General features: G+C 42.3%; 3 protein-coding genes and 1 long non-coding RNA gene across 5 annotated transcripts in view; 1 reads left to right on the forward strand and 3 right to left on the reverse strand.

The window, feature by feature from the left end:
• Positions 1-2,389: 2,389 nt before the first annotated feature.
• LOC124031701 (sodium- and chloride-dependent GABA transporter 1-like) lies at positions 2,390-17,007 on the reverse strand. Of its 2 annotated transcripts, none has more exons than XM_046343284.1 (15): positions 16,603-17,007; positions 15,187-15,570; positions 14,804-14,935; positions 14,466-14,566; positions 14,208-14,317; positions 13,920-14,052; positions 12,872-13,006; positions 12,662-12,765; positions 11,460-11,584; positions 11,164-11,276; positions 6,387-6,518; positions 5,849-5,951; positions 5,367-5,467; positions 5,030-5,197; positions 2,390-4,624 (listed from the first exon to the last, which is right to left on the reverse strand). In XM_046343284.1, the coding sequence occupies exons 2-15, from the start codon at positions 15,413-15,415 to the stop codon at positions 4,223-4,225; spliced, it is 2,088 nt and encodes a 695-aa protein (XP_046199240.1). In that variant the 5' UTR covers positions 15,416-15,570; positions 16,603-17,007; the 3' UTR covers positions 2,390-4,222. The 2 variants fall into 2 exon arrangements, with proteins under 2 accessions (XP_046199240.1, XP_046199241.1); XM_046343285.1 differs by lacking the exon at positions 16,603-17,007 and adding an exon at positions 15,828-15,922.
• A 24,148-nt stretch (positions 17,008-41,155) lies between these two features.
• LOC124031703 lies at positions 41,156-47,688 on the reverse strand. Its single transcript, XR_006838160.1, has 2 exons — positions 47,485-47,688; positions 41,156-41,981 (listed from the first exon to the last, which is right to left on the reverse strand). It is a non-coding gene; the product is annotated as an uncharacterized LOC124031703 (long non-coding RNA).
• On the forward strand, positions 44,697-49,968 carry tnnc1a (troponin C type 1a (slow)). Its single transcript, XM_046343286.1, has 6 exons — positions 44,697-44,827; positions 46,801-46,831; positions 47,515-47,661; positions 48,029-48,143; positions 48,872-49,008; positions 49,248-49,968. The coding sequence occupies exons 1-6, from the start codon at positions 44,804-44,806 to the stop codon at positions 49,277-49,279; spliced, it is 486 nt and encodes a 161-aa protein (XP_046199242.1). The 5' UTR covers positions 44,697-44,803; the 3' UTR covers positions 49,280-49,968.
• A 17,093-nt stretch (positions 49,969-67,061) lies between these two features.
• Positions 67,062-72,089, reverse strand: part of LOC124031704 (dual specificity protein phosphatase 7-like) — a 6,597-nt gene continuing 1,569 nt past the window's right edge. Inside the window, exons 2-3 of the mRNA XM_046343288.1 lie at positions 71,864-72,089; positions 67,062-70,401 (exon numbers count right to left, since the gene is read on the reverse strand). The exon at positions 71,864-72,089 is cut by the window's right edge and continues 203 nt beyond it. Coding sequence (XP_046199244.1) covers positions 70,091-70,401; positions 71,864-72,089 — 537 coding nt within the window. The 3' untranslated portion in view covers positions 67,062-70,090. The remainder of the gene's footprint in view (positions 70,402-71,863) is intronic.

Below are 72,089 nucleotides of genomic sequence, written 5' to 3' on the forward strand. Positions count from 1 at the left end.
GTCCCCTACTTGCCTCTCCTTTTCGAACATCCTCGTCTGAATCCCTCAATATGTCATTCATTAAAGGGGCAATCTGTAGTTCAAACAACAAAAAAGTGGTCACCCTGCGGTCACCCCGCCAAAACATGGGGCTGGAGAAATCAAAACCACTATCAAATTCAAAGACAGAGTTGTGCATGCATGGACTGACCATCATTTTAACCATGTTTTGAGGCTGTACGGTGTTTCCTTACAATTTAATTATTGCAATTAAAACAAGCTTATATTATAGGGTGTGATGGGGTATGACTGTTGAACTAAGCTCATGAGTTATATTCTTCAATAATCAGGTATATAACATTCATTTAAAAGTAAAAAAATGGATGTAGCAATCACAGATTTCCCCTTTAAGGAGGAAACATATTAAATGAATGTGGTATTTTTATGACAAGGTATACGGTATATCTGTCACCTATTAAGATGTGTATGTATGGTATATTTTTCTAAATTCACTGTATGTATCATTAACAGACTTGTATTTCCAATTTGATGCTGCAATGATACATTCCTTTTTGTGTCCTCCCCATCTGTAAACAATGATATTTTGTCTTTGTGGACATAAGACATTAGCTTCAGTTGCCTCAGTGGTGACTGATTTTCATAGGTAATGATGCTAAATTATACTACTGGGAATAGGGAGGCCAGTATGCCATCCATCATTTGCTAGTTTATATGTACTGTCATTATGGCCATTATTCAACCCCTAATATGCTCACTGACATATTCTGCGGCTACACACACACACACACACACACACACACACACACACACACACACACACACACACACACACACACACACACACACACACACACACACACACACACACACACACACACACACACACACACACACACACACACACACACACACACACACACTTTGCCACAAGCTACGAGAGGGGACATCTCATTCTTTCATCTATCTGTGCGAGTCATTGTTGTGGTGTCAGCTGGTGCCTTCTCTTTTATCACACTGGAAGCTAATGGAAGCAGCAACTGCAGGAGGTGGGGGAGAAGGAAGACACACATACACACACACAGCCGTAAGAGGTTGGGGAGATGAGGCGGATCGGCACGCCAGGCCGCGGGGCCAGAGCTGTTTTGTGGTGATGTTTTTCTAGCCTGCTGAGGCGTCGCTATCAGACTGTTTCTGACACACTTCACCACAAGGAAAGGTTTTAGCCATTTTGCTCTAATTCTCTTTTCATGGTTGGTCTAAACTCTCAAAATACATTTTTGGTTTGTAATACTTTCTTCTAGTGAACCTATTGGCATGTGTACTGTGGCAGGATATGAATATTACAGAAATGCCTTATTTCCCCCCTATATACTGAACAAAGGATTTACTCACAGGTCCTTCAAGCATGGTGGTGGCTGTATCATGTTATGGGTATGCTTGTCATCGGCAAGGACTAGGGAGTTTTATGATTAAAAAATGGAATAGAGCTAAGCACAGGAAATTTCCTAGTGGAAAACCTGGTTCAGTCAACTTTCCGACAGATTCCCCTTTCAGCAGGACAATAACCTAAAACATAAGGACAAATATATACTGGAATTACTTACCAAGTTACAGTTTTGACTTAAATCGTCTTGGAAATCTATGGCAATATTTGAAAATGCTGTCTAGCAATGATCAAGAACTATCTTGACAGAGCTTAAATCATTTTTTAAAGAATAATGTGGAAAAATGTACAATCCAGGTGTGCAAAGCTCTTAGAGACTTACCCAGAAAGACTGTAATTGCTTTCCGGAGGGGATTCTAACATGTACTCAGGTGGTTGAATACTTATTTAATCAAAATATATTAGTGTTTTATTTTTCATATATATATATATTTTTTTACACATTTTTACAAATATTCTTCAACTTTCATATTAAATGTGACAATTTAAAATGACAATTAAATCCAATTGAATCTTACTTTGTAGCACAACAAAATGTGGAAAAAGTAAAAGGGTGTGAATACTTTCTGATGTCACTGTACATTGCATTTTTTGTCTCCCACCTGGTTCTATAGTACAACTCCATGGCTTTAGCAATTAGCAATTGCCTTTATATGCTTTTCCATTCTTGCTTTATTTGCTATACATCCTTACTTGTTTTTATTCTAGACAGCATTTTCTTAATTGTGTAAATCTATTCTTTACAAATGTCAGTACACATATCTATTGTCTCTGTTCAGAGATTCAAAACAATTGCCAATTACTACTATTCTGAGGTTTGATGCAGAATATAGCATTTGAGAGGTCTATTATGGTGACCTAATTTCATGACATCAAAAGCTACAGTACGGCATACATAACATTATGCTCGAGCGCAGTAGTGAACATATGCAGGACAGTTATTCATATTTTCTATAATTATTTATTTTTTCAGCTTTTTTCTTTTTGTATAACATGACAATCGTGCTTTATCATATGACACCATTTAAACACATATCATGTTTATATTATGTTGTGCATTAGGCAGTGAGACAGTTAAAAATAAACAAAACAATGTGATTTTTTTTACTAGACATAGTTTCTATTTTGAATATAATCGTCAATATCTTCATTGTCATCCTCATTTCGTATATTTCTGTAAGATATGTGCTTTAGTTTCTGTGATCAAACTATTATTGCAGAAAACAGCAACTCTTTAGAATTTTTTTTCAACATTTAGACAATAACTTCCAATGTATTACAGACATTCACAGTTACATGTTTTACACAGTACAGTTTTACAACAAAGTTCCAGAGAAAACTGTGGTCGAGTAACTTTATACAAAATTCACAGGACAGGAACTGTAGCCATTTCACATTTTCACTTGGTTGTTTTGCTTTTCAAAGTAAACACGTTTTGTTCGACCAGATGCTTTTCACTGCTGTATATAAGCCATATAAGCCAACTAGCATGGTCTTAACACGCCATGTCAAATGTCTATGGAAATTAAAGCTTTGAGCTTTTTACTAGTAAAGCAAAGACAACGAAAAGAAAAAGAGAAACAGACCACTCTTCTACTGGCCTGCAACTATACATCTACATTTGTATTGCTGAATACAAATTGATCAAAGTATAATTGATCATTACACATAAAGTGAAATAAAAAGGAATATTTTTAAACATAGAGTTGGTCCAATATTGTTTGCTAGTGTACAAAGTGATATTCTGGAGATCTGCCCAGTCATGCAAACAGACTATGGCTTGGTATAAATCGGTTGATAACTGGCTTAAGGCCTTCTCTGTTCTCGTCTTAGATCTGTCAGGAGACATTTTGGAATTTTTCTTCGATGTTCCTGAGGAAAGCATGCAAAAAAAGGTAAACAGGCTTGACTGTCAGCATCGATGGGATAGTCAATGTTTGTAAATCACTTTTCTATACCCTGTGCGTTTGCATGTATTTTTTTGTATGTTTTTGATACCCTGTGTTTTTCAAACCAAACACTACATGGCATAGATCGTTTTTGCTTTCGTCTGCCTACAATTTTGGTCCTCGGTCACAATATTTATAGTAGAAAACATATTAAAAATAATTCTAAAAATGTTTGTCACATAAAAGTTCATTTTTTTACTAAAAAAAGGAAGATAAAATCACAGTCTCTCTCACACACAAAATCTTTTGCAACAGATATACTGGATAATTCCAGGGTTCATAGACTTTAAACTTCTTATTGGCATTGTGCTTCTTCATCAGAGTTCCCTCATTGCCATGTGGCCTGTAATCAGCCTCACAGAGTACAAAGTTTTGTAAAGAGATGACTGTGTGAGGCTTAGTAAACAACCACAATAATTTGACTCCGTCCCTTGCACTCTCCCATGTTGACAATTTTGTTCACTTGTACTTCATCTCTACTATAGTCACACTGTATTTACTTGGTTCATGAAGATATTGAACAAATTGCTATTCTATTTTCAATAGTTGTTTTCTTTTCTCACAGTATTACACAGTTTGTTTACATATTTTTACTCAGATTACGGTAGTTTTTGTGAACACTAACAGTCTTTGATTTTAGAATTTTTAATGCATACCAATAAAAAGACATTAACGGGTTGGTTTTACAAATGCAGAAAAATTAAACATGATTTTAAAATCCGGTTTGATCAGATATTGCCCCTGGAGGTAGGTGAATCAATTAAAATCTTGGAAGTCCTTTGTAATGTTCGCCGTTGACTACACAATCTCCATGAGGGTTTTGCCCTGTCTAGACATTGCCCTCAGCGTTGGTCAGGTTTGTTGAGCTCACTATGTTGGGTGGCGGGATGGTCGTCTCTTTTGCCGTTGGGCTAACCGGATTGGGTGTTGGGCTGGTAGGGCTGGTCGGGTTGGCTGGAGTGGCAGGGACGGTAGGGACAGCTGGAACGGTCGGACTAGTTGGGTTCACAGGGCTAGCCATAGCTGGAATGGCTGAAGGTGCTGGGTTGGCCGGGGCTGCAGCAACCGGGCTTGTAGCAGTTGGATTGGCAGGACTAACCGGGTTGGATGGACTAGTTGGGTTGGCCGCGTTAGAGGGACTAGCAATGTTGGTCTCGGCAACCACTGTCTCGGGTCCATTTTCCTGTGGCCGTCGGACCACTGCAGGAGGCTGGAACATTATCCGTAGGCGCTGAGAAAGAATCACAACAAAACAGTTCATTAAGTAACACAATGAATGCATCTTCAACATGTCCAGAGAGCAGAACCTGACTGAAATGATCTATTTACTACTTAATGACATGATAATAAACCATTTGGGTTACGTATCAATCATCACCAAATTGCCTTTATTCTCTTGCTCTTAGAGAATGGGGGGAACATTCCACATTTTTTCATTTAACAAGGCAAGTCAGTTCAGAACAAATGATTTTTTACAATGACAGTGTAGGTTAACTGCCTTGTTCAGGGGCAGAACGACCGATTCTTACCTTGTCAGCTCAGGGATTCGATCTAGAAACCTTTACGGTTACTGGCCCAATGCTCTAACCACTAGGCTACCTGCTGCCTCATATCCATAAATCATTATGTAGATTACCTCTTTCCAGGTGCCCTTGAGTCCGAGGTACATGTAGACCATGTATCCAGGGATGAGGACCATGGAGGACAGAGCCATGAGCCAGCCCACTCCCTGGCCCCAGGCAGGGAACACGTAGTTGTTCAAGGTGAGAGGAACCATTTGGACTGCACTGAACAAGAACACCCCCTGTGGGAGACATGGTACGATCCTTATTAATCCTGACACCACCTCTTCTCAGACACTTTCTTTCTCTGCCTCAAAATTGCTTGAGGCAGGTCATATTGATATGAAATGTTATTTTCGTTCATGTCATGGTACTGGATGTTCTATTGGATGTGTATGGTGTACTACTTACGGCCACGATGAGAGGGGTGAAACAAACCCAGCACAGCTTCCACCAGATACAGGGCTTGTAGCCAATCATCTCCTGGATGTTGTCATAGAATTTGTTCACACCTGCGGGACAAATGACTGTGTTATCAAAATATTCAAATTCAATTTCTTCCAATTTTCCACTCGTCTGCCATGAATTGTAATGAGGGAGGAGAGCTGGTGTAGTGTAGGACACGTGAGCATCGTTGATGTCCCTGAGGGTCAACAGGGTTTGAAGGTGGACTAATGTCTCTGGACAAGTGGGAGTTTATTTGATCATTCAACCTTCAGATTTAACTAGTGTGTCTAGTTCGTTCGTTGCTCATCGCCTCTTGCCTGAGCGCACATCACTGTAACAAGTCATTTCGTAATGCTGAAATAGGGTGTTTCTGATGCATACCGTTCACTGCAATAATGTATCTATTGTACTATGTGTATTTGACGTTGTCTAGAGACTCTACCCACCATAGAACCAGGATATGGAGATGCACTCAAAGAAGACCAGGAAGAGGAGACACATCCCACTGGCAGAGTAGTAGTCGAAGAGCTTGAACACGTACAGGCCTCCCTGGTGACACAACACAGAAGGGTGAGTCTTACTACGGTGAGAAAACCATATGGTCTGTGGTCTTTACATTATATTCATATCCTCATCTCAGGATGAGGAACTGATAACTGGAGTGCCTGTACAGATACACTACTGCCCTAAAAGTTGACATTAAGAATCACAGAGAACATCCTATCAAAAAATGATTTTGCTTTCTTGATGGTGTTTGGGATTCATTTTCAACTCGAAACAAATCTGTTATTTTTTTAAATAAAATTAGACAGCGATAGTGCTAACAAATGTAATTCAAATTGAGCTTGGAGGTTTTTGTAGCTCAATCTGATGGTTGACTAATGATGAGAGAAAGAGAGAGAGAGAGAGAGAGAGAGAGAGAGAGAGAGAGAGAGAGCAGAGGTTTTGTAGTTCAGAGAGAGAGAGAGAGATAGAGTGTTGTACCTGTGTGATGTTGGATAGGCCAATCAGGTACGATACCAGGCAGACAGCAGCGATGAAGAGCTCTCTCCTGCCCCTCAGTGCCCTGGGAAACTCATCCACCAGAGCTGTGATAAAGCCTTCTACCGTGCAGAACTACCCACACAGACACACACACACACACACAGACACACAAAGGGGGTGGATGCTCAGTCACAAAGGGGAGAGATTTACAGTATTTTGCTTAGTATCTATGTAATGAAGCACTTACAGTGGAACTAACAGCATTTTAACTACTTTTCAGATATGAAACAAGCAGACAATCAAAATATCATTCAAAAATATAAAATTCCCAGTTTATGCTACAAAACTAACTTCATAAGAGGTTTTAAAAATAGGTTATATTTGACTCAGCATTCCATGATGTACACATAGACATTGTTGGCAGAATAGACGGATGCAGTTCAATGCATGATTAATATAAATCACCAATACATTTCTCGGTAGTCCAAGAAATATTGTAAATCACAGCTGGCTTGGTACATTATTTGCTGCCTCCATTCAGGATGCACTGTTTCAGTTTAAATGACTCTATATTTTGGACAAAAACAGACAACTGTAACTAAGGCTGGGAATTTCAATACCATCAAACTAGCAAGGGCAATGTTTACAAGTCAGACATGCCAGCAACAAACGCTGACACCACACATCCAAGTATATCGGACCAAATTATGAAAGACAAGAATTGTACTTTTGAAATCCGTAAAAGTCGCGTGGAAGAGGTGAAAAAATGATTGTTTGTCTATCAACAATGACAAACCACCAACTGACAATCTAGATGGAAAATTACTGAGGATAATAGCAGACGATATTACCACATCTTCAATTTAAGCCTACTAGAAAGTGTGTGCCCTCAGGCCTGGATGGAAGCTAAAGACATTCCGCTACCAAAGAATAGTTAAGCCCCCTTTACTGGCTTAAATAGCCAACCAATCAAACTTCTGGAAAAAAATGTGTTTGACCAGATACAATGCTATTTCACAGTAAGCAAATTGACAACAGAATTCAGTATGCTTATAGGTAGGAACACTCAACAAGCACCGCACTTACACAAATGACTGATGATTGGCTCAGAGAAACTGATGATAAAATGATTGTGGGGGGTATTTTGTTAGACTTCAGTGCAGCTTCTGACATTATTGATTATAGTCTGCTGCTGGAAAAACATATGTGTTATGGCTTTACACTCCTTGCTCTAATGTGGATAAAAAGTTACTCGTCTAACAGAACACAGAGGGTGTTCTTCAATGGAAGCCTTTCAAATATAATCCAGTTAGAATCAGGAATTCACCAGGGTAGCTGTTTAGGCCCCTTGCTGTTTTAAATTTTTACCGGCATGCCACTGACTTTGAGTAAAACCAGAGTCTCTATGTATGCGGATGACTCAACACTATACACATCAGCTACTACAGCGACTGAAATGTCTGCAATACTCAACAAAGAGCTTCAGTTAGTTTCAGAGTGGGTGGCAAGGAATAAGTTAGCCCTAAATATTTCTAAAACTAAAAACATTGTATTTGGAACAAAACATTCACTAAACCCTAAACCTCAACTAAATCTTGTAATAAATAATGTGTAAATTGAGCAAGTTGTGATGACTAAACTGCTTGGAGTAACACTAGATTGTAAAAACATATTGATACAGTAGTAGGTCAGATGGGGAGAAGTCTGTCTATAATAATGTGATGCTCTGCCTTCTTAACAACACTATCAACAAGGCAGGTCCTACAGGCCCTAGTTTTGTCACACCTTGACCACTGTTCAGTCGTGTGGTCAGGTGCCACAAAAAAGGACTTAGGAAAATTGCAATTGGCTCTGAACAGGGCAGCAGGCTGGCCCTTGAATGTACACAGAGAGCTAATATTAATAATATGCATGTCAATCTCTCCTGGCTGAAAGTGGAGGAGAGATCGACTTCATCACCACTGTTATTTATGAGAGGTATTGACATGCTGAATGCGCAGAGCTGTCTGTCCAAACTACTGACACACAGCTCGGACACCCATGCATAACCTACAAGAGTTCTCTTCACATTCCCCAAGTTCAGAACAGACTATGGGTGGAACACAGTACTACATAGAGCCATGACTACATGGAACTCTATTCCACATCAAGTAACTGACGCAAGCAGAAAAATTAGATTAAAAAAACACCTTATGGAACAGCTTGGGACTGTGAAGCAACACAAACATTGGCACACACACATGCATATACACACACACACACACGCACACATGCACGCACGCACGCACGCACGCACACACGCACGCACGCACGCACGCACGCACACGCACACACACACACACACACACACACACACACACACACACACACACACACACACACACACACACACACACACACACACACACACACACGATAACATACGCACTATACATACACATAGATTTAGTACTGTAGATATGTGGTAGTGGTGGAGTAGGGGCCTGAGGGCACACAGTGTGTTGGGATGTCTGTCAATGTATTGCCTTAATTTTGCTGGACCCCAGGAAGAGTAGCTGCTGCTTTGTATACAAATACAAAAACAAATAACGTGGCTAATAGGATAGCGTATCTATTTATGTAGCAAGCTAAAAACATGGAGCCTAACATTAACTAGCTAGCTGCTAAGAGGATGTCATGTCATGTCATTGGAGGAGTGGGTGAGTGACTGACTTTTTCCCCTCATATAATTGTTGGTGGTTATACACAGTTAGAGATGTGTTTTGCTTAGCTAGCAAGAACGTGAACGACTGTTATCCAGTTAGCATATATTTTGCGTTCACAAATTCACTCTGGCTACCTACTCCGATTTCAAAACACTCTCGTCTGAGTGTGCCATAGCGTAAAATAACAGATGAATTTACAAACATGAAAACGCACTGAATATGACTGGTGTCAGTAAATGTAGGCTAAAAAAGTTATAGTTAGTCACAAACGCTCTAGATAACATGTGAACAACCTAACCAGCTCTGCTAGGGCGAGTAAAATGGTCACCTGTTTTCTCATTTGTGTCTCAAAGTAGGTTGCAAGCAAGCTAGCCGACTTTAGCCAGTTAGCTTGGATGATGGGTTGCAAGCAAGCTACAGAAGGACAAGTAGGCTACAATTCCCCATCATGTTTCAGTGCAATTTTGACGGTCACCTAGCTGAAAAAGTTTGAGAGGGTTTATCTAATGTTCCTTAGTTACATTTTAGCTCATCTTGCTCTGGCTAGCATTAGTTGTTGAACTTGTCGTTGTTGATGTGCGCTTAACTGAGGGGAGAGAGAGCCTATCTTTTCATAGTCGCTTGATCAATAGGACTGTAAAGTTCGCAAATGTAAGAGGACTCCTGTGGTATTGACATATTTGCAGAGATCCATTCAGGTATATTTTGTGGCTTTTGGCGGATGCATTCTAATGATCTAAAGTCACGTTTTTGCAACTGCCTGTTAACACACATTCCAGTTCATAGTGAATGATGGCAAATGGCTTGTTTGCATAAAGGCCTACTGTAGCTATGGTTTGCGTAGACTCCGGTCCTGGACGTGCCAGATTTTTTTATTTGGTGCAGTGTCTATTCATTGTCCAGAACGCACCGCCGCTTTCCCACTCTATATTGCTATAGAATTTTCACAAATTCCCAAACATTCTAAGAATTTATGAAAACATAAAAATAACATATCTAAGTGGTCGCTTGTCAGAGATTTTTTTTTAAAGTGTCATATTCCTCCTGGGGGTGTATATGAACAGATTTTAATCATATTTAATATCGCTAAAATGCTGTCAATTTCACTTCAATGTTTATACTATCATTGATAGTCTTGCTCCTGTTTGTATTTTCATGTTTTATCAATTGCATAATTTGGTAAATTAGTATTTCTATGAAATAAAAACTTCAAAGGACCAAAAAAAATGTAAGCACCTACAATTACCGGGACATGGATCCCTTGAAGCATAGTATCATTGTTGTACTTTAATTTTACCCAATGGGTAAATATACATTTCTTTTATTTAGAACATTGTTGTTCATGTAGTAGTATGATAACCATGTAACAGTTGTAACTAATAACCAAGATTATGGACATTGATGGATTATATTGAATGAATTAAGATTATGGAAAGCCATACAATATGATAACCAGTATGTTATCTAGAACTTCCTAAATAAACAGTTAAAAAACAACCGCTGTTATAGTTTTTTTGTACTAGAGACCTCATTTTGGCAGTCACCTTAGAAATATAACTCCAACATGCAAAATAGCCATTTCCCTTCCAGTGTGAATATTTACAATTCCATTTAAAGAAAAGGTTAGTCACAAAAGAAGAGCACTAGTGTGTCAACTTGGGATTTATCTGTTCCATGTAAAGATGAGTAGCAGAGTTTAGTATCATTGCTTGCAGACTCAGTGGCCTTGCGGTAACCCAAATATCATACACAAGCTAAATTCATGACAACAGAGCACCAGGGGGCCAAGAGAGAGGTGACATAGTTGTATTAAAAAGGGTTGACAGTAAAAGTCTAGGCTCATCTGTATCTGTCCATTAGCAAAAAAAACCTGAAATGAGCTTCTCATGTGGAGAGAGACCAGGGAAAAACAGCTGGATATGTACCTGTGCTTACATATTTAGGTCAGACTAGCCTGGTCCTAGACCTATAGTTGCTTTAGCTAACTCCCCTGACATGGCATGGCAATGATACTGAGAGGATTGGGCTAAAGCACCAAGAGATTGCAGAGCAGACTATGAAAACAGCCTTACCTGACTGTCAATCCCCAGCATCAGCAGCATGGAGAAGAACAAGATAGCCCAGAGAGGGGAGACAGGCAGCTGGGTCACAGCCTCAGGGTAGGCCAGGAAAGCCAGGCCTGGACCTGCATACCAAACACACAACACAACACATTGGCTCACAGTTTCTTACGGCTGTGTTTCTCTGTGTGGATTGAGGTAGAAGCAGAGGTGAATTATTAGACTTAGATTGCTGCGAGCAGAAGTCAGAATAGACAGCCCCCTATTGTGCGCTGATGGTGCAATTACAGAGGGAGCATTGTGTTTACCTGAAGCTGCAACTTCTTCTATGGGCCTCTTAGTCACGTTCGCCATGAAGCCCACAATAGAGAAGATGACAAAGCCAGCAAACATGCTGGTGAAGGAGTTGATGCAGCAAACTATGATAGAGTCTCTGTGGAAAGGAAACATGAAAACGTCCCTGTTGTCAGAGCTTATGGTGATCTGTCATCTCTTCTGTAGCATCATCATGGATTCCTAAAAAGGCCTTTCTCAGGAGAGAGAGCTTATTCCTTATTATTGCTGAGTTGAAAACATATCCCTGCTTAATAATATATTGATGCTGGCCACAAAAGGTGTGCAATGAGATAGTAAAACAAAGTGAAATGTGTTTTTGTGCAACATTCCAAATTAATATCACAGTAATACTTATATATGAAATAATGCAATGGCCATTTTTAATGGATCCCAAGCTCCTATTTGCAAAGAAGAGTTTTCCAAAAATCAACCCTTATTTACAAACCAAATTGCATGATATAATGTTTGGTCTATAGCTAAATAATATTGGGCCGCTAATAAGCAACAACAAGTAAACAAGTACACTGAAATAAATGCAAGTTGAGGCTGCATGATTATATAACTGATGAGCAATTTGTGGGACATAGGACCAAGGATGGACTGTTTGGGGAGGATGTGAAATCTTTGCCTAATCTTCTTTTATTTATGCGATGCACATCCAAAGCTGTATGAAGGACCCCATACTAGACTGAATCACTGTATTGATTATAATAACGTTAATCTAGGCTTCTCATTGTAAATGGCTAACAGTAAGGTCCACATATACTGTTGAGGCAGAGGTAGGCAACTAGATTCAGCCGTGGGACGATTTTTGTCGGAGCGGATGGTCAGGGGGCTGGAACATAATAATCTGTACACTGGAAATTGACCACAACTCAGCCCAGAAATAGATTGTATTTGAAAATAATAATAATTTCATACCTTGATTCCATTGAGACACGATCACATATGTCTCTTTTGTTTTGCGGGGGTACTTGGGAACAGATCTCCTCAATTAAACAACACTTGAGCTGAATTTCTGGTGATTTTATCATTTTTTGAAAAATGAAAAATAAAATCCTAATATATATATTGCCGACCCCTGCGTTAAGGTATACTGGTCTCATGGTTGCCTTTTCAAAGTCTTGCCTCATACAGTATCTTTCCATTTCATAGAAGTCTACCTCCATCTTACCTGTAAACATTATTATTAAAAGGGTTATAGCTCCCAAGAGCTATCAGTGAGCCCAGTCCCAAACCGTAGGAGAAAAATATCTGAGTGGCAGCATCCAGCCATACCTGACAAGGGGAAATAACCATTTAGCCGTTTGACAAAGGAGGCTGAAAAATGGTTGATTCACATGCCAGTATTTATCTTACATAGAATGGTAAGTTCAATCATTACCTCAGATTCTTTTAGTTTTTCAAAGTTAGGGGTGATATAGAAGAGAATGCCATCCATAGCTCCAGGTAGAGTCACTCCACGGCAGAACAGAATGAATAGCATGAAATAGGGATACGTGGCCGAGAAGTACACAACCTAGAAAATGTAATCAACGAGTCACCATCAGCAGCAAAGGAATGCACGTTAAAACTGTTAACCATGGAGTTAATACATATGCAATTCAGTCTGCTTCAACAAAGGCCTATTCACTAGAGAGGAAAACCAATGGATGTCTTGTCCTCCAAACTCTCACACAGAGAACAGCATAAAAGAAGAAAATAAATCAACAGAAATCTAGTAAAGAAATTCATTGAAGCTCCAAATGGATTCGACACCATCTCTTTATGCTTACATGAAAGCCCTTATGAGATTTTAGAGCAAAGAACGTAGGTGGGTGGAGCATTTTGCCACCACAACAAATGTTATTTGCTATGGTCACATGACACATTAGATTTCCGAAATGTAGCACCAACAGGGAGTGAACAGGCTCCAACTGAGGGGGAGAGGAAAGGACAAAACCAGATTTTAGAGGGCTTGTTGCTCTCCCTCCTATCATCACCCCCCCCCCCATGAGAGGAGGCACCATGAGCCTGAACATGATTACTGAATGTTTGATGTATCTCCTCCCATTCTAAAATCAATCTGGACAATAGTCAGTGCAATATAAATGATTAATGAAGGTGATATGACTCTTATCGACAACACTGTTTTTGACAGCTGCAGTTGTTTTTAATCTTCAATTGTATCTGTAATTTGTGACACTTTGTCGTTTGTGTTTTTTGTATTTTTCTGTTAATATGTTATGCTCCCGCTGTCATTTTCATGTTTTGCCTTCGTACCAGGTCGCCCTCGCAAAATAGGTTTTTAACCTCAATGGGTCTTATCTGGTTAAATAAAGGTCAAAAATAAATAATACATGACAACGATTCATATTGCATCACTGTCACACATTGACTGCCAGAGAGCTTTTACATACACCTAGATCTGCCTTGCGAAACCAGTCTCTTACCTTGCCAGTCCAGCTCACCCCTTTCCAGATACAGAAGTAAACCAGGACCCAAGCGATGGCCAGTGTTATTGCCAGTGGCGCTCGGATCTGCCCTGGTTTTTCCAAGCCATCGGTCATTTGATGCATGTTGCGCCTATAAGCAACAATAAGACTATTATACACACTGGGAGAATGCTTTGCAGCAAAGGGACATTCCTTTTACACTCCTCAAGCAGGCATGCAGGGTACTGTAACGCCGTGCTGAAGAAAAAAAAAATCAAGAAAAAAAACAAGCAGCCAATGTCTTACTCCCAAAACTCCATCACCGCGCTGGTAAGATTGGTGTTATCAACAATACTGTAGTTTGAGTAACATTTGTCTGTGTTCCATGAGTTGCCACATGAGCTCCATGGAAGTTCCTGAAAAACAAGAAGGATAATGCCTGTTTTCCTCCTCGACACAATGAGAGATCTCACATGATATCAAGGATGTTTACGATCCCCAGTGAGAAATACTTGTTTGTCTCATCCCCATGTGGCTTATAGGAGGTAAAATGGCGGTACTTACAGAGGTAAATGAGTTGTAGAGATAGTATATGGCCCAGGCAATGATGACAATGTAGTAAATGTTAAGCCAGAAGGACAGGACAGCTGCTGCAAGGCCAACACCTATGAGATGGAAATTGATGACAGGTTTGTGCATGCTCCTAATGCTCCAGCATATTCAGGGAGAATTACACAGCAGAACTCTCTATCTTTTCTGGTTATGGCCGCCTACCACACAATAAAGATTGAATGCACAAGTGGGCCAGCTGACAATTAGGAATTTGATTGAAAATACCCCCCCCCCCCCCCAAAATGACAGTAGAAGATACAGAGAGAGCATTGCACGAGTAGAATTTATACCTTTGAACACGGGAGCCAGTTTCCAGACTCCAAGCCCACCAATTGAGGTGTATTGACCAAGAGCCGTCTCCAGCAGGAACAGCGGCATCCCAGCGAATATGAGTGTCAAGAAATAGGGGATCAAGAAGGCTCCTGCATAGACACAAGGAAATCAATCCAAATAGAAATGTCAGAATAAAACCACACATATGCAATGGAATGTTACTTACAAGCCCAATTGGAATAATTCAATTAGGATAAAAATAATGCATGTCTGCGCTCTTACACGAGGGACATATTCACTCTTCATTTCACATAATAATTCGAGTGCTCGAAAAGGACGAAGCACTCACTGAGTAGTGAAATGAACTTTACGTTAAATGACTTTTTAAAATCGTGTTTACCTCCACCGTTTTTTCCACAGAGGTATGGAAATCTCCATACGTTTCCGAGTCCAATTGCATAACCTACACACGACAGCAGGAAATCGAATCTCCCTCCCCAGGTTTCTCTTTCGGGAAGATCCTTTTTCGTCTTGTCGCTTTTCACGTCCAGTGACTTGGGTTTGTCATTAGTTGCCACTTCGTTAAGTTCTGTTACTTGTCCATCCGTTTTGGTGCCGTTCGTCGCCATGTCTCTCGATTTGTAGTGGTCCTGGCCTTGGGACGCGAAGCTTCAGCACCAGTCCACACAGACAGCAGTTTCGCGGTTTTTGACCAAAACCTTTGAACCAAATGTCTGGAAGCAGGTGACCGCTATGGGGACACGGCTCGTCAGTTGCCGTTAACCTGGAATCGGTGAATAGAGTAATTGGTCGGTTTTTGAGAGCCCACTCAAATTGGAAAATGTATTAGACAACATGGTGACATTTACAATTGATTAGCACCAGAATGAGAATGTAATTTTTGAACGAATCCAATGCCATTTACAGGCATTGTATGGAGCTTGACTGTTCAAGCTAATTGTAAGCTACTTAATTTAAAAAGCATTTTTAAAGTCAGATGTTTTCCATCGACTCCACTCAAGACACTAATAACCGTCTCACCAAACACACGCAATGCAGAGTCTGAGACAAAACAATGCCATAAAAAATCAATGATGGCACAGGAGTTTTTCCCCCATAAAGCAACGCAGACAATTGGGATGTGCGTAGATTGATTAGGGTATAGTCTACTTCTCCCCCCCCCCCCCAATATTCTTACAAATCAACACAATTTGCAATTGAAATACAGTCAGTTATCGAGTGCACATCACCGAATGTATGATTATTTGCAATGACAAACTTTCTGACGTTGTTTAATAAGAATCCAAGCGATCCAGCTCACGCGCAAAAAAAACAACGTTCGAGAATGACATATGCAGATCCAATATGAGAGAGCAACGATTACACCGTGCGATTGACACGTGCAGATACGCTTACTAATTACCTATGCACTGGTTTTAGTGGACAGGAAAACCAACAGCAATGTCTCAACCAAACTGGATCACAATTGCATTGGAGACAAAGGAATGCCCAAAGCATAACGCTTTACGCATCAGGCTGCACAAATAGTTTTCCATTCTAGTCGATGATTAGAAAACCAAACGCACTTCTATATGGCAAAACATGTACACAGTTTTATGAACCATTCAATTAACCAGCAGTGCCACATGCTGTATTTAATTGGCTATAAGACATGGTCTAAAGTCATTAGTTAGGGTTAGCAACGTTCCATACTGCCACGTTCAACTATACGAGTTAATCACCGTCATTATCACTTACAATGAACAATTCACGCAATTGTAATTCACACACACGCCAAATAACTCAATTTACTTACAATAAAGCTGTGCTCTCTGCCACCGACGATGTGCTGCCTGCCACAAATCTCGAAACGAGGTATCCGTAGATTCCCCCTGAAGTTGTAAACTTCCAGTTTTACTTGGAACATAAAGATATTGTCTTTCCATTAAAAGACTTGGAACAAGCGCCAAAAGTGTCTTAGAGGAGAGCGCGCACGTACCCCGCTGCAGGGAGCTGTCCAGCGGCTAGGTGCTGACGAGGTGGCTGAATCAACACGAGAAGCAGCCGCTTCGCCTTGTGCAACTGTCTAACATCAACAACCAGAAACGTTCAGGGGAGCGCAATTCTCAACTCCCATCTACATAGCGTCAATGTCATCTGAAAGTCGCCCCCCTCCTCCTCCGTGTAGTCTACACATCCACTACTGACATCGCACTGCATGTTTTCTCAATATTTCATGATTTTTTAACGTGTTTTCACTGTTTGGGAAATCCTGAGTAGTTGTAAAGCAGGGGTAAGACATTAAGGGAACACGAGTTTCTCCGATGATAGGCTATCACACATTTGTAGAGGGGGTCATCAACCTATTGGCCACCTTATTTACATTATAATAAGATGATATAGTTTCCTCCCCAACTTGAACACACGTATGTGTAGCACTGTTTTTCCCCTCCTCGACCTGTCACGGTCTTCAAATTAAGGAAAAATTCTAAACACCTCATTCCCAGCCAGCCCCAAGACCCCAAATATGTCATCAAATACACCCCAACCCTCCTCAAATCAAATGTCATCACGGGGTGTGAAATGCAAGCATATCGAGGGCAGTCAATGCACGATTAACAATTCTAAACTGGCATAATTTGGAAGGTGAGGCTAGTTGGTGGCCGTCTGCTTTCTGGCAAGTGTGATAAGGGAGCCTGTCAATAAAGGGAGGGGGCACTGGCTGATTGTCTAACTCTGCCTGTAATCGTCTTTTAGCCTACCGTCTCCAGAAATGAAAAGGCTGATGTGAGAGGAATAAACTCACCCAATGGAGAATAATTGAATTCACAATTTCAAATAAATATGTTGCTTCAAGCCGTAGAATTCAAGCTGCAAGAGATTTTACAGATGGGGTTGTCCTAAAAGTGAATACATGCAAAGCCTAACGGAGTGTTAGCTGAATTCTTTTGTTTTGAAATGTTTTGTTGTATTTTGTCTCTATCGAGAAACCAGACAAATGCAAGGCAAAAAGAAAGCAACATTACCCTCTATGGAATTCTAAAAAAAAAAAAAAAAGTTTTGACTTCAGTGGTAAGTATATAACAATATTATCTGACTTTGATGCAGGATAAAAAAAACTGTATTGAAAGTATTCTGAAATAAGAGGAACATTTTTTCATCATACATAGATAAAGTGAGTTTTTTTTATAGATGTTTTTTTCCATATCAGGTCAGTGACAAAAGTTTTTTTTTTTGGGGGGGGGGGGGATTTACACTGTATAATTGATGACATTGTGGTTGACAGCTAGCTATATCTTATTACAACTGCGTTGAAGCATAACAGGTCTAAGTAGTTTTTTTTTACCAAGCAGTTTTGTTGTGAATTATTGCTATGGCATTGCTTACAACATATTTTTTACCAAACAAAGAAGCAATATTTGATACTTTATTTTATTTTGTCATAATACCACCTCGATATAGCTTAAAATGTCTATATTTTATCCATACTCAAAAATTGTGAGAGACACATTTGTTAGACACTTGATTTTGAGATATATTTGACTCATTTTACTTAGTTGTGTAAAGTGTGGTTAATGGAAATTACAGTCCATTCCTAGAAGTGAGTTCCCAGTTAATATCAGGGGCATTTTGGCAGTAGAGGACAGTACAGTGTGAATGTTCCCATCCTACTCAGACAGTGAGAGCAGAGCAGCTGAGAGGGCAGCAGATGGTAAACCAATGAGGGGTGAACTAACCCACTAAATGATATCATTAAATGCAGCATTTAAAATCCCATCTGGGTTGCCATCCCTCTGAAAATGTAGTTTTAAACATGACACATATCTACACACCTGCTGATGCAACACAGAGACAAGTTTGCGGCTGGTGACACCTGCTCTCTCTCAGCTGGTCTCTGAACCCATTGGCTTTTCGTACCTCTGAACTCCATGGGTTTCATTCTCTGAAACCTGAGCAATCCCCTTTCACTAGGCTGCATGGCTGTGTGGTTCCACTCCATGAATCCCCCTGCATGTTCCATTAGCTGGAGATTATGTGCAGTGCCCTCACATGTACTGGCTTTATAGCGTTTCATGTGATCATCTTCGGTGATTGATCACTACCAACATCATGAGGTCTTCTGTGTCTTTCTAGCTCACGGTGAATTCCAAATGACAAGTCTGTGAACAGTGTGTGAACGGTCAATTGCAATGGAAGGAATGTGCGAAACTAACATGTTCCTTAATTGCTTACAGATATCTTCAATTCTTATCTTTTCCATTTTATAATGTATCCATATTGGGATAGTAATTGCATTTTGCAGCAAGCAAATGCACACTATATGTTACAATTTGAGTTAAATATTGGAATTGAATTGAAAATGGAATTGTGGAAAATAAGTTGATGATCTAATGGCAAAAAAATAAAATAATTCCCAGATGGTATTTATTGCAAATGGACTCATAGTAAGATGATGGTACTATGATATTGCCAAGCTCCCAATATGAAACATATTTCATACAGGTTTGCTTATTATATTTGGGTGAAATATGATGTAACGTTGATATTAATGTATGGACCTACGGCATGAATCTGTGAAAATGGAGAATGGCAATTGAATTCCACCAAATAATAAACGTCTTATTATTATAACGCAAAGATAAAGGATTTGGAAATGTAGGTAAGCTTGCTCTCATTGAATACATTGAATAAGTCAATAATAAGACCATGCAACTGACAAAGATAACCTTTGGAAATGAATTAATATGAAAAACTAAGACATATTGAATGTTAATACTGGTTCATTGAAAATGGTTTCATCTGTAATCTTGTGAATGCCATTCTCATTATATGAAAAACAAAGCTTGTTGAAAATTATTTTATTTTATATTAAAAGGCAAATGTTAGAAATTATCCCTCAATTGTGGACATACATACAGTAACTCCTATGCTGTTACATAATTCCTTCACATGACAATGACAACAGTATAACAAAATGTTGTACTTGTTGTATATTGCATCTTGCATATTTCTTGCACAACCTTACATTCACATTTGTGTTTAATTGTTCTGTACATTATGTGAGATTAGAGCATCTCTAAATCAGTCTTGAGCCCAATACTTCCAACAATCTGACATTTGAGGTCACAAACGAGCTGGTTACTATGATGATTAGTCATTAGTATGCTAATCATACGCAATCCACATATTTTATTCATATGGTTGACGACTTGTTTTTATCTGTGCTGCCAAAAAATGTACACACATTTCAGTTTATGAAGTTTTTTGAAAGTTAAAATGTAGAAGGTAGAAGAGCTTAACATTTTGGCACAAAATGAGGACCTGGGAAAAACATTGCTAAGGAAAATCTTCCATTGAACTGGTCTCAGCACATACAACATGGCTGTAAATGGAATATGTACAATATGTGTACATTGTCACTTTAATCATTACATATAATAAGCAATGATTAAATATGAACATCCTTTAAATGCTAAATAAACTCCCTGCCGGTGGTGATATACCCCAGTAAACATGCTAAGAAAATGAAATCTCCTCAAGAAGAGAAGCCATGGTCCCATTTTTCTGTGCCTCCTCCAGTAAAGCATTTGTTTAGGATGACCTAAATTGGTGCTAAGTGGATGCCTCAGCAGCTCCGTCTCACCACACACGCGCATGAACGTGCACACGCACGCGCGCACACACGCATATACACACATAAAAAAACATAGAGCTGCTGAAGGCAGTTTTATGCAAACTAAAAAGCTTTCTTATATGCTATAGCTTATAGGTTGACCAATCATATTCAGGGAGTATTGAGGGAAGCTTCAATCCGATTTGTGGAGCCTGTTCTCTCACGTACGTCGGTATTTCTTGGCTCTGATTTCACCTTAAATGCAAATGAGCCAAATCCCTCTGCTGCAGAAATACTGGCTGCTTTATTTCTGTTGATAAGCATTTTGACGCAACATTTGTCAAATGATCAAACATAAACATAACGCCTGCCTCGACAAATCTGTGACGTAAGACATTTTAAAGGGAGTGCAATGTTTCACGTTGTGGTCATCCATGTATCAATGTACAGTAGTAACAATGAGATAGACCCCTGAGTTTAGAATTCCTGACAGCCAGCACACATTTATGTGGGTTTAGTAAACATATGACCTCCATGAAAAAACAGTATGGGGGCACTTAATCGCTTCAAATTTTGTACATGTGTTGCTAGGCAACAGCATAATCGGTCTCAGTCTCCCTCTTCTTATATGGCTCTTTCTTGTGGGATTTCTGCGCTACTAATGCTCAAACTCCATTAATAATGCTCAAACTCCATTAATAATGCTCAAGATTAGGCTTCTGAGGGCGAGGAAAAATAGGCACCCAGAAATCCTTCAAAATTCAAATGTGCATCGAAGACTGACTTTTACCGTCCAATGAAATCTTACTAATACTATGCTAACAATATCAATAGTAATACTTGTTTTGATGCTTACTTACTTATAATACTAATCACTGCAACTTTTTATAAAGCTCTGCTGCCGCAAACTACTAAAGTCATCTCAGCTGCCGTCACTACTACTTCCATATTTGCACTTCCCATTATACTACTCCTACTACTATAATCTCGCCCACCAGCCGGCTCTCTGCACCAGCAATCTAACCTGGAAATGAGGTTACTATGACTACTACTACTACTACTACTACTTCTATTGGGTCATTAAAGCAATATAGTGCTTTTTGGGTAGTGTAATTTGGTTATTTATTTTTGTACATAATCTTAAAGAGAACATGTTCAAGTTAATAAAAAACACGTTTTCCTATCTCCAGAGGTTACATTTGGAAAAATTACTATACAGGGTGGCAATTAAAGTAACAGGGTTAACCTTAACATGGTTGAGGTCTTCATCATAAGGGAACTGTCCCGTGAAAATCTAACTTTTAAACGTTGATATGCTGTTAACTCATATCCAAATAATGCTGTTGACTTCCACTATTCTCAAATCTGTGGCAAAAGCATGAATTAGTGAAAAACCACCACCTCAAATCTCAAACAGACTGTTTAAAAAATGCTTGCTATTTCCTCACGTTGGGTCATTGGCTGAGCTGGCCTATCAGCCGATACTTGTCATGAATATTTTTTTATGGCCGGTATACGCCCACACCAATCTGTTATTTTTTAAATATATATATATATATATATATATATATATATATTTAAATATTTACAGTGCCTTCAGAAAGTATTCACACCCCTTGTCTTTTTTCACATTGTGCTGTGTTACAAGGTGGGATTAAAATGGATTTAATTGTCTTTTTTTCCAGCGATCTACACAAAATACTCTGTAATGTCAAAGTGGAATAATAATAATAAAATGTGTCAAAATATGAAATGTTAATAAAACACTAATATATCTTGATTACATAAGTATTCAACCCCCTGAGACATGTTAGAATCACCTTTGGCAGCACACACAGCTGTGAGTCTTTCTGGGAAAATCTCTAAGTGCTTTGCACACCTGGATTGTACAATATTTGCACAATCTTCTTCAATGGTTGTTGATCATTGCTAGACAGCCATTTTCAAGTCTTGCCATAGATGTTCAAGCCAATTGAAGTCAAAACTGTAACTAGGCCACTCAGGAACATTCAATGTCGTGTTGTTAAGCAACTCCAGTGTATATTTGACCTTGTGTTTTAGGTTGTTGTCCTGCTGAAAGGTGAATTTGTCTTCCAGTGTCTGTTGGAAAGCAAATTGAACCCAGTTTTCCTCTAATATTTTGCCTGTGCTTACAATAGCTCTATTCTGTTTATTTTGATCAACAAGCAAACAAATCCCAATCCTTGCATACCCATAACATGATGGCGCCACCACCATGCTTGAAAATATGAAGAGTGGTATTCAGTGATATGTCGTGTTGGATTTGCCCCAAACATAGCACTTTGTATTCAGGACAGTATTTTTTGGCATTTTTTTTGTACTGTTTTACTTTAGTGCCATTAGAATCAATTTTTATTCTGTACAGGCTTCCTCCTTTTCTCTCTGTAATTTAGGTTAGTATTGTGGAGTAACTACAATGTTGTTGATCCATCCTCAGTTTTCTTCTATCACAGCCATTAAACTCTGTAACTGTTTTAAAGTCACCATTGGCCTCATGGTGAAATCCCTGAGGGATTTTCTTCCTCTCTGGACACTGAGTTAAGAAGGACGCCTTTATTGTTTGTAGTGACTGGGTGTATTGATACACCAGCCAACGTGTAGTTAATAACTTCACCATGCTCAAACGGATATTCTATGTCTTTTTTTGTTACCCATGTACCAATAGGTGCCCTTCTTTGCGAGGCATTGGAAAACATCCCTGGTCTTTGCGGTTGAACCTGTGTTTGAAATTCACTGCTCGACTGAGGGACCTTACAGATAATTGTATGTGTGGGGTAGAGAGACAATGTAGTCATTCAAAAACCACGTTAAAACGTTAGAACTTATTTAGGCTTGCCATAACAAAAGGGGTTGAATACTTATTGACTCATGACCATTTTTCCATTTTTAATACATTTGTAAAAATGTCTAAAAACGCCATTCTACTTTGACGTCATGAGGTATTGTGTGTAAATGTAAAATGTAAATGCAATTCATTTTAAATTCAGGCAGTAACACAACAAATGTGGAAAAATTCAAGGAGTTGTGAATACTTTCTGAAGGCACTGTAATTAAACAATTTTGGAAGGAAAACTATTTCACTCATATTGTAATTAATTATTGGTTATATTTCATAGAAATGTGGAAACACTGGACAGTTACTTTAAATCTCCCATAACTCCCCCTGTGACAGGGGAATGGAAGCTTGTTGTATGCAACAGGTAGGGGCAATTTAATGCACGCTTCACCCCCCCAAAATGTAATTGGTATAATTTTTCTAGCCTGTTTATCTGTGGGTAACAGGGTTGATGTGTAATGCTCAACCAGCTCAGTTTTCCACCACCAAACACCAACAAATGGCCAAGGAGAGTAGAACCAGCTCACCTGCTTTTATCCTATGATTTGATGATCAATGTTTCTTTTCCCAAAATATTTTTTAAAGGGATAGTTTCATCGTATTAAAATGAAAGTTCAGTTCACGTAACAGGGCTGACCTTAAAATAATGGACAAATATAAACGAATCACTAATCATGTGAAATAAATAATAATCTTCAGAAATGAGTTTGTCAAAGGAACAAAGTAACTACACTCTTAGAAAATAGGGTTCCAAAAGGGTTGTTGAGTTTTCCCCATAGGAGAACCCTTTTTTGGTTCCTGGTAGAATTATTTTTTTGGTTCCGTGTAGAACCCTCTGGGGAAAGGGTTATACATGGAACCCAGTAGGGTTCTACCTGGAACCAGAAAGGGTTCTTCAAATGGTTCTCCTATGGGGACAGATAAAGAAGCCTTTTAGGTTCTGGATAACACCTTTTTTTGAAGAGAGTAGGAATTTATAATGATGCTGAAAACTTAAGGACATTTTGGGGTTAAGTGGGTTAAAATCTTCCCATAAGTCGGAAAAACATGAGGGACTTGTCCAAAATGCTAGCAAGTCTTTAATGATAAAATCAGATGTATAAAATGTTCCATGTGGTCTATCAACCTGGACTAAATAAATAAATCTGGGACACTCCAATTCATATGGTATGTATTAATTTGTCACTAGACAATCACTTACAAAGTATAGACTAACGATCTCTGTCCATGGTGCTGAAATTCCGAGTTGTCTATCAAATCGATAAAAGGCTTTCTGTGGTGCCAGGGAATGTATAGCGTTGTTTATTGGTAGGCCTATTTGGTTGTAATTTTCTCATGTTAAGCCTAACATTTCATGAAGCTATGCACGGTGTCGCATCGCAATACTGCCATTTTTAGACTGCTGGCTAGTGGCAATAATGTAATTACTTAAAACAAATACACAACTACCCTATAGCTACTTGAACCTGCGTCCTCGCGTCCTCACATTTTCTCCCAGCTTGGATAGAAAGTTATTGAGCATAAAACCAGTCTATTAAAGCCAAATAATACAGTCAGACCACCCTCAAAACACTAGCGTACTAGGGATTGAGAATAAATTCAGCCACTATTTATTGTTGAACATAGAGGGTTTTGTCTGGCTAATAGCCTACATAAATGGGCTGCAATATTCAAGGTCAATTCAATCAAATCCAGCTTGAGAGACTCCCCTGGTCTTCTGAAGTCCTCCTTTTTTTGCGTGCAAATGTTTTTATCACAGCCTGTAGGTCCAGGTTGTGGGCCCCACTGTTTTCTATACTGAATATGTCAACCGCAACCTGGTCTCAGCATTTAGTATTGTTCTGTATGTAAATCTGAGTGACTCTATTTATTATGTTAGGGTTCGTATGGTATGTATTCCTTTGTGGATGTCCATCACCCATTTTGTATGATATATGTTATGAATTACAATCGTTTTATGTGTTTCAAATTTTAAAAACGTACAATATGTTCCAAATTTTCACAACGTACTACATGTTACGAATATGAAAAATGTATTACATGTTACGAATTCTAGCTAGGGGTTAGGATTAGGGGTTAGGGTTAAGGTATAGGGTTAAATTTAGGAGTTAGGGTAAAAGGTTAGGGTTAAAGTTAGGGTTAGGGGAAGGGTTAGATAAAAGGGTTAAGGTTAGGGGAAGCTAACATGCTAAGTAGTTGCAAAGGAGCTAAAAAAGTAGTAAGCAGTTGAAAAGTAGTCCATGATGAGATTTGAACTCGCAACCTTTTGGTTCACGTTATACACACACTCATCCACCCAGAACCCTACGGGGGGTTTCCAGTACACCAAATGTTACAAATTGCAATTCATAGAATATGTTACGAATTTACAAAATGTGCAATCAAATCAAATCAAATAAAATTGTATTTGTCGCATGCACCGAATACAACAGGTGCTGTGACATTCTGACAAGCCCTTAACCAACAATGTAGTTTTAAGAAAATAGAGTTACAAAACTATTTGCTAAATAAACTAAAGTACAAGAAAAAGTAACACAATAAAATAACAATAATGAGGCTATATACAGGTGGTACCGGTACCGAGTCAATGTGCAGGGGTACAGGTTAGTCGAGGTCATTTGTACATGTAGGTAAGGGTAAAGTGACTATGCATAGATAATAAGCAGTGAGTAGCATCAGTTTAAATGCAAATTACTTTCTTGGTGTGTTTGGACCATGATAATTTGTTGGTGATGTGGACACCAAGGATTTTGAAACTCTCAAACCGCTCAACTACAGCCCTGTTGATGTGAATGGGACCGTGTTCGGCCCTCCTTTTCCTGTAGTCCATGATCATCTCCTTTGTCTTGCTCATGTTGAGGGAGAGGTGGTTGTCCATTGCACCACACTGTCAGGTCTCTGACCTCCACCCTATAGGCTGTATCATCAGTGTCGGTGATCATTATTAACAAATAGACACACACCGCCACCCCTAGTCTTACTGGACGTAGCTGTTCTGTCCTGCCAATGCACGGAAAACCCAGCCAACTGTATAGTATCCGTGTCGTCATTCAGCCAAGACTCGGTGAAACACAAGATATTACAGTTTTTAATGTCCTGTTGGTAGGATAGTCTTGGACAGAGCTCATCCAGTTTATTCTCTAGAAATTGCACGTTGGCCAATAGAACGGATGGTAGAGGCGGGTTACTCACTCGCTGACAAATTCTCACAAGGCACCATAATCTGTGCCCACTGTATTCTCTTATTTTCTTCATGCGAATGACAGGGGTTTGGGCCTATATCCTTCGCATCAGACTCATTAGAGAAAAAATCTTTGTCCAGTTTGAGGTGAGTAATTCCTGTTCTGATATCCAGAAGCTCTTTTCGGTCACAAGAGATGATAGCATAAACATTATGTTCAAAATAAGTTTCAAACAAAGCGAGAAAAAAACCACACAATTCATTAGGAGCCCGTAAAACGGCTGCCATCCCCTCTGGCATCTTGGTCATATGTTATGAATTCCAATTTGTTGTGGCTAATATTAGATAGGTGGCTAGGTGGCTAAAGCTAATGTTAGCTAGGCAAAGGTTATGGTTAGGGGTTATGGTTAGGCTTAAGGTTAGGTTTAAGGTTAGGGTTAAAGGGTTAAGGTTAGGGTTAGGGGAAGGTGTTAGCTAATATGCTAATTAGTTGCAACGTTGTTAAAGTTGTCTGTGGTGAATTTGGCTTGCTAGACATTCGCTTTATACACCAACGCATCTACCCTGACCAACCACCCAAATTTCATTTTTGCTGTAAGTAACCTTCTGTCTTATGTAACCTTACCAAACGTAACATCTCATACTAATTTGAGTGTCCCGTATTTACATTTACTATGTTATGTTTAGTCTATGAGACCAGACTGGGTCTATATTAAAGGGCACTTCATTTAATACAACAGGCATTTAAAAGGAAATATTGGTGCTAATTAACAGTAGTGAAAGTGCTAATGGTACAGAAAGTAGACACAATATGTGGTGTTAATAATAGTAATTATTTCCGCTTACATTTCTACTACTGTCAATACTGACTACCATTACTGTTACTGTTACTGTTACCACTACTACTACTACTACTACTGCTACTAATACCTATTTTGATAGTGCTTTGTGTTCTGTTTCTAACCTTCGACAATTTTAATGATAACGAGTTTCAATTATAGTTTCCCCGTTTTCAAAAACAATACAAGATGGTTGAATTCCGGGTGACACTGTTACAGAAAACTGTAAGATGACAACTGCAGTATCATAACATCCGCCTCTTACTGTGAGGCAGGAAGAGGGAGAGGCGGGAGAGCGACCTCCATCATCACCTCCAAATACACTGCCCATCATTATGAAGCCCTACATTCTTAGAAGAAAATGGTGCTATCTAGAAACTAAAATGGTTCTTCGGCTGTCCCCTTTTATTTTGCTGATGCTCTTACTCATACGGGTCCCCTGTGGGTATTGAACCCACAACCCTGGCATTGCAAGCACCATGCTCTTCCAACTGAGCCACATGGGAACACAGACAGTTTTCCCTGGAACATGAAAGAGTTCTTCCTGGAACCAAAAAGGGTTTGTACCTTGAACCAAAAAGGCTTCTCCTATGGGAACAGTCGAAGTACCCCTTTGGAACCCCTTTTTTCTAAGAGTGTAGGAGCTGTATGGAGGAGCAGAGACATTGAGCTGTTTGAAAATGTAGTTTTTTTTAAACAGAAAGCCTCTAATCTTTCTGCTCCACACTGCCCCTGCGAATCTCCCCTATTCACGTGCATCACTATGGAAACTGACTGACTGGATGGCTCGCTCCTGCAGCTTGCCTGCCTAGAATTGCGCCATGCAGCCATGTCTGGGGATGTGAATGACACGCAGGTTGCACAGCAAATACCTTGTCAATCGCAATGCCAACCAAGCATGTTTTCGGCAGCCATGTTGTTTTTTTGGTGGCTGCCATCTTGATGCTGTCAGGACCAGGGACTCGATGGGCTCCGGCCTAATCTGTGTGTGTGTTCATGTTATAACCTCACCCGTGAGAGCCTCAGACCTACATTATCATCTAATGGTTAGCTAACTACTGACATAATTAGATAGGGACTTCTATGTCTACAGTTTTTGAGTTATTTGGAAACATACTATTTTTGTATGTTTACTATTGGCACCTTGTCCATTTCTTTTCCATTCTTTCCGCGAAATAGTGGGGGTAAATATTGGTCATGGTTTTAAAAGGTTCATCAGCTTCAAAGCTGAGCGAGCTGGTCCACCAGCCCAACTGGGAGGACCCAGTTCTGACAAGAATGGGCTGGAGCATGTGAACAAATTCCCCAGCTAAACGTTTAATTCAGGGCTTTTGACGTCAACCCTAATCCACCGCAACCCCCAGTGATCACAATAAACGATCAGCATTAATTGTGTAATTAGGAAGTGGTGTTTCAAGTTTCACGTTTTTATTGTCACGTGCACAAGTACAGAAAAATGCCTTTCGTGCTTGCTCGCTCTTTCACAACAATGCAGTAATCAATTTCAGTAGTAGTTACTATAAATAAATAAAAAGTCTGAGGCAAACACACAAGAAATAGAAATATGAAGGCACGAGAAAGGTATTAATCTATATACTGTACAGGGTCAGTTCAGGGGTCAGCAATGCTATATTTACTATGTGCAGGGATACTGGAGTGGTACTGTAGGGTTAGATACAGAGTGTCATGTATTGTCATATATTGTCATGTCTTGTCCCTGTGCTTTCTTTTCTATTCGTTTCCCCCTGCTGGTCTTATTAGGTTTCTTTCCCTCTCTCTCTCCCTCTCTCTCTCTATCGTTCCGTTCCTGCTCCCAGCTGTTCCTCATTCTCCTAACGACCTCGTTTACTCTCTCACACCTGTCCCCTATTTTGCCCTCTGATTAGGTCTCTATTTCTTTCTCGGTTTCTGCCTCTGTCCTGGTCGGATTCTTGTTTGCTGTTTGCTGTGTCCTTGTTCCGTCCTGTCGTGTTTTGCCTTATCTTCAGATGCTGCGTGTGAGCAGGTGTCTCTGTCCGCTACGGCCCGCGCCTACCCGAAGGCACCTGCAATCTGTTGCCGCTTATCCTGCAATCCCCCTCAACAACTAGAGGATTTATGTTTTCCCCGTTTGGACATTTCCTGTAAAGGATTGAGGATTATGTAATCTCTGTTTGGACTTTAATAAACTCAGTTTCTGTTAAGTCGCTTTTGGGTCCTCACTCACCTGCATAACAGAAGAATCCGACCAAGAATGGACCCAGCGACTACGGATCCTTGCAACTCAGCCGTCGAGATCCAGGGAGCGATGCTCGGCAGACACGAGCAGGAATTGTCTGCTGCTCGGCATGCCGTTGAGACCCTGGCCGCTCAGGTCTCCGACCTCTCAAGACAGTTTCACAATCTCCGTCTCGATCCACCAGCTACTTCCTGGGCTTCCGAGTCTCCGGAACCCAGAATTAATAACCCACTGTGTTACTCTGGGCAGCCCACTGAATGCCGCTCGTTTCTCACCCAGTGTGATATTGTGTTCTCTCTCCAGCCCAATACATACTCAAGGGGTAGAGCTCGTATCGCCTACGTCATATCTCTCCTTACTGGACGGGCTCGTGAGTGGGGCACGGCTATCTGGGAGGCAAGGGCTGAGTGTACTAACGAGTATCAGAACTTTAAAGAGGAGATGATACGGGTTTTTGATCGTTCAGTTTTTGGGAAGGAGGCTTCCAGGGCCCTGGCTTCCCTATGTCAAGGTGATTGATCCATAACGGATTACTCTATAGAGTTTCGCACTCTTGCTGCCTCCAGTGACTGGAACGAGCCGGCGTTGCTCGCTCGTTTTCTGGAGGGTCTCCACGTTGAGGTTAAGGATGAGATTCTCTCCCGGGAGGTTCCTTCCAGCGTGGATTCTTTGATTGAACTCGCCATCCGCATAGAACGACGGGTAGATCTTCGTCACCGAGCTCGTGGAAGAGAGCTCGCGTTAACAGTGTCCCCCCTCTCCGCATCACTACCATCTCCCCCCACTGGCTCAGGTGTTGAGCCCATGCAGCTGGGGGGTATTCGCATCTCGACTAAGGAGAGGGAACGGAGAATCACCAACCGCCTCTGTCTCTATTGCGGTTCCGCTGGACATTTTGTCATTTCATGTCCAGTAAAAGCCAGAGCGCATTCAGTAAGCGGAGGGCTACTGGTGAGCGCTACTACTCAGGTCCCTCCGTCAAGATCCTGTACTACCTTGTCGGTCCATCTACGCTGGACCGGTTCGGCAGCTTCCTGCAGTGCCTTGATAGACTCTGGGGCTGAGGGCTGTTTTATGGACGAAGCCTGGGCTCGGGAACATGACATTCCTCTCAGACAGTTAGGGGAGCCCACGGCCATGTTCGCCTTGGATGGTATTCCTCTCCCCAGTATATTATGTGAAACACTACCTTTAACCCTCACAGTTTCTGGTAACCATAGTGAAACCATTTCTTTTTGATTTTTCGTTCACCTTTTACACCTGTTGTTTTGGGTCATCCCTGGCTAGTGTGTCATAATCCTTCTATTAATTGGTCTAGTAATTCTATCCTATCCTGGAACGTTTCTTGTCATGTGAAATGTTTAATGTCTGCTATCCCTCCTGTTTCTTCTGCCCCCTCTTCACAGGAGGAGCCTGGTGATTTGACAGGGGTGCCGGAGGAATATCATGATCTGCGCACGGTCTTCAGTCGGTCCAGGGCCACCTCCCTTCCTCCTCACCGGTCGTATGATTGTAGTATTGATCTCCTTCCGGGGACCACTCCACCCCGGGGTAGACTATACTCTCTGTCGGCTCCCGAACGTAAGGCTCTCGAAGATTATCTGTCTGTTGCTCTCGACGCCGGTACCGTAGTGCCTTCTTCCTCTCCCGCCGGAGCAGGGTTTTTTTTTGTTAAGAAAAAGGACGGTACTCTGCGCCCCTGCGTGGATTATCGAGGGCTGAATGACATAACGGTTAAGAATCGTTATCCGCTTCCCCTTATGTCGTCAGCCTTCGAGATTCTGCAGGGAGCCAAGTTCTTTACTAAGTTGGACCTTCGTAACGCTTACCATCTCGTGCGCATCAGGGAGGGGGACGAGTGGAAAACGGCGTTTAACACTCCGTTAGGGCATTTTGAATACCGGGTTCTGCCGTTCGGTCTCGCTAATGCTCCAGCTGTCTTTCAGGCATTAGTGAATGATGTACTGACAGACATGCTGAACATCTTTGTTTTCGTTTACCTTGACGATATCCTGATTTTTTCACCGTCACTCCAGATTCATGTTCAGCACGTTCGACGTGTTCTCCAGCGCCTTTTAGAGAATTGTCTTTATGTGAAGGCTGAGAAGTGCGCTTTTCATGTCTCCTCCGTCACATTTCTCGGTTCTGTTATTTCCGCTGAAGGCATTCAGATGGATCCCGCTAAGGTCCATGCTGTCAGCGATTGGCCCGTCCCTAAGTCACGTGTCGAGTTGCAGCGCTTTCTCGGTTTCGCGAATTTCTATCGGCGTTTCATTCGTAATTTCGGTCAAGTGGCAGCCCCTCTCACAGCCCTTACTTCTGTCAAGACGTGCTTTAAGTGGTCCGTTTCCGCCAAGGGAGCTTTTGATCTCCTCAAGAAGCGTTTTACATCCGCTCCTATCCTTGTTACTCCTGACGTCACTAAACAATTCATTGTCGAGGTTGACGCGTCAGAGGTGGGCGTGGGAGCCATTCTGTCCCAGCGCTCCCATTCTGACGATAAGGTCCATCCTTGCGTGTATTTTTCTCATCGCCTGTCGCCGTCGGAACATAACTATGATGTGGGAAACCGCGAACTGCTCGCCATCTGCTTAGCCCTAGGCGAATGGCGACAGTGGTTGGAGGGGGCGACCGTTCCTTTTGTCGTTTGGACTGACCATAAGAACCTTGAGTACATCCGTTCTGCCAAACGACTCAATGCGCGTCAGGCTCGTTGGGCGTTGTTTTTCGCTCGTTTCGAGTTCGTGATTTCTTATCGTCCGGGCACTAAGAACACCAAGCCTGATGCTTTATCCCGTCTCTTCAGTTCTTCTGTAGCCTCTACCGACCCCGAGGGGATTCTTCCTGAGGGGCGTGTTGTCGGGTTGACTGTCTGGGGAATTGAGAGACAGGTAAAGCAAGCACTCACTCACACTCCGTCGCCGCGCGCTTGTCCTAGTAACCTTCTTTTCGTTCCCGTTTCTACTCGTCTGGCCGTTCTTCAGTGGGCTCACTCTGCCAAGTTAGCTGGCCACCCCGGCGTTCGGGGTACGCTTGCTTCTATTCGCCAGCGGTTTTGGTGGCCTACTCAGGAGCGTGACACGCCTCGTTTCATGGCTGCTTGTTCGGACTGCGCGCAGACTAAGTCAGGTAACTCTCCTCCTGCTGGTCATCTCAGACCGCTTTCCATTCCCTCTCGACCATGGTCTCACATCGCCTTAGACTTTATTACCGGTCTGCCTTCGTCAGCGGGGAAGACTGTTATTCTAACGGTTGTCGATAGGTTCTCTAAGGCGGCTCATTTTATTCCCCTCGCTAAGCTTCCTTCCGCTAAAGAGACGGCACAAATCATCATTGAGAATGTGTTCAGAATTCATGGCCTTCCGTCAGACGCCGTTTCGGACAGAGGTCCGCAATTCACGTCTCAGTTTTGGAGGGAGTTTTGTCGTTTGATTGGGGCTTCCGTCAGTCTCTCTTCCGGTTTTCATCCCCAGTCTAACGGTCAAGCAGAACGGGCCAATCAGACTATTGGTCGCATCTTACGCAGTCTTTCCTTTCGAAACCCTGCGTCTTGGGCAGAACAGCTCCCCTGGGCAGAGTACGCTCACAACTCGCTTCCTTCGTCTGCGACCGGGCTATCTCCTTTTCAGAGTAGCCTTGGGTACCAGCCTCCTCTGTTCTCGTCCCAGCTCGCCGAGTCCAGCGTTCCCTCCGCTCAGGCTTTTGTCCAACGTTGTGAGCGCACCTGGAAGAGGGTCAGGTCTGAACTTTGCCGTTATAGGGCGCAGACTGTGAGAGCCGCTAATAAGCGTAGGACTAAGAGTCCTAGGTATTGTCGCGGTCAGAGAGTATGGCTCTCCACTCGTAACCTTCCCCTTACGACAGCGTCTCGCAAATTGACCCCACGGTTCATTGGTCCGTTTCGTATTTCTCAGGTCGTTAATCCTGTCGCAGTGCGACTTCTTCTTCCGCGACATCTTCGTCGTGTCCACCCAGTCTTCCATGTCTCCTGTGTCAAGCCTTTTCTTCGCGCCCCCGTTCGTCTCCCCCCCCCATCCTTGTCGAGGGCGCACCTATCTACAGGGTCCGGAAGATTATGGACATGCATTCTCGGGGACGTGGTCACCAGTACTTAGTGGATTGGGAGGGGTACGGTCCTGAGGAGAGGAGTTGGGTTCCATCTCGGGACGTGCTGGACCGTTCGCTGATCGATGATTTCCTCCGTTGCCGCCAGGTTTCCTCCTCGAGTGCGCCAGGAGGCGCTCGGTGAGTGGGGGGGTACTGTCATGTATTGTCATATATTGTCATGTCTTGTCCCTGTGCTTTCTCTTCTATTCGTTTCCCCCTGCTGGTCTTATTAGGTTTCTTTCCCTCTCTCTATCCCTCTCTCTCTCTATCGTTCCGTTCCTGCTCCCAGCTGTTCCTCATTCTCCTAACGACCTCGTTTACTCTCTCACACCTGTCCCCTATTTTGCCCTCTGATTAGGTCTCTATTTCTCTCTCGGTTTCTGCCTCTGTCCTGGTCGGATTCTTGTTTGCTGTTTGCTGTGTCCTTGTTCCGTCCTGTCGTGTTTTGCCTTATCTTCAGATGCTGCGTGTGAGCAGGTGTCTCTGTCCGCTACGGCCCGCGCCTACCCGAAGGGACCTGCAGTCTGTTGCCGCTTATCCTGCAATCCCCCTCAACAACTAGAGGATTTATGTTTTCCCCGTTTGGACATTTCCTGTAAAGGATTGAGGATTATGTTATCTCTGTTTGGACTTTAATAAACTCAGTTTCTGTTAAGTCGCTTTTGGGTCCTCACTCACCTGCATAACACAGAGGCATCATCCTCATAAGGGGCACAGGGGCACGTGCCCATTAGATTTGTCCTGTTACAAATAAATACAATTCCAACAACAACAACAAAATACGTTACTTTACATATGTATATTTTTTTCGACTACTAGCCACTTAACAATTTTCTGAAGTTGGCTTAAGCTAGCCCAGATAGGCTCCCAACCATTTCAAGCTATCAATCAAGTTAGAGTAGCTAGCTTGTCTGACTATTTTAGCTGGCATGCCTGCTGGCAAGGTTGGTAGACTTTAGAAAAGCAAGCAATAACTAAATATACTGAATAAAACTCATTCCTTTCAATCTTTTACCCAGATTTTAGCAGAGATGCGGAGCAGCATGTTTAGTTGGTCTAAAAAAAACAGTCAGGAGAATACAGACAACTCAAGAAGTGTGCTTAGATATGCAGAAAAACAGACATCATTTGTATGTAGATTTAAGCATAATGACTATTGCTCTCGATTGCAGAAAAAAAAGCTGTTTCAGGTGCTTGAAAAATGCTAAATTCCTCAACCACCCTCCAGCCATCCTCACGTACTTGTGCCCCCTCAGATTTCTGGGGTCCAAGATGCCCCTAGTTAGATATGCATAGAGGTAATGTGACTGGGCATCAGGATGTATGATAAAAAGAGTCGCAGCAGCATATATGATGATTGTATATGAGTGTGTGCGTGTGTGTAGAGTCAGTATGAATGTGTGTGTGTGCTATGTGCGTGTGTGAGCAAAGGAAGCGTGAGTGTTGGAGTGCCATTGTGAGTGAGTGTGTAGAGTGTGCATAGAATGAGTGTGTGAGTGTGCATTGAGTCAGTGCAAAGATCAAATTGAAGGGTCAATGCAGATGGTGGCTGTCTAGAGGGTGGAAAAGGGTTCAGTGACAAAACCATAAAGGGTGCACAGTCAAGTGCATCGTACACAGTAATATATTTGCTGACATATCATTCACACATGCCAGGCATGCTGTGGCATAAACACTGTGACTGCTTTGGCTGATGGGACACACATGTACGGACATTGTCCTGATTTACGGCCTTTTAAAAACAAATGAGTCTGCGCCCCAAAACCCACCCTCCCGCCTGTTGTGGCTGTCACCTTAGATCTGTTCACAACAGTGCCAAAAGCGTGGCCAGCATTAGAATTAGCTGGCTGAGTGGAACCTCTGCCCACAGTGGGGCCTGTAGGGCTTCTTAAACATCACATGATGCTTAATTAAAGATCCTGCTGCAATTAGGTTGTTGGAGCTGGGCCAGATGTCTATCAGTCAGTCGTCACAGTCAGTCTCAGCCCGGTTGACTAATCAGCTGGCCCACTGAGTTACTGCATGATCTCCCCTGTCTGTCGCTATACTAGAGCGCTGTGCTGTAGAGTAGATGGCTCTCTGAACTCTCCTCCTCTACTGGGTTCAGAGCCACTGTTCATGTGAACAGAGAAAGGGGTGGTTTATATTATTTAGAATCCCTGGATTGAACCTGTGTCGGTTTACATGTTCGCTGTGTGTACAGGAAATGCCTCTTTGCCATGGTAGCGATCTACCTTCTGGTAAAAAAATAAATAATAATAATAAAATAAAAAAAACATCTGCAGTCATGTTTTCAAATATGTATTTTGCAATTGCGTATGTAGGATCGCTGGTTCATCTCAAGTGTTTTGGTACTCTCAGATGCATTTTTTTGGAGCGAGTAATGCCTACATTTTGGGGGTCTCAGGGTTTGACGAGAGTTTCTGTCAGAAATCACGGTGTAAACAGAAACAGCTCCATTCAAATAACATCTAACTTATCGCAGTGATTCATTTGCCACTCAAATCAATATAAAATCGAGCCAATGGTGTTCACAGACACATAACATATTTCACATGAAATTACCATAGAAACCTAATGAGCCAGCTAGGGACCTTTGACCCCATCATTTTGATCTCACAGGACATTATGAGGCTTGAGTAACAATCAATATCAAGCACTGGATTAACTTGCAGTTAGATAACGCTGTTAGAAGGAGATAAATAAATCCAGTATTCCATTTGTGGCGTGTGCATTTAAAATAAAGTTTCTATTATTATTATTGTCAGTATCTACTTGGTAAATATTCTCTTAACTATTCTTGAACTGCACTGTTTTAAGGGCTTGTAAGCAAGCATTTCACGGCAATCACATGTGACAAATAAAGTTTGATTTGATTTGATCACAGGTTTGAATACCTTAAACCAACATGAAGGGGGGGGGGGGGGTTGAGATGCTGTTAGTGTGGGGTTCATTGACAGTCCCTGATTGGCCAACACAATGGTCAGTGAGAGGTTAACACCTTGGAGAACAATAAGTTAACACGAACATATTCTTCATTTATGCCTTGGCTATGTGAGAAAGAGGGCAATTGTATCTTTGTTCAATGAGATTATAACCTATAATTACCCACTCAAAAAGACAGCCAAAAAAAAGTTAGTTGAATTTCCAATGTGTTATCTGTGCTTTTAACTGTCGAAAAGCACAACCAAATTCCAATGGAAAAACAATGTCTGATTTTTTGTTTCGTTTTAATCGAACTGTGTTATCATTGCACTGTCAACCATTTAAAAGCACAACCAAGTTCAAATGGGAATTTACATCCCATCAGATATTTTGTATTTTTACAACAACTTAATGTGTTATCACTCAGCTCCATTTAATAGCACAGCCAAATGACCTGACATCCAGTTCAGATTACATTAAAAGTACATAGTGCAAGTGGTTGAGATTCCACCCTTAAAACAACAGTATTTTTTTTCACGTAGATTCACAATACATTGACAAATTATGCTGGAAACAAAGATGATTCAAACAGTTTGTGTTCAGTGGGTAGCTTCTATTTGATTGAATTGTATGTCTACATGCTTTAAATATCCCTTTGTTATAGATACCCCCATTTTCATTTGATTTCATTTCATTACATTTCATCATTTTTTTTCACATTCTCTCATGAGCATTTATTGGATTAAAGTGTTGGGAGGTTTAGTATTATTTCTCCGAGGATTTGGAAAGATCAATGGCTTCATATAACCTTTTACCGCAGTGGGCTAAATCAGGGTCACAGAGTGATACTTGGTCATCTTAAAACAAATCAACTTAGGAACAAAAGTAGGCCTATTATACACCTCACACACATGATTATGGGTTTAAACAAAAGAACACACCTGTACCATGTCAGATATAGAGTTGAAATGTATACGATCTTGAGTTTGCATCCAAATATTACACTTTGTATACATCACAGAAGACTGAACTATAACAAAAATGTTTGACATAGAAACACTGAATCAACATTTTATTTTATTTTAAATTCACGATGAAGTTATGAAACCTATTAATAACATTCCACCCATGAGGCCAAAGAGCTTTTGGTCATTGACCGCAGGAAAGGGCTACAGATTCTCACCAAAGGAATGCTCTCCAGTTTGGAACTCCAAAAGGCCAGTCTGAAAAGAGAGTCTTCGTGATGGGGAGATGCAATTTTGTAATTCAATTCACAAAATGTCATATACATGTTTATTCTTCTTCTGCCCATTTAGCCCAAATCATGTTAGTCCATTTACCACGGCACAGTACACTGCGTGTGTGCGTGTATGCATGTGTGTGTGTTCAGATAATGAATGCTAATCAACCTTTGTTTCGTGTGAGGCATCATGGAGACACGTACTGTATTGTCCAGAGACTGTTGTCATGTTCAGACCTATTGTGCATGATGAGACGGACCCAGAGGCTGTGGGTGAATGCCAATGCTCCTGCTTGTATGTGTGTGCATGCAAGTGTTCTAGCGAGCACTTTGTGCTCGAGACAGCAACAGAGTTTTGTCTTTGAGCGTGATGTGTGCCCCCGACGTGTCCCAGTGCTTACGCGTGTGAGTGTGCGTGTGTGTGCATGCATGTAGGCTTACAGTATGTGTGTGTGCTTACGTGTGTGTGTGTGTGTGTGCCTATGTCTGCACATGCACATGTAGCCTATGTGCGTATGGTGTGCTCCTGTCGGAAGCAGATTGAGAAGCGTAGTGTGTGAGTGCGATGCAACACCTTCAATAAACAAAGCTGAATCCATCCATCCCCTAAAATGGGACAGATGCGTGGGCAAGGATGAAGTCACTTAATTCAGTTGTTGGCAATGGCATCAGGAAACATTGACCTTTAGTGGATTCCTTGAGGCCATCCAGTGAGTCACATGAGGGCCGGATATTTACAGTGTCTCTCATCATCGGCCTTGTCAAATCACAGCACACTCCACTGAAGGCTAGGCGGCCCCGGGGCGCAACCTCAGCCACACAGATGGATGCATAGGTGATTTGTTCCTCTTTGAGCCAGAACGTACTATAGCCTCAATTTGGGGATACAAAATGGATATGTGTGTGCGTGCGTGCTTGTGTGTGTGTGGAACACACATGCACCCCGGGGTGTCCTAAGCCCCACAAATCCGGGGCCAATTCTTCTTATAAATGGGCTTCATCCATGCATTTAATCCCCAGCGAGTCTTGTGAATTGTATTACCACTGGGATTGTACATGTGACCTCTCCCAGCAGATACTGTTGACATTTTCTATGGTACAGGTTGGAGGAACGTGGAGCTCATCTCAACAGGAAATGGACTTGTCCTGTGCTATATTCTTTCTCTCTGTCATGGAGTAAAAAAATACATGGTAACATCAGGTAACATTGATCAAAACACTGCATAATTATTTCTAACTAATATTGTGCTGTTATTCCACTTCCGTGGCCAGTGGTGATACCTGGGTGATAGAGTGACCAGCCACATTCGTTCATTTCCCCACGAGCTCCTTAGGCAACGCTTGACCTTTCGACTGAGTTATTCTTGTACGCATAATTGTTTTCTTGTAGGTACTGTAGGTGTGTAACACGTACCCCCCATGACTCAAACTGAGTGATTACAATATTTGTTACACCACACTTACATGGATGATTACGTAATTACAAATAACACGACCCAAACCTGCTCAGTGAAACTGAACTGTAATTATCTGAGGCATGTCTTTAGGTACTATCAGAAGCATGTTCTCTTGCAGTTAATGATGATCTTGTAATGGCCAAAGCCAAAACTTTGCTATTTTAAGATTTTTTCAACTGATTTGATTCAGGCTGTTCTGAAGATGTGGTTGCTGCAGACATGAACCAATTTGAGTTATGTTAAGAAAGCCAAATCGCCCATTTCCCTCTTTATTATAATTTGCTGTTCAGGCGGAATAGCTGGGATGTTGAAAACAATGATTGGCAGAAATGCTGGCCAATGCAATAGCGCCAAGACACGTTTTAGGAGGAGCATACATATTTGGAGATATTTTCCTCTTTGGTTTTTTCTTCTGTCTACGAGAAAGTTTCCTCAATGATGCATCATCAAGTTGAAAGCCAATGGAAAGCCTTTCCTCCGAGTCATGTCTGTCTGGTGAAGGCTTCTCATGCACACTCACCTGACTCTACATGAGGAAGATCATTGTTGACTTTTACTTCCTCTAGATAGTCAAGTTTGATCGTCTTCTCGCAGTACACAAATGACTAATTTGCTAATATTCTGAAGGACGTGTGTGCGCGTGTGTGTGTGAGAGAGAGAGAGCTGTCTGTGATGTGGACTTTGCCCTCAGAGAGATGAGAAACCGATGATAAGGTGTTAGGTCTGTAACTGGGGGGCAGTGGTGTACTGCACCCACCGTCATCGCCATGACGCACATCACTCGAATGGCATTGAAGACCACTGATTACTGAACAAAAGAATGTGTCATCTGTCTTCAGATCTATCTTCATCAAAGCTCATATACTGCAGGTGTACACACGCACGCACACACACACACGCACGCACGCACGCACGCACGCACGCACGCACGCACGCACGCACGCACGCACGCACGCACGCACGCACGCACGCACACACACACACACACACACACACACACACACACACACACACACACACACACACACACACACACACACACACACACACACACACAGACAAACAACTCACTGAAGGAACATGCACCTTTGATGTCCCTTGATATCTTTTCATATATTCAACAACATGTTCATTCCAATATAATATCTCATGATTATAACAAGCATATTAACATGTTTGTTTTTCAGTACTGTTTCTTTTTTTTTGCGGTCGTGAGGGTGGGTTGGGGACTTGGTGGTCTGCATGACAGTAAGCCCTTCAATGCAAACCTTGCAGCCATCAAATGGCAACGGGAAAGTAAATGAGAGAGAGGGAGAGAGTAAGAGAGAGACACATCCCCTCTCCTCTAAAGCCAAATCTCTCCATCCGAGTCTGACGTTTGTCACCGTTTGAGAGCGGAGAGAATACAGGCTCCCCTCTGAGTGGTAAGTGTTGGCTGGAGGAGTGCTCGCTGTATAGAGAGACGTAAATTGCCCCGAACCACTCCCCCTTTTAGTCCTTCACTCTGAATACACCCCAAATAGAGAGGGAGGGAGGGAGAGAGAGGGGGGGCAGATAAGAGGGAGAAAGTTAAGTGAGGAGAGAGAAAGGGGAAAGAGAGAGGGGAGAATGAGAGTTAGGAGAGAGAAAGGGAGAGCAGCAGAGAGAGAGTGTGTGAGAGGGTGAGAGAGAGAAAGGGAGAGAAAGAGAGAGAAGAGAGAGAGAGAGAGAGAGAGAGAGAGAGAGAGAGAGAGAGAGAGAGAGAGAGAGAGAGAGAGAGAGAGAGAGAGAGAGAGAGAGAGAGAGAGAGAGAGAGAGAGAGAGAGTGAGAGAGAGAGGGGGGAAGAGAGAGGCTGATGGACTCGGAGTAACCCTCCAACCAAGGACAGAGAGACAAGAGGAGAGACATAGAGGAAGACACCTGGCCTGCATGACAATAAAACAGCAAATGATTTCTCTGACAACCTTTATGCAATAAAATTAATGAAATATCACTAACAGAGGAACTGTGGTTGCACGCTGTAACATGAAAACAATATTACACACTTGGTTTGAAGAATGCAGGGGCCAAAAAATGGACGATTTGATATTTTGTCCCTTTTCCAATAGAAAGACCATTTAACCTAACAAAATGGTGAATTGAACCTATTTTGAAGCAACCATATGAACTTACAGTATTTGCTGGCTAGGCTAGTGCAAACCTTGAATACTATTCCTAACCTGATCCGTCCCAAGTCAAGGCACCCAAACAAAGTTCATTTTTATCTTCGCTATGACACATGAAATACAATCATTTGGACACGTGGATTAAGTCATCCATAACATTTGCATAAATGGTTCTCATCACGGTTACCAGGGAATAAATAATGATGCCAAACCTGTGTGTGCGTGTGTGCATTCGTCTGTGCAAAAGGCAAAGAAGAAGAGCGAGGAATACAGTGACTGCGAGGACAAAATGTGGCGGGGGCGGGGGGGGGGGGGGGGGAATAGCTCTCCTCATCTCCTCTCCTTGTCTGCAGCTACAACCCGGCAGGGTTTCTATGGCAACCTCTCAAAAGACGGTGTGCGGGTGATTTGAGGATTTGAGATGCACTGTCTGATCATGATGTGTGGAGATATGGTTGGCTCTTTCGTCAGCAGCCCCTTCCTCTGTGAGAGGAAATTGGTGAAGTGCTCCAGTGAAAACTGCACTCCGTATGCTCCTATTGATGTGGGCTTCTCCAGGCTCTGTCAGGCTGCCATCCCACAGTCGATAGAGCTCATTCCGTCTGCGTGTTTCTGGTTCAGTCAGAGAGAGAGAGTAGAGGCTTTACATTAGAATCTACTGCCCCTTGTAGAGCTGCTAATACTGGAACTCAACACACACTCAGCTCATCTATCTGCTGGACACTGTAGATTGACTCATCAGTATGCTTTTAGTGGAGTTGATAGCCATGGTGACACCCACACCAATGGTGACACCCAGCTTACCTTGCATGTCAAGTGGAGTTAGGTGCAGCAGGTGACGTGGGGACGTCTTTCACCGTATCACTGCAAGCATCGTTTTTTGCCTTTTGAGGGCGAAATGGGAAAGACTGAAGAGATGACTTACTGTAGGAATGACAGTATCTCCTGCTTCATTCTCCCGTAATCCTTTGCGCTAGTCACATACTAAACCACAATATTATTTAAAATATATATATATATATACTGTATATATCTTCTCTCTATAGTAATCCATGTTGAGATTTCATCCCTTTTCGTGGTGTGGATTGTTGTGTGTTGTGTTGTGTACACTAAAAAGAGTGATAGCTGTTGGATTCAGGCAGGGTCTCCCTGTGAGAGCTATCTGTCTGTGAGTGCAAGGAATTCATGACTGATGTTGTTCAGTTCAGCCTTCTGTCTGTGAAGCCTCTTGAGGGTTCTATCTACCTCTGTGAAAGCTGTGGATGTGAGTGACGATGTTAGTTCAGTGCAGAGGCTCTCTGTAGGTAAATGATAATGATTTGTGTGTGACTGATGCTCTTCTTCATCTCTCTCTCTCTCTCTCTCTCTCTCTCTCTCTCTCTCTCTCTCTCTCTCTCTCTCTCTCTCTCTCTCTCTCTCTCTCTCTCTCCTCTCTCTCACTCTATCTCTATCTCTCTCTCCCCTACTCTCTCTCCTCCTCTCTCTCACTCTATCTCTCTCTCCCCTACTCTCTCTCTCTCTCACTCTATCTCTCTCTCCCCTACTATCTCTCTCTCTCTTTCTGGGCTGTTGTGTTGTTGTGTTGCAATGTTCACAAGCTGTGCCAGTCCCCATTAGCATCCCATTGGAACCCAGCAGGATCACCAGCCTTTTAGAGTCCCTGCCTCAACACCACACCTTCTGTCGCACTACATGGGTCTCAGAACCATCACGCATGGCGAGGTTTTAGAAGAAACTGTGTATGTATGCTGTTCTCTCCTACAAATGGATGAGATTGACGAGGCACACAAGGCACATGCATGATGCCTTTGGGGTGACTACTGTCCTTTCCTATCCAAGTCAGTGGGGTGGCGGGGAGAATGTAGCGTTGCACAGAAGCAGGAAAGTATTGGATATTTTGTGGCTGAGGACATGATTTGTGTTCAGATGTGTCCAGAGGGGTGAGCTGAGGTGCGGCTTACTATTTCATTCCACATCCACACGTGTCTGTTCCCATGATACACATCAACACACAAAGGAATGGTGTAAGGTGTTCATTTCATTCAATGTTTTCAGGCAAATTGAAGTTCTTGTATTTGACCCAGATTTCTGACTTGAGCACCCTGTTGATAAATGGGATACGCTGTAGCACACCCAGCTGAGTAACAACTCTATTAAAACAACACACAGTGAACAGCACCCTCTGCTGACTGAATGTAGTTTATAAAGGCTCAATATAAAAACATTTTTTTTACCTAGGCAAGTCAGTTAAGAACAAATTCTTATTTTCAATGAAGGCCTAGGAACAGTGGGTTACCTGCCTGTTCAGGGGAAGAACAACAGATTTGTAGCTTGTCAGCTCAGGGATTTGAACTTGCAACCTTTCGGTTACTAGTCCAATGCTCTAACCACTAGGCTACCCTGCCGCCCACTGTATAATGTAATGTTAATTGTATACCTATAAATATCTATTGTTCAACTGTATATAAAAATGTAAAAAAAATAAAACATTTCCCCCTTCAAAATGCTATGTTGTAAAATTCTGCTGGTCAATGATTGATGATTCGTGCATTACAGAAAATGCACATTATACTGTGCAATCGCCATTTGGAGGGTGTTAGATTACATTTGAAATGGAAAGTGTCAGATAAGATCATTTAAAATAGAAGTAAAACCCTTGTCGGTTAAATGGGTATTAGTGAAGCACACACACACACACACACACACACACACACACACACACACACACACACACACACACACACACACACACACACACACACACACACACACACACACACACACACACACACACACACACACACACACACACACACACACACACACACACACACACACACACACCCAACCCACAAACACACATCTCTTTGATTGTGTTTGTTAATGGCAGGCTTTAACCTGTTTGTCTGAACCTCTCTGCCTCCCACTCCCGTCCCCAGTCCACTGACTCGTATCCCTAGCCCTCTAAACCCCCATCCTCTATTCAAAGTTGCCCCCTCCTGTCCCAAGCCCCGTTTTGCTCTGGTCTGCCCTCCATGCCCCTCTCCCCTGCCCCTCTGGTCTACGACTGATGGTGGAATGTTGAGTGTCTCTAGCTCCCTCCCTGGAGATTAAGATTCGCCATGCGTGCCCCTTCACTTCATTCCATTCCAAAGTGTACCCCCTAAGAGCAGCTACATTTTTATCTGAGCCTGGTGGTGATTGTGATAGATCTGCCCAATGACACACACACGCACACACGCACGTGGGACACCCAAGGGGGTGGGCAGGCGGGCAGGCAAGCAGGGTAGGGAGGGACCAGGCCCTGCCAGGCTCCAGCTATAAAACCCTCCCAGGATGGGGCCAGTGTCCTGCTCCTAGCTGTGCTCTACCTCGCTCCTCTGTGCCACTACATCCTACAGACAAACGGGCAGCGGCCAAGCCAAGCTTTCATCATGAACGACATCTACAAAGCAGCGGTACGTCCCACTCCACTTCTACAACAGGGTATATTGTTTGTGGAGAGTGTGAAAGTGTTTGTATTTAGTAGGTAACATCATCATGAAACGTTTGCTTTTAATATTGTTCAACTTTGGATTTCAGTGATAGGTGACATGGATGAAAATGCTGTTTTGGTTTAATTGTGAACTCCGCCAAGTTATGTTTAATAATAGTTTAATAGTTTAAGTTTAAGAATGTTTTGTTGCCAGATTTCTCTCTTTTGGATTGTAAAAGTTTACGTAGGTTACTATTTCAAATGAACACTTCAGCATCTGAGGGTAGGATTCACCCTTAAATAGAATGAAAAGTACCTGTAATATTTAGTATTGGGGGTAAAATCCACTTAATAACACTTTTATGTTTTTAACAGTTTTAAACTACAAACTACAATGTTTCAGATCAACAATTCATTCAAATGAGGTACATTTGGATATTCCCCTTACAACAATTTAGCAATTTGTCATTCTGACATTGCTCAGATGATTCAACTTCCATCACAAACTGTGTCTGTCAAGCGAACACACACAACACCAGCCTTTGACAAGTGAGGTGAGACACCGTACGTATATAGACCTTGTGCCTCTTGAAGCCTATCAGGGTTGATAGGAGCACGCCAGGGGTCAGAAGCAGGACAAGCCCCTGGTCCACACTGTGGTTTCATTCATGACTACAAATGGAGCAGTCCCACTTCTCATCGGCTAATTATGGCCAGTTGCTCCTAGCCTCCTGCGTGTGTGTTTCTGTGGTGCCAGAAGAGGGCTTCAGGTCTAGATACCCCCCCACCCCCACCACACACACACACACACACACACACACACACACACACACACACACACACACACACACACACACACACACACACACACACACACACACACACACACACACACACACACACACACACACACACACACACACACACACACACACACACACACACACACACACAGCTGAATTCCAGCATTATCTGTGTGAGCCACTGGGAGAGCTGTTTGTTTATCTGTCTAGCTATCTCTGCCTGCTGCCTGGTGGCTGATGGGCTGGGCTGGGCTACCCGTGTCTCTACTGGGCATTACAGCTAGAGGAGTCAACTGCAGGGAAACAGACTGGAATGTGTGTGTGTGTGTGTGTGTGTGTGTGTGTGTGTGTGTGTGTGTGTGTGTGTGTGTGTGTGTGTGTGTGTGTGTGTGTGTGTGTGTGTGTGTGTGTGTGTGTGTGTGTGTGTGTGTGTGTGTGTGTGTGTCGATGTTTAGATGGACATGGCTCTTTTCCCCCCAATATATCATCACCAGAGGAATGTGTGTTTAATTTGTTGTGGACGACAGACAATAACTCTTACGTAAGCAGCTGCCTCCCTCTCTCATTCGCGGTAGCTTTTCCTGGATTACTGTGCCATTGTTGAACCAGATCCACAGCTATGCTAATTTAAAGCCCCGTGTATCCTGTCCTGTATCTGCTGTTTCTGATCCTCCTGTCAATGTATTTTTAACCCCTGCCTCTCACTGGCCCAGGCCTCATGTATGAAATCTCATGTTTTGTGTTTTGTGAGGGACGGACGACCAAGTGTGAAGGACCAAAATAACTTTGTGTAAACTAAGGCGACATTTGAGGTGAACTGCTCCAGAGAATTGGTTCCACCTTGTGGAGTCTACTGTATATCCCCTGAAGGGTTGTTTTCATACACTAGATTTCTCGATCAACATTTTTATGGTTTAGGACTGGGGCTTTGTCTGAGCTGAATTTGAAAACTCCACAAACGAGATTCAAATGACGGGTAGAGCGTAGATGTTGTACACGTGTTAATTGCACGGATGGAAAATATTATATTGTGCTTATCAAAGTATTACAGTAAATCAAAGTTAGGATTTGGGGTTGTAAAAGACATCCCAGAGTGGATTCAATAACAGATATTGGCTCGACTGCTTCTGAAAACGTTCCATTTCTTCAATAGGTAGAGCAGCTGACAGACGAGCAGAAAAATGGTATGTAAAATGTGTTCATCCTCAGTGTTTCCCCTAGGAATTCTTTCAGTAGCGGTGGCAAAGTCGTTTTTTTTTTTTGTGATGGCCACAATTTTGCAGCATGGGTGCGCCGCTGCTAAAAACATATAGGGGAAACACTGCATCTGAATTTCATTATGGTTTACTAATCTATGTCGGTCTCTGAGGCCTATGCATAAATGTTTCTTCATGTGGGATATATATCTTCACGTTCTACTAAATTTAATCACATCTAAATCAATATTTGGCCTAAAATGTGTACCATTCTCTCCTTCAGGCCAAGATGAAAAGTAAATTCTAGATATCTCAGAGGATCACATTTTTAAAAATTTAACTAGTTAAGAACAAATTCTTATTTACAATGACGGCCTACCATAGAACCTAGACTAAGCTGGGTCAATTGTGCGCCGCCCTATGGGACTCCCAATCACGGTCGAATAAAATGAGAGCCTGGATTCAAACCACGGACTACAGTGACACCTCTTGCACTGAGACACAGTGCCTTAGACCGCTGCACCACTCGTAGGAACCAAATAACTTGATTGACTAAAAAGGTATATCTTACACTAAAGTAGCCTACACATAGAACTGACCATGAAAACAAAAGGGGAGGGGGGAGAAGAAGAAGAACTGACCGTGGTCATGTGCTGTGCTGTGTGTTGCAGAGTTCAAGGCAGCCTTTGACATCTTCGTCCAGGATGCAGAGGATGGCTGCATCAGCACCAAGGAGCTGGGCAAGGTGATGAGGATGCTGGGGCAGAACCCCACCCCTGAGGAGCTGCAGGAGATGATCGACGAGGTGGATGAAGACGGTAAATACACACGCTCACACGGAAGAGAACAGACTCAAATGACTACAATAGGCAAATGCATTTTCTCATTAATAGTTCCTATCACGAATCACGTGTTAGAGTAAGAGGTTAGCTCATCAGCAGTGGATGAGGATGATACACAACAAAGGCAGACACAAGTGTTCTGCTCATCAAAAGGCCAATTCATGGCTCATTGATGGCCCGGCAGGGACAGTTGGACACTGTTCTTTGTCAGACTGTAAACACACAAAAGACAAGCATCACATGGCTGAGTAGAGGATCTGGTCACATTGTAGCTGCTATATCAAAGATAGGCCCCTTGATCCAAAAGGTGGTGTGACATCATTCTGTTGACATGTCTTTGCAGGCAGTGGGACGGTGGACTTTGACGAGTTCCTGGTGATGATGGTGAGGTGCATGAAAGACGACAGCAAAGGAAAGACAGAGGAGGAACTGGCAGACCTCTTCCGCATGTTTGACAAGTACGTTTGTCCTCATAAGTACATAAGGAGATTCATGAGGGGGGTGAACTCTGTAAAAGTAACTCTTTATAGTCTCACCCAACTAAGTACCCACAGCCTAGTACCACCAGGATAGACAAATACACAGGAATGTACGCTGCAGAGTTTTAGCTTGGGTGCTAGTTTGTTTCTGTTTTTGTCGACTTGTCATTGTTTGAGGAGGCAACTATGTAATATTTTTGAATACAGAAACAGTCATGTTCCCTGGTTAACCCGATTTGTGAAGCAGTATAATCCTCCTCTCCTAAACGCGACAGACTCCCCAGTGTAAACTGGTCCGGTACAGAAACGATGTTGTGCACCATGCACTGACCCTTATGAACAAACGAGGAGGATACTAGGAGTATGGGATGGAGGCACTCATTTGAGAACGTGCAATAGTGAAAACGTGAAATGTAACTAACTGTCAAACGATCATGGATATTGAAATTATAGGATTGCGGAAGAACACTATGTGCAGTGCTCAGGGATCTTGGGGGATGTGTAATATTGGGTATAGGGAGGGGGCACAGTTGCATAATGGGGCAGGGAGGGGTAAGAGTCCTTAAGCAGTCATTTTATGAATTTGTATGTTTGATGTGTCTGGCCTATGCCATGTCTCTCGCTCAATCGCAGTGCATTTTATTGCACGTAAAGTATACATCTGTGAAATCAGGCAATGAAGAAACGTATCATCTATGGCCCCCCAGGAATGCGGACGGCTACATAGACCTGGAGGAGCTCAAGGGGATGCTGGAGGCCACAGGGGAGGCCATCACCGAGGACGACATCGAGGAGCTCATGAAGGACGGGGACAAGAACAACGACGGGAAAATCGACTATGACGGTAAAGTTTGGGAAATGGGAGTTAAAGCACATAGTTTAGAGACAGAAGCATTCATGTATTTTATTCGTGATACTGATGCAAGTGAACAGTTCTATGGATACTCCACTGCTAGAAAAGGATATTGGGAATATGAATTATGCATTGTGACATGCTGTGTTATTCACAGGCAAAGCAGTGAATCAAAGTGAGGGAAATAATTCACTTAATTGACTCCCTTTTTTCCTCCTCTTGGTTTCCAGAGTTCTTGGAATTTATGAAAGGAGTAGAATAAACAGCATCCAAGAGAAGACAGAGTCCGCTGACCCTTAGTGATATTTTTTCTATTTCTCTTCAACATCATAGACATCTACGGAAAGCCGGAGGTTGACTTTTGGATGTCATCGGCAGAACTTCTGAACGACTTTGCAAGACTTAGTTCAATAATCTGATTGCTTGTGTATTTTTATAACTTTTTACAATTTCTTGCATTGTTGTAAATACTGTCTGTAACCTGTTTTAGGTGCCCCATACACTGCGTTTGAGTAAATGTAACCAACCAAAATACTCACAATAACAACTCACATATCACTTCAGTTTGCCTACTTGAACTATGCATTATTGTTTAACTTCAAATGCATATGAATTTCTGCAGTGCCACAAACAGTTTACAAATCTCTTATTTTTCCAAGTTGCTGATGTTGTGCTGCCGGACAGAATGATGTTTGAAAAACATCCTTTTAGGCATAGGACAGTACATCTGTCCCTGTAAGTCCCTGTAATTATACCATACTTTGATTAGCCCGTTAGTAGTCTAAACATACATTGAAATGCAATGTAGCCACAGCGGCACAATGCAACGGTTGTATGTATTAACAGATTCCCTCAGGGCCATTTAATCTGCTGGAGAGCCTGTGGTGGATGTACACACCATACGTCTGCTTAGAATGTACAGTCAAGTAATAAATGTGTTCGCCAAAGCAACGCCTGGTTTGCCTGATTTCGTATCTGTTTGGAAGTGTTTGCTTCGATGGATTGTTTTTGAGCGGAAATGATTCTTTACCATGAGAATATTTTTCTTTATATACAAGTATGGGGTAAAACTCATAAGATCATGTACGCCGTTGGTATGAATCTTTCATTATAACTTGTGAACTTCACTATTTACTCCAACTCTTCAGAGTCCTTCTGATGTCTCCATATTGTATTTCTCTCATTTTTATTGTACTGTAGATGTTGGTGCTACACAGAGGATCTTCTCTGCAGGGGTATAATAATAATTAGGTGGGCGCTTATATTTGTCCGAATTCACAGATGTACAAGTGTGTATTACAAATATGTTTTTGCATATTCCACTCTCCCTGAGAAGGTGAGGTCATAGCCAGAGTCTACCATTGTCAACAGTGACCCCGGAGTAATTAGGGTTATTACCTTGCTCAAGGGCACATCAACAGATTTTTCACCTCGTCAGCTCTGGGATTCGAACTAGGAACATTTCAGTTAATGGCCCAACACACTAACCTACCTGCCACCCGTATGTGGGCTGGTATCTAGTTACACAATGCATTGAGACAAGAGCTATTTATGTCTAATTACGTTAGTGCCCATGTTAGGGGATCATATTTGACCGACACCAGTTGACAATCAAATGCCTTTAGCCCTACAAGGCAGAGAGGACCAGTACAGAGAAAAACAGTCTCTGTGTGCCAATGTGTCAGTGTACTATACTGACACCCAGTGTGCTCAGTGACTTGGATAGGATATTTCAGTTCAATGGAGTGTTGAAACGATTGTTTCCAGAAAATTCAAAACCCCTCTAGTAATTGACTAACTGTAACAAACTGATTGTCAGATTGCTGTAATCAAGATCATTGGCATTAATTAACTTTAAATTCATCTAGTGAAATTTCCCCTTTAAGTTGTGTTGATTGTTTATGTAATCTGTACACAATCGACAGACATGCTTTTACCTGCGCAAAATAACAACAGCATGCAGTTATCATTCTTACCACTAAGTGTCAGTAGAAAAACATACAATCACTGAGAGGCCATTACCATTATTGGTGGAGGACGACATGTCAGTCGCCGAGCGTAATAATGACATCAATGCACAATTATGTTATTCTACTTAAATAAAAACAACTGTCGGACTGCAATACAAACCTCAAACATGAAGATGTGATCCAAGTGAGCTATGACAAAATAAAATGTGCAGGCCCTATTCTCAAAGAAAAGGACAGTAATATCATACACAATCATTTTAAGAGAATATGAACACATGTCAAAATAGGTATAAAACTATCACCTTAAACAGTTTGAATCAATCTGAAGAGAAAAACAAAAGCATGCTCAGGTCAAGCTGAAGGCAATGAGCTGCAGGGCTGTCAATGTCGCTCCTGGATGGCCAAAGCCTTTTCTGGTTTTCATCCTCTCCTTCTAATCAGGGACTGATTTAGACCTGGAACACCATTTGAGTGCAATTAACTACTAGGTAGAAACAAAAAAAGAAGTGTTTCGGCCCTCAAGGATCGGAATTGAACAGCCCTGAGCTAAAGAATGTGAAGAATGAGAATGATCGGATGGTGACCCTAGACACACTTCAATTTGCTTACCGGCCCATTAGGTCCACTGATAATGCAATCACAATCACACTGCACACTGCCCTCTCCCATCTGGACAAGAGGAATACCTATGTAAGAATGCTGTTCATTGACTATAGCTCAAGAGGCTGAAGAAATTTGGCTTGTCACCTGAAACCCTCACATTTACATTACATTTAAGTCATTTAGCAGACGCTCTTATCCAGAGCGACTTACAAATTGGTGCATTCACCTGATGAACAGTCACTTTACAATAGTGCATCTAAATCTTAAAGGGGGGGGGTGAGAAGGATACTTATCCTATCCTAGGTATTCCTTAAAGAGGTGGGGTTTCAGGTGTCTCCGGAAGGTGGTGATTGACTCCGCTGTCCTGGCGTCGTGAGGGAGTTTGTTCCACCATTGGGGGGCCAGAGCAGCGAACAGTTTTGACTGGGCTGAGCGGGAACTGTACTTCCTCAGTGGTAGGGAGGCGAGCAGGCCAGAGGTGGATGAACGCAGTGCCCTTGTTTGGGTGTAGGGCCTGATCAGAGCCTGGAGGTACTGAGGTGCCGTTCCCCTCACAGCTCCGTAGGCAAGCACCATGATCTTGTAGCGGATGCGAGCTTCAACTGGAAGCCAGTGGAGAGAGCGGAGGAGCGGGGTGATGTGAGAGAACTTGGGAAGGTTGAACACCAGACGGGCTGCGGCGTTCTGGATGAGTTGTAGGGGTTTAATGGCACAGGCAGGGAGCCCAGCCAACAGCGAGTTGCAGTAATCCAGACGGGAGATGACAAGTGCCTGGATTAGGACCTGCGCCGCTTCCTGTGTGAGGCAGGGTCGTACTCTGCGGATGTTGTAGAGCATGAACCTACAGGAACGGGCCACCGCCTTGATGTTAGTTGAGAACGACAGGGTGTTGTCCAGGATCACGCCAAGGTTCTTAGCGCTCTGGGAGGAGGACACAATGGAGTTGTCAACCGTGATGGCGAGATCATGGAACGGGCAGTCCTTCCCCGGGAGGAAGAGCAGCTCCGTCTTGCCGAGGTTCAGCTTGAGGTGGTGATCCGTCATCCACACTGATATGTCTGCCAGACATGCAGAGATGCGATTCGCCACCTGGTCATCAGAAGGGGGAAAGGAGAAGATTAATTGTGTGTCGTCTGCATAGCAATGATAGGAGAGACCATGTGAGGTTATGACAGAGCCAAGTGACTTGGTGTATAGCGAGAATAGGAGAGGGCCTAGAACAGAGCCCTGGGGGACACCAGTGGTGAGAGCGCGTGGTGAGGAGACAGATTCTCGCCACGCCACCTGGTAGGAGCGACCTGTCAGGTAGGACGCAATCCAAGCGTGGGCCGCGCCGGAGATGCCCAACTCGGAGTGGGTGGAGAGGAGGATCCGATGGTTCAAAGTATCGAAGGCAGCCGATAGGTCTAGAAGGATGAGAGCAGAGGAGAGAGAGTTAGCTTTAGCAGTGCGGAGCGCCTCCGTGATACAGAGAAGAGCAGTCTCAGTCTTGAAACCTGACTGATTTGGATCAAGAAGGTCATTCAGAGTTTTGGAGAGAAAAGAAAGAAGGGATACTGGTCTGTAGTTGTTAACATCGGAGGGATCGAGTGTAGGTTTTTTCAGAAGGGGTGCAACTCTCGCTCTCTTGAAGACAGAAGGGACGTAGCCAGCGGTCAGGGATGAGTTGATGAGCGAGGTGAGGTAAGGGAGAAGATCTCCGGAAATGGTCTGGAGAAGAGAGGAGGGGATAGGGTCAAGCGGGCAGGTTGTTGGGCGGCCGGCCGTCACAAGACGCAAGATTTCATCTGGAGAGAGAGGGGAGAAAGAGGTCAGAGCACAGGGTAGGGCAGTGTGAGCAGAACCAGCGGTGCCGTTTGACTTAGCAAACGAGGATCGGATGTCGTCGACCTTCTTTTCAAAATGGTTGACGAAGTCATCTGCAGAGAGGGAGGAGGGGGGGGGGAAGGGGAGGAGGATTCAGGAGGGACTTTGACAGATGCACAATTGAGAGCATCCTGCCGGACTGTATCACCGCCTGGTATGGCCACTGCACCGCCCACAACCGTAAGGGTCTCCAGTCTGCACAACGCATCACCGGGGGCAAACTACCTGCCCTCCAGGACACCTACAGCACCCGATGTCACAGGAAGGCCAAAAAGATCATCAAGGACAACAACCACCCGAGCCACTGCCTGTTCACCCCGCTACATTCCAGAAGGCGAGGTCAGTACAGGTGCATCAAAGCTGGGGCCGAGAGACTGATAAACAGCTTCTATCTCAAGGCAATCAGACTGTTAAACAGCCATCACTAACACAGAGAGGCTGCTCCCTACATACAGACTTGAAATCATTGGCCACCTTAATAAATGGATCGCTAGTCACTTTAATAATGTTTACATATCTTACATCACTCATCATATATGTATATACTGTATTTTATACCATCTATTGCATCTTGCCTATGCCGCTCTGTCATTGCTCATCCAAATATTTATATGTATATATTCTTATTCCATTCCTTTATTTAGATTTGGGTGTATTAGGTAGTTGTTGTGGAATTGTTAGATTACATGTTAGATATTGCTGCACTGTCGGAACTAGAAGCACAAGCATTTCGCTACACTCACAATAACATCTGCTAACCGTGTGCATGTGACCAGCAACATTTGATTTGATTTGGCCCGACGGAAGTCTCACAGACAGAAATGCTCTTACTACAGGTCTAAATGACTAAGCCCAGGACCTTACATTGACTGGAAGTCTGGCTATATGAAAGGCCCTGATTTGGGAGAAAGCTGTTGGGCATCAGAGCCACTGCAGCAGTCGCAGCTGGGGTCCTGCTCTTTCTGTTAATTGTGGAGTATTCATACAAGGCCTGTGAGTGAGTCAGGCGATGTGTGTGCGTTTAGAATACAACTAATCAAAGCAGGAGGAATATCCTAAATACATTTCCGTTGCAATTTCTTTCTGAAAAGCTCCGCTTTGTCCATAGATTTTGCAATTCACAGTAACACGGCATTTGTACAGAGCATGATTGGCCATGTGTTGGCCCTAGTCAATGAAAGGCAGTAAAAGGCTTAGTAGTAGTAGGTTCCAGTGGTGTGTGAATGTGAATGAATGGGTCTGGGTGTGGAGCAGTAGGCAGGGTGGGGGAGTGACTCAGTTATGTAAGACAGGCCTGATGACTCATGCCTCCTGTCATTAAGACCCACTGCAGTGTGGTTATATATCTTAAAGGCCCAGTGCAGTTAAAAATGGGATTTTATTTCCTGTGTTATATATATATTTCCATGCTATGATGTTGGAATAACACTGTGGAATTGTGAAAATGATGATAATGCCGTTCTATTGTAAGAGCTGTTTGAATAGACTGGCTGCAATTTCAGCCTGTTTTGGTGGGATGGAGTTTTGGCCTGCCTGGTGACATCGCCAGGCAGTAAATGAGTTAATAGACCAATAAGAAAGAGAGTTCCAAACCTCACTGCCAATAACTGCTAGTTTTCAGTTTCCCCCTCCCCACTCAGACAGCTCCCAGACAGTCCGAGTAAAATTTTTGCATGAGAAATGTCTCTTTGCTAAAAAAGCTATTTTTGTTTCTTTTTTAAAACAATTTTAATTAAAAACACTAAGGTACATACATGATTTGATATTGAGATTAAAAATGGCTGGGTTGGACCTTTAAAGAGCCACATTAGGTAATCTGTGTTTAAGGGACACACAGGATGCCTATGACTTGCTTTCTAATGTGTGTGCTGTTCCTGATGCACACGCCCCTGTAACAATGACCTTTGACAGTGATTGAGGCAAGGTGGATGCAAATATGGTTCATTGACCAACATTATGTAATGGGGCCCTTTCCATTCATTCATTCATTGAGTGTGTGTGCGTGTGGAATGTTGTTATCCCATGGCTGTCAAGGAGCTAGATACTGACATGGGGTTGTGTTGATTGATCCACTATCAATGATGACGCACAGCACAGATCACATTGCGGGAGTACGATCTAGTGAAAATGGGAATTCAATTATGGATCTACGAAAGTCATCCACATGACAAGCTATAAAAAAAGGTTTTATAGGAACTCTTAACCAACTCAAATGTGTTTCAGTAGAGTAACATCTAACAATGTCACTATTTTCTGAAATCAGCTTTTGCTACTTTTTTTTTGCTAAATGTATACTTCAGATACGTTCTTCGAACCTACAGATTGTGATTTGTTTCACAATGAATTCATTCATTTTCATTTCAGGAATGACTTTGCACTTGTGTTGAGTTGTTGAGAGTGTATTTCTAAGGAGTTAACGAATCATACAATGTCACTACCTCCTACATAGAAATGGAGCTTAGTTGAAAGCAGCAGGCTTGTGGGCTTACGGGATTCCTGTTTTACCCGCTCGACTACATGAAATACTCTTGGAAGTGTTCCAACAGCAGATATCATCCATGGTGTTATTCTTCAATTCACCACGGACAAAGGCACAAAATACAAGGGTATCATGTCTTGAAATACTCCCATTCTTGGTGAGCTGATCCTTTTTAGGTCAAGGTAGAACATTTTCTATAATATGATAATCATTTTCTGCCTTTGATGTTTGCTAAGACACGATTAATAGTCAAGTAAGAGCACCTTAGGGTGTGAGAATAATTTTATTCAGCGAGTTGAGATTAAAATACCGGAAAAAGATTAAGAGGCAGAAGTTGAGAATTATCGCAGATGATCTAAAAGTCTAACAATTTACTCCCAGGATGAAGACACAAAACAGATCCTCCCAAAATATGTGACATCTCAAACCATTCTTTCTTTCACATGAGGAAATGAAACGAGTAGTTTGGTCCTTGTTACTGTAAATGCACAATGAGGGAGTGGAAAACTTACACAAAGAGAGAGTGGAAAGTGCAAATCAGACTGGAACAGACAGAATATTGTGTTATGATGTTCCATCCCACTTCTCTCCTTCAGAGAACACTGAAGTACTGTTCGGCCGTACTAACCACAATGGGCCGTGGAAGAGTAAGGATTCGAGAAATAGACATCTCCGAATTCCGCTGTTCTATTTGACAGATTCCAATCAATGTGAGCAATTGTTTTTCGTTTTAATGTATTAAAATGAATTCAATAAAATGCTTTGTCTATTTCTAAAGATTTTCAAAAGATATCATATTATTTTGAGTGTTTGTGATTTCTCGCTCACAACAGCACTCATCAGAGCCCTCTGTTCTAAACACAACCATGTCGGAGGAAACGTGCAACACACATGAAGCAGACAACTCTGCTGATGTATGTACTATAAATGTCATCTCTATGTTGTAGGGCAGGGTTCCTCAACTGGCCCCCAAGTTTACTGAAAAAAAAGTAAAGAAATGTGTGGAATTTGTATTGTTGGACATAAAAGACTGTAAAAACACCAGGAAATCAGCTCCAAGTGATTTCAATTGAAGAAATCTGTTCCCAAGTATTCCCACCCATAATAGAGAGACACGTGAATTATACATATGTAAGCAAGGTTTGAAATTATTATGTTTTAGTCAAACTACTGTATATCTGTTTGGGCTTCTTGCGGTCAATTTGCAGTCTACAAATTTCTGTTCCAGAAAAAAATCGACCCGCGGCTGAATCTAGTTGATGATCCCTGGTGTAGGGGATAGAGGCAAAGGGACCAAAGCGGAACTCCCTGGCCCTGGATTTACACACTCACAGACCCCACTCGCATCCAGTGACACCATTGTTATGGTAACCTGTGTGCTGGGACTTCAAGGCCTGAGGCATGGCTCTGATTGGCTCAGCCAGCTATTCCATACTGTAAGCACCATATGGCCTTGCATGAGTGGGATACCAGCCATTCCCACCAATGACCCAGGTCTGAGGTCTGGGTTTACATAAACAGGAGCGATAGCCTGTTTCGTGTTGGGTCTGTGTACGTCTGAGGAATGTGCCCTTAAACAGTACAGATCGACCCTGTCTTGTAAACTCTCGCCCTCTATCTAACATTCAGGTGCTTTCCAAGGAGGCCCCACTGTCCCACTTAACTTTTCCACGGAAAATTGCAATAATCCTTTGACTAGAGAACTCTGTTTCGCCGTTCTTGGTGTGTACAGTGAGAGTACATGGCCCAGGTGGGATGGTGAAGTTGGCCATGGCAACAGTGGCTTCTGGCAGATGGCATCCTCTCCCTGCCTCTCGAAATCCATGTGGCTTCACTTTACACGACCCATTTCTCAGGGCCACCACACCCTTTCTCTTCCCTCTACATCGAGATCTACTTCTCAGAAACAATTTTGTGTTTGCTTCGGTAAATGGAAAGAGATATGACAGCAGATAGGGGGATATCTCTCTTGAAAAGTTGATGATTTCTTATCTCAAGAGACTTCCTGGAAAGATACAACACTTCCTGAATAGATAAGGACCCACTAGGCACAGACGTCAGTTCTTACATTTGGTTGAGTTGTCAACTAAAGTGGTTTCAACGTGAAATCAACAAAACATTTCACCATGACATTGTGGAAAAAAAGACAAAATGCCCTTATGTTGATTACTTTTTACAAATCTAATAATTTTTCTAAGCTGAAATGGAATTGTTTTAACATGGTCATACCATGGATCATTTAGCTCTTTGATTTTGAAATGTAGGACCTTTTATGTATGAAAAATGAATAAATAAAGCATTTCTTCATTAAATATTGAATTTGGCCTTTACTACCATAGCCCATAGCCTATAGCATTGAAAAACACATTCATAATGGCAAAAAAAGTATGAATAAGGAGTAAGGTTTTGAAATGTCTGTCTTATATCTAGGAGATGTAAGAAAGCTCAGGATATATAAACTCAACAAAAAAAGAAACGTCCTCTCACTGTCAACTGCATTTATTTTCAGCAAACTTAACATGTGTAAATATTTCTATGAACATAACAAGATTCAACAACTGAGACATAAACTGAACAAGTTCCACAGGCATGTGACTAACAGAAATGGAATAATGTATCTCTGAACAAAGGGAGGGTCAAAATCAAAAGTAACAGTCAGTATCTGGTGTGGCCACCAGCTGTATTGAGTACTGCAGTGCATCTCCTCCTCATGGACTGCACCAGATTTACCAGTTCTTGCTGTGAGATGTTACTCCACTCTCCCACCAAGGCACCTGCAAGTTCCCGGACATTTCTGGGGGGAATGGCCCTAGCCCTCACCCTCCGATCCAACAGGTCCCAGACATGGTCAATGGGATTGAGATCCGGGCTCTTCGCTGGCTATGGCAGAACACTGACATTCCTGTCATGCAGGAAATCACACACAGAATGAGCAGTACAGCTGGTGGCATTGTCATGCAGCGTTAAGATCGGGGTCAGCCTGCAGGAAGGGTACCACATGAGGGAGGAGGATGTCCTCCGTGTAACGCATAGCGTTAAGATTGCCTGCAATGATAACAAGCTCACTCCGACGATGCTGTGACACACCGCTCCAGACCATGACGGACCCTCCACCTCTAAATCGATCCCACTCCAGAGTACATGCCTCGATGTAACGCTCAATCCTTTCGGCGATAAATGCGAATCCTGTAGGTGACGTTGTTGCCTGTGATGTCTGGTGAGGACCTGCCTTACAACAGGCCTACAAGCCCTTAGTCCAGCCCATCTCAGCCTATTGTGGACAGTCTGAGCACTGATGGAGGGATTGTGCGTTCCTGGTGTAACGCGGGCAGTTGTTGTTGCCATCCTGTAGCTGTCCCACAGGTGTGATGTTCGGATGTATCGATCCTGTGCAGGTTTTGTTACATGTGGTCTGCCACACCGAGGATGTGCAGCTGTCTGTCCTGTCTCCCTGTAGCCCTGTCTTAGGCATCTCACAGTACGGACATTTCAATTTATTGCCCTGGCCACATCTGCAGTCCGCATGCTTCCTTGCAGCATGCCTAAGGCCCGTTCACACAGATGAGCAGGGACCCTTGGCATCTTTCTTTTTGTGTTTTTCAGAGTCCGTAGAAAGGCCTCTTTATTGTCTTAAGTTTTCATAACTGTGACCTTAATTGCCTACAATCTGTACGCTGTTCGTGTCTTAATGACCGTTCCGCAGGTGCATGCTCATTAATTGTTTATGGTTCATTGAAAAAGCATGGGAAACAGTGTTTAAACCCTTTACAATAAAGATCTGTGAAGTTATTTGGAATTTTACAAATTATCTTTGATTTATCACATTTTTTGGAGTAGCCACAAAACTACCTCCCTACTTCCATTTATATTTTAAACCGGTGCCGGTTACCTTCAGACGAGTCCTGTGAGAGTTTTGGCGGTTGTAGAGGAAAACGGGGACCAGCATCTCTAGTTTAAAAGGACGGATTCTGATGGGGATTTTTGTATTATGTTACTTAGGTTGACATTCAATAGACACAAGTTTCTATGTGTTTATTTCTTTTTGAAATGGTATTATGTGTCTGTCATTGTTACGTGTCCTGTCCTTATAAGTTATTGATGATGCATGCTGTGATAAAACAATTTTCCCAAGTTGGGATAAATAAGGTAATACTATACACTACTGTACAGTAGATACATTGTGGGTGTGGATACAAGACATTCATACTGAACTACAAGCTAAGTATAGACAGCAAGTATTAGTCCTAACTCAAAATATAGCAAAGAGTCCAGACTTAGAACTCTTACTGAACAAAATGCCTTCATTCTCTATTATTAAGATCTGTGGAACAACGTTATCGAAATGACGTTCTTCAAGTCACGTCATCTCGTCATATGCTAATGAAAACCTTGTACCATTCAAGCTTTTCCTAAGAATATGAAGAATTCCATAATTGTACGATCAACACTTTCCCATGGTTGATTTGAATGTAGGCTTATTGTGTTGATGTATCTACACAGTATTGTGTCTTTGTCATGAAGGTTATCAAGCTTGTTTCCAAAAGAGCTCAGCTGATTATCAGCGGAGAGTGCCTCAGAGATACCACTGGGAAAACAGAGAGATGAAAAGAAGAATATGTGTCAGCGATTGGCCTTAGCATATGTGCAAAATTAGTTGAGACTAGTCTTCAATATGTTGACTCTATGTGTTTTGAGTTTGGAGATTTGTATTCTTAGACTCTACAATATCACAAGAGTTTCTGAAAAACAGCCCTGGGATGTTACACAAAACCCTAGCATGATATGTAGGTGTCCATGTACCCTAGTTCTGCCATCCCCATTTTCAAACACACTCCTCCATCCCCGTGTGGGAGAGTCCATGCTAATGCTAAATCCAGAGTTTGGCTCGTTCCATTACAGAGATGGAGGTGGAGGAAGCGATGCTAATGGCCTTATATGTGATTCAGGGATTCAATGGAATTAAACTGTAATCCCCCAAGAACAGGAAATAGTACAGTGACGGCAGTGCATTACATTCCAATGCGGTGCCTGTATACAGTCTTAGTTGTGACTCGGGGGAACCCTGGTGTTCCTCAAGGAACCATTGCTTGTCAATGGTTTCTATTTGCCCCTTCGGTTAATTGAGGGGTTCTTGGAGGAACGTAGCTACGGGATCCTGGAGGAACCCTGGAGTGGAGGCGGGGGTTAGTGGGGGTGTTGCTTCAAGATATGTATTTTTTTGGGCCACCCGTTAGTGTAAATGTAATTCCTGTTCATCTGTTGTGGTGTATTGTCATCACAGGGTTAGGTGGTCCTGTGTAGCTCAGTTGGTAGAGCATGGCGCTTGTAACGCCAGGGTAGTGGGTTCGATCCCCGGGACCACCCATACGTAGAATGTATGCACACATGACTGTAAGTCTGCTAAATGGCATATATTATTATTATTATCATATATTATGTTAAGGTTGAAAACTGACCGTCTTGTAGCTTCGATGAGTCTAACAGAGGTGTATGAGTTCCTCAAGAGCCCATAAAAATCCCCAAATTGGAATAGTTACCACTTTATTACTGTATGTAATCAGCAATGGTAATAATATTATATTAGAATATGATAAATTATTCAAGGACATTTTTTTATTAGCAGTGTACAAACTTAACATGATGAATAGGAATGACATTTACGCTAACGGAAAATACGCTAGAGAAAAATAACTTACCTGAAAGCCAGGCCTCTAATCGGATAGGCTGCCAACTCTACAGTATATTATTAAAATGGTTAATGTAAAGGCTCCGGTTTGAACCTTTACACAGGGGTTCCTCGAACACCCTTTTCAGAACTAGAAAACGCAACACAAAAGTTTCTTCCGTGCACTTTTACTTCTAAGAGCGTAGTTCTGTGAAATGGTGGCTAAAGGATGTAAACACAACGCTGACATAAACGATGTGATCTGATTGGCCAGAGAAATGTGACCGTTCGACTCCTTGCTGCTATTGTTTTGTTTGACCTCTGGTATTATTTTCTCATTGGCAGTGCACAGGCAATTGGTGAGAATTATTTCCCTGGTATCTAGTAGCCTACGTGACGATTGGTTCCGTATGACCCAGTTCATCAAATATGTTGATAAGATTACTTTCAGATCCCATCCAGCTTTAAGGCCTAATTCAGCCTCTACATCTCCATCCTGGCTAACTAAGATAGGCCAAATCAACATGAGGCAGGGGGGAAAGAAACATGTAATTCTGCACGCTTTTACAAACTGTGAGATTAGGATGATTCTACATTGAGAACGTCTACCTTCCACAGGCAAAGTGTGACCAGGGAAAAATCCTCCCAGTGATGATGGCATAGATCCAAATGAGATTCTCTTTCACACTGGAAAAGCTCAATGTTCTGACACAGAACTGGGAAAGAACAGAGTATACACCTGCTCTCTACTCATTTATTTTCATGATTGAAGTGAATATCAGATCATTGTTGTACTAGTGTACAAGTGACAGTTCTAAAAATGAATAACCCCACCTCTTTAAGGAATACCTAGGATAGGATAAAGTAATCCTTCTTATGACATCCACTGGATTGAATTGAAAATGAACATATACTGTACTATTACCCATTGGTCAGACCTCACTTTTAAAATGTGATTTATCGCTTGGAAACTCTCCAGGTTCAATGAAGGATAAACAAATAAGTCAATTATTCCAGACATGCTTGTACCATTGAGTCAGTGGCAGCTGTGAGATTATTTTATAGTCAATCAATGTGCTGAATGGGAGGCCTGTGGATGTGCTTAACCACAACAGGTGTGGAGCAGCATGAAGGGCTTCTGGTCTCTTTCACTCTCTAACACACACACGCACACTCTGTGTTTCTCGCACACTCACACACACATGCTCACATACAAACTCACACAGTCACACACATACTGTACAGTCACAATGTCGACTCTCTCCTTCACCTTCCCCTTCTCTTTCTCCCTGTCTCCCCCTCTCTCTCTCCATCTCATTTTCCCCCTTCTATCTCTCCCTAAAACCCTGTCAGTCTCAGAGCACATCTGCTTCCCGTGCCACCACTGCTGAGCAAGCAATGATTTAACCTCTGCTTCCCTTCGCTAGTGATTACAACAACATGACAAAAATACTCCACTAATCTCTTTGAGTACATTCACTGAAACATCACAAACCAGGCAGGACAGAGGCTATATACCTGCTTAAGAATCTTTAATTTGCCAAGATGGATAATTAATGAATCAATGATGTCATGACACACAGAAGTAAAACATGTTTCCATTCACATTAAATGCTCTCACACAAAGTCTAGTACCTTAGCAGGCTACATTAACATACACTATATGACCAAAAGTATGTAGATACCTGGTCGTCGAACATCGTATTCCAAAATCAAAATCAAATCCAGCCTTCACTTTTTTTTCGAAGGCAATCCACTAGACGATGGAATATTGCTGCGGGGACTTGCTTCCATTCAACCACAAGAGCTTAGTGAGGTCAGGCACTGATGTTGGGCGATTAGGCCTGGCTCGTAGTCAGTGTTCCAATTCATCCCAAAGGTGTTCAATGGGGTTGAGGTCAGGGCTCTGTGTAGGCCAGTCAAGTTTTTCCACACCGATCTCGATAAACCATTTCTCTATGGACCTCGCTTTGTTCACGGAGGTATTGTCATGCTGAAACAGGGAAGGGCCTTCCCCAAACTGTTGCCACAAAGGTGGAAGCACAACCTCGTCTAGAATGTCATTGTAGGATGTAGTGATAAGATTTCCCTTCACTGGAACTAAGTGGCTTAGCCCGAACGATGAATAAGAGCCCCAGACCATTATTCCTCCTCCACCAAACTTTACAGTTATCACTATGCATTCAGGCAGGTAGCGTTCTCCTGGCATCTGCCAAACCCAGATTTGTCCGTCTGACTGCCAGATGGTGAAGCGTGATTCATCACTCCAGAGAACGTGTTTCCACTGCTCCAGAGTCCAATGGCGGCAAGCTTTACATCACTCCAGCCGCCTGGCATTGCGCATGGGGATCTTAGCCTTTGTGTGGCTACTCGGCCATGGAAACCTGTTTCTTGAAGCTCCTGATGAACAGTTCTTCTGCTGACGTCGCTTCCAGAGGCGGTTTGTAACTCAGTAGTGAGTGTTGCAACCGAGGAAAGACGATTTTGCACTTGGCGGTCCTGTTCTGTGAGCTTGTGTGGCCTACCACTTTCGGCTGAGCCGTTGTTGCTTTAAGACGTTTCCACTTCACTTACAGTTGACCAGGGAAGCTCTAGCAGGGCAGAATATGAAAGTCACTGAGCTCTTCAGTAAAGCCATTCTATTGTCAATGTTTGTCTATGGAGACTGCATGTGTGTGTTCAAATTTTATACACCTGTCAGCAACGGTGTGGCTGAAATAGCCAAATGCACTAATATGAAAGGGTTTCCACATACTGTTGAATATATAGCGCATTTGTAAAGTATTCAGTGCATTCGGAAATTTCTAAAAACCTGTTTTCGCTTTGACATTTTGGGATATTGTATGAGGACATTTTTTTTTCATCCATTTTAGAACAAGTGAATGGATGATATAGCAGGAATTCCTTGAAAACATACAGTTGAAGTCGGAAATTTACATACACTAAAAGTCATTAAAACTCATTTTTCAACCACTCCACAAATGTCTTGTTAACAAACTATAGTTTTGTCAAGTTGGTTGGGACATCTACTCTGTGCATGACACAAGTCATTTTTCCAGCAATTGTTTACAGACAGAATATTTCACTTATAATTCACTGTATCACAATTCTAGTGGGTCAGAATTTTACGTACACCAAGTTGATTGTGCCTTTAAAACAGCTTGGAAAATTCCAGAAAATTATGTCATGGCTTTAGAAGCTTCCGATAGGCTAATTGACATCATTTGAGTCAATTGGAGGTGTACATGTGGATGTATTTCAAGGCTGACCTTCAAACTCAGTGCCTCTTTGCTTGACATCATGGGAAAATCAAAAGAAATCAGCCGAGACCTCAGAAAAAAATTGTAGACCTCCGCAAGTCTGGTTCATCCTCGGGAGCTATTTCCAAGTGTCTGAAGGTACCACGTTCATCTGTACAAACAATAGTATGCAAGTATAAACCCCATGGGACCACGCAGCCTTCATACCGCTCAGGAAGGAGACGCGTTCTGTCTCCTAGAGATGAACGTGCTTTGGTGCGAAAAGTGCAAATATCGACATAACCTGCTATATCGACATAACCTGAAAGGCCGTTCAGCAAGGAAGAAGCCACTGGTCCAAAAAAGCCAGACTACTGTTTGCAACTGCACATGGGGACAAAGATCATACTTTTTGGAGAAATGCCCTCTGGTCTGATGAAACAAAAATGGAACTGTTTGGCCATAATGACCATCGTTATGTTTGGAGGAAAAAGGGGGAGGCTTGCAAGCCGAAGAACACCATCCCAACCGTGTAGCATGGGGGTGGCAGCATCATGTTGTGAGGGTGCTTTGCTGCAGGAGGGACTGGTGCACTTCACAAAATAGATGGCATCATGAGGACGGAAAATTATGTGGATATATTGAAGCAACATCTCAAGACATCAGTCAGGAAGTTAAAGCTTGGTCGCAAATGGGTCTTCCAAATGGACAATGACCCCAAGCATACTTCCAAAGTTGTGGCAAAATGGCTTAAGGACAACAAAGTCAAGGTATTGGAGTTGCCATCACAAAGCCCTGACCTCAATCCTATAGAAAATTTGTGGGCAGAACTGAAAAAGCGTGTGCGAGCAGGGAGGCCTACAAACCTGGCTCAGTTACACCAGCTCTGTCAGGAGGAATGGGTCAAAATTCACCCAACTTATTGTGGGAAGCTTGTGGAAGGCTACTAGAAAACATTTGATCCAAGTTAAACAATTTAAAGGCAATGCTACCAAATACTAATTGAGTGTATGTAAACTTCTGACCTACTGGGAATGTGATGAAAGAAATAAAAGCTGAAATCAATCATTCTCTATACTATTATACTGACATTTCACACTCTTAAAATGCAGTGGTGATCCTAACTGACCTAAAACAGGGATTTTTTTACAAGGATTAAATATCAGGAATTGTGGAAAACTGAGTTTAAATGTATTTGGCTAAAGTGTATGTAAACTTCTAACTTCAAATGTATGTTGTACATAATGCTTTGGAGAATTCCAAAGTAATTGTGAAAGCAGGAGGCAATGGATTGAAGGAGAATTATGCGATACCACAGATGAGCTCTGCCTCTGAGGATGAAGTGGTATATGATTTTTATAATCGAGGCATACTTTTTACACAACAGATGTCAGGGAATTTCCAAATAGGAAGTGTTGTAGTATCTACCAATTAACACTGTATGTGTTGCTACAGGGATATTCTAGCACCTCAAACTTGTGGACAGATCTATAACTTATTTTTAACTTTGCTTCCTGATCAGGGCAGTGTACTTCCCATTATCCCCTGCCAGGATTGGGGAGTAACTGATTACATGTATTCTGATTACAAACAATTTTGACTGTAATCAGTTATGTTACCAGCAGAAATATTGCAATCAGATTACAGAGACTTCTAAAATGTGCTCATTACTTTTTGGATTACTGTTAAAGTAAAAAAGGATGTTTGCGGAAAAAACATACAATCAAATGCGTTTGATGGATTATTTTCTTTTTTTAATCCTCTTCTTTTGGGAAAGTAATCAGATTACATTACTGAGTTTATGTAATCCCAAAGTTACATTAATGATTACATTTTTGGACAGGTAATTAGAAATGAATTACATTTAGAAAGTAACCTAATGTCCCTTGCAGTGTTACGTTGCCGTGGAAGCTATCTCAATCAGCCCTATATCACTTCGGATGTGCCTCAGCGCTAAACCTCATTGGCCGGTTGATTGAAGCTGCAATGTCTGCACCATCAGCCCGGAGTGTCAGACGCCTCTGCTTGTTATCTTGCACGTAAGGCCAGTTTGGATCCATGGCCTCTGACTGGCCGAGATATGGGTGGGTGGCTCTTAGACATAATCACAGGTGTTTCCTGCAGGTATGCAGCCTGCCAGGTTGTCACGCTAGGAAAACCATCACACACCAGGGTTTTATTGTTAGGCAAGTCTGGTATGTGTTACTTTCAAAAGAAGACAATGGCAGATGAGGATTTTATTTTCTTGACATTGGGGACATTTAAAGAAAATAATGTTATTTAATTTAGTTAAATCCTTTTCAGTGTTGTACTTATGAAGATGGAACTGGACAAGAAACAACCCATGCCTGGCATTCTCCATTTTAAAAACTACATAGTGAGCTCGGATACTTTGCTGTCATTTTCTGTTGCACTTCATTTTCCTCAGCTTAGCTCAGGGCTACGGATATCATAGGCTTAGCCTCATTTCATAACTGCTTCTTCTGAAAAAGAGGAATTGCATTGCCTGAGAATCATGGCTGATTTGGCCTGGATCAGAGGTGTGATGAATTTATAAATCTTCTTGGTGCACCCGACCAGGGTTTGGAAGAGCTGAGGCTTGTGGAGGGCTAGCCTCAGGCTAATCATCAGTCCTTAGTAATGAAACCTCTTGAGGTAGGGATATTTCGAGGGGACCCGTGAACAGGCAAAAACATGTCTTTTTTTTTGTTGCAAATAATTAACATCAAGTTAAGTATTCAACATGCTCTCTTAGGAGGCGTGAGTTTTTGTGTGTGGGCTAATGTGAACATATCCACAGTAAAGTGTTACCCTCACATCACCCTCCCCAAACGTCGAACAGGACCCGAGGACGTAGCGACAAGCTCTCATTTCCTCTTTTGAAACGAAACACAGCAGCTTTTGGACATGAGAAATACAAAATAAGATACTACTGCATTTACCCTAAACACTGAAACGTTCGTTCTGAGAATGACACACCAACATCCTTTAAAGAAAACCAGTCTTAGTGTGGATGTTAGTCATCAAGTAAAATAGACCTTAATTGTTACACAATTGGACATCTTCGCCTTCTCTCCGAGCAGGGTGACTCCCGAGTGAGTGACTGGGAAGGGAAGTGGCTGTGTTGTGGTTTCAGAGATCTGGCCCTGCCTCCCGTCCTTCTCTCCATCAGACGGCCTGCATGGCCACAACAGACAGGAAGCCAGGCATCAAGAGTGGACAGAGAGCGGATATCTCACCACACCTACAGCCTTGGGCTGCACAAGACAACATGACACAGACAGACAGCCAGATAGTGGCTGACCCTGCACCGGACTTGATATTCTTCATTGTGAATGTTGAGTGATTGAGTGCTGCCTGAAAGTAGCCTAAACTTTGGCACAGCCGTAGCCCTGAATAACAATAAGACGGTAATAACACAAGAATACATAGCATTTACATTTACATTTAAGTCATTTAGCAGACGCTCTTATCCAGAGCGACTTACAAATTGGACACATTTGAAAGTAAAAAATATACACAATATATTTGTTGTATAAACTTGTACATAAATGTCTTGTACATTTAGTTTTACATACACTGTACATACTGTAATCGGTCAATTTCACATCCTTCATGATTCAGAGAAAAAGTCACCGCGTTACCAAGCGAATCTTATGTACATCTTTTACAAACCCATACCAAATAAACACAGCCCTCTGATGCATTTCAGATGCCGTAACAAGATACAGATGTGCTGTATAAAAATCCCTGAAAATGTCTCTCCGTGAGGTAAGAAAAAAAAATGGCATCATTATCACGCGTTTCCTTTCATTCCCTCTCATTGGCTGAAACATTCAACTTCGATTACTGGCAAATACAAAACAGATCAAAACACACCGTGTTTCCTTTAACATGGTTCCGCCACAGGAAGAGTAGCTGCAGGCTGAAGATTGTGTCTATACGTGACTGTGGCTATACGTGATTTGTTACATGACGTAATAAACAAGGTAAAAATGTCCATTATGGATCATAACTTCGATATACAAGTCATTCATGTCAAGCATGGCAAATGACAATCCAATACCATACCCAGTTCCTTGGTTAAAGAGAGTTAAGTGTTAACTTAGACGGTATCGGAAAGGCCACAGGAACAACAGGCATAAGAGGTACAGTATACAGAAGTTAAACTTGATTACATGCAAAGTTATTATAATTACCACAATTTACAAGAGCCTTGCAAAAAAAAAATAACTAATGTGTTTCATCTTTAATATTTTTGCAAGAGGGTGACCCTCTCCATTCAACAAAGGAAAAACTAACATAATGTACGGCGTTCTTACATTATGGAATAGAAAAAAAAAGGTTTACTTTGAAGATGACAGCGAAGTAGAGAACATAACATTGGCGGACAAGTGCTTTCAATGATCACTCCCTTCTGATGTTAACTGCAAATGACGACATCTAGAACAGTCATCAATAGGAATGTGACAAAGTCATTCAAGGCCAACTTAATGTAGCCCAGGCCCCTCAGCAAGAGTACCATTCAAAATATCTCCATTTGGTCCCAGAAAACAACGATTCACATTCTGCTTGGCCAACCTCTCCCTTCAGAACAAGGCATTAGCCACAGTTGTTCTGAAAACAACTTGACACATCCACTTTCCAGCGGGTGAATATGAAATAACAGCCCCCCCCCCCCAATCGAGTTACCTCATAATAATTACATTTCTTGCAATAAGCATTGCATACCACCATTCACTATTATACACACTAAGCCTGTTGGATTACTTGAGTAAAACATTAAAAGGGATACTTCTGAATTTTGGGATGATGAACTCGTCCATACCATTTGTATGTCTTTGCGTACAGTTTGAAGGAAGTTGCTAACTAACGTTAGCGCAATTACTGAAAGTCTATGGTTAGCATTGGTTCACAGAACTTCCTCTAACTTCCCTCATACTTGACACAGAGACATAAACATGGTATCCACACATTCATCTGACTCTGGGGGAAGTAGATAAAGGGCCTTGTTGCCAAAATCCTGAAGTATCCCTTAAGGCATCAGACAGAGCATGTACTGTTTTAAGCATAATGGCGGGCACCATGTTCTATGAAAATCCATACTGAAATCACTTGCTTGTCAGGCGAGTCTTCTCAGTCTCCACAAGCTGGAGTGCCAGGTGCATTTTCTTTTCCATTGACAGGCTACAAAATACCCCGGCGACACTGATGAAACAACATGGCCACCAAACCAGTCTTCTCCGTTTCCTCACGTTGACTCCAGCGTGTCCAGCTGGAACACATTGTGATTGGTCGGAGTGGTGAAGTAGAGCTGCTCATTGGACGAGGAGCGGTTGTCACATGGGCTGTGCAGCCCCAGTGTCCTCTCAAAGTCCAGCAGCTGGCCCATGAAGTTGAAGTTGGGGGAGATGTTGGACTTCTTCCTCTTGACAAAGTCGTAGGCGTCATTGAGTGACAGGTTGAGCCTCTGCATCAGGTAGGCCACGGTCACGGTAACGGAGCGGCTGATGCCAGCCAGACAGTGTACGAGGACGCCACACTGCTTGGACCGAGCCTCATCTACAGGTACAAGTGAGGAAGAAGGTCAGCATGGGTCAGATAGGCTGTTTGATCAGAACACATAACCCTAAGACTCTCTGGGTGTGGGGTCCAACCAAGAAGAGGTCATATGGCCCAACACAGAAGAGGTGTACATGTAAGCCTACATCTTATTGTTTGCTCACAAGGATCAAGGGAGACAGTAAGTAGACCTTTATCTTTGTTGAATGACATACCGCCCTTCATCAAAAGGAATTTTATGTATAGTGAGCTAAATCGCAGGCATTCCACAACCCTCTATTATGGAGTCACATTAAAACACCATTCTTAGATTCTTCGTGATTTATGTTGCTGTTGAAAGGCGTAATCCTACGTACACAATTCAAGCTAACTTTACGTGACACCCCAGAGCATGACCCAAGGCTGTGTGTCACCGAACGTTTTCACATCCTCTGCTTAATTATGACAGTGCCACATGTAGACTACTGATGCCCGGAGCTGTCAGTCCTCACCTTAGCTAGCTAGTCTACATCGTGTGCTTCTGTACGCCTTTGACGTTAAGGTTTATTAGTTCTACAGTAAACATCCACTTCAATCTACACAAGAACAGGCCACAATATCCTCTTTCCAGTCGAGAGAAGTAAGCAAACAAGTATGGTGAAACGCCCTGCACTAAACCTAACCCACAACCAGGATGTGTCAGACTCATGACCTGATAACCAAACACAGGCAGCCACAGAGAGTGGAAGCCATGTTTCCTTCTTCTACCACTAAACCCCCACCGACAAAACTATCACACAACAAGCCTGGAAACACCATTAGCACAAGAATGTTTCAGGTGCTGCTGTGGGTTTCAGTAAGTTTTTAAAAAAGATTTGTCCCCCCCCCCCCCGCCCCATCTTAAAATAACAGACATACGACACTAGCAATGATCCAGGAAGTTCCTCTAGGTCAGCGCTCAGTAGCAAGGGACTTCATTCCAGCTCTCTTTTAAGAAGTTATGTTGAATTGGGACATTGATAACCGGAATTGAAAATCTAAGTAAAAGCCCAAGGTTCGTCACACAAGGGGGGGTTTCAGTGATGAGCAATGCCATTTGGGTATATACCAGGAACTGAGAGATAATAATGATTCATATCATAATCAAAATATGACTAAAGTAAAACAAGAACATTAGGTGGCTAGCAACCAACTTCCGATTTCTCACTGTAATAAACAGAAGTGTATGATATTTAGGTCATTTAGCAGATACTCTTATCCTGAGCAAAAAAAAAATGCATACATTTTCATACTGGTCCCTTTCGGGAATTGAACGCTCAACAATGGTGTTGCACGTGCCATGCTCTACCAACTGAGCTACAAGGGACACCATATACTCGGTGTGCCTGTTTGTCATTTCCTATAGGCCTCATTCATCAAATATATTAACTCTTGGAACACAGTGTGATCGATCAGGTTCTCTCCCACCTCGTCGGCTACTCACCGATGAAGGATATGGCCTCTGGAAAGAACTGGGACAGGTTCTGACTCCAGTGGTCGGAGATGGGGATCTGCTTGTACTTGAAGAGGCCGTCATGTTCAAACATGTTGGGGAGGTTGGGCGTGACGTTCAGGATGTACTTGATGTTGTACTGGCCCAGCACATCCAGGTTGGTGGAGTCTTTGGCACAGCCCAGGTAAAGGTAGGGGAGGATCTGGACTGGGAAGGC

This window comes from Oncorhynchus gorbuscha, linkage group LG03, assembly GCF_021184085.1.
Source record: "Oncorhynchus gorbuscha isolate QuinsamMale2020 ecotype Even-year linkage group LG03, OgorEven_v1.0, whole genome shotgun sequence".
NCBI lineage: Eukaryota > Metazoa > Chordata > Actinopteri > Salmoniformes > Salmonidae > Oncorhynchus > Oncorhynchus gorbuscha.

Excerpts from the sequence above, each read along its gene's own strand:
- LOC124031701 (XM_046343284.1), bottom strand. The coding sequence starts at position 15,415 with ATGGCGACGAACGGCACCAAAACGGATGGACAAGTAACAGAACTTAAC. Across the intron at positions 14,053-14,207 it reads GCGGTGATGGAGTTTTGGGA|GCGCAACATGCATCAAATGA; the intron begins GTAAGACATTGG and ends TGTTGCTTATAG. Across the intron at positions 11,585-12,661 it reads TTTAATAATAATGTTTACAG|AGACTCTATCATAGTTTGCT; the intron begins GTAAGATGGAGG and ends TCCTTTCCACAG.
- tnnc1a (XM_046343286.1), top strand. The coding sequence starts at position 44,804 with ATGAACGACATCTACAAAGCAGCG. Across the intron at positions 46,832-47,514 it reads GACAGACGAGCAGAAAAATG|AGTTCAAGGCAGCCTTTGAC; the intron begins GTATGTAAAATG and ends TGTGTGTTGCAG. Across the intron at positions 48,144-48,871 it reads CTCTTCCGCATGTTTGACAA|GAATGCGGACGGCTACATAG; the intron begins GTACGTTTGTCC and ends ATGGCCCCCCAG.